Source organism: Thamnophis elegans, unplaced genomic scaffold (genome assembly GCF_009769535.1).
Source record: "Thamnophis elegans isolate rThaEle1 unplaced genomic scaffold, rThaEle1.pri scaffold_59_arrow_ctg1, whole genome shotgun sequence".
Lineage (NCBI taxonomy): Eukaryota > Metazoa > Chordata > Lepidosauria > Squamata > Colubridae > Thamnophis > Thamnophis elegans.
The window spans coordinates 43,149-112,643 of record NW_022473899.1 but is presented as its reverse complement, the minus strand read 5'-3'; the positions used below and the strand labels follow the sequence as shown (position 1 = coordinate 112,643).

General features: G+C 47.7%; 4 protein-coding genes across 5 annotated transcripts in view; 2 read left to right on the top strand and 2 right to left on the bottom strand.

Moving 5' to 3' along the window:
- Positions 1 to 1,667, top strand: part of LOC116523588 (H-2 class II histocompatibility antigen, E-S beta chain-like) — a 7,407-nt gene extending 5,740 nt beyond the window's left edge. The window contains exon 6 of the mRNA XM_032238702.1: positions 683 to 1,667. Coding sequence (XP_032094593.1) covers positions 683 to 696 — 14 coding nt within the window. The 3' untranslated portion in view covers positions 697 to 1,667. The remainder of the gene's footprint in view (positions 1 to 682) is intronic.
- A 19,414-nt stretch (positions 1,668 to 21,081) lies between these two features.
- LOC116523602 (H-2 class II histocompatibility antigen, E-S beta chain-like) lies at positions 21,082 to 27,698 on the bottom strand. The gene is made up of 6 exons (XM_032238717.1): positions 27,687 to 27,698; positions 26,696 to 26,876; positions 23,383 to 23,664; positions 23,117 to 23,230; positions 22,854 to 22,877; positions 21,082 to 21,803 (listed from the first exon to the last, which is right to left on the bottom strand). Exons 1-6 carry the CDS (start codon positions 27,696 to 27,698, stop codon positions 21,790 to 21,792), a joined length of 627 nt encoding a protein of 208 aa, XP_032094608.1. The 3' UTR covers positions 21,082 to 21,789.
- Positions 27,699 to 28,499: 801 nt separating this feature from the next.
- LOC116523596 (ral guanine nucleotide dissociation stimulator-like 2) lies at positions 28,500 to 43,010 on the top strand. The gene is made up of 17 exons (XM_032238709.1): positions 28,500 to 28,647; positions 28,749 to 28,844; positions 28,940 to 29,169; positions 29,375 to 29,434; positions 29,875 to 30,157; positions 32,098 to 32,313; positions 32,409 to 32,516; positions 33,545 to 33,739; positions 38,611 to 38,694; positions 38,774 to 38,848; positions 39,810 to 39,845; positions 39,951 to 40,072; positions 40,169 to 40,261; positions 40,345 to 40,474; positions 40,677 to 40,910; positions 41,583 to 41,697; positions 41,947 to 43,010. Exons 1-17 carry the CDS (start codon positions 28,549 to 28,551, stop codon positions 42,150 to 42,152), a joined length of 2,382 nt encoding a protein of 793 aa, XP_032094600.1. The 5' UTR covers positions 28,500 to 28,548; the 3' UTR covers positions 42,153 to 43,010.
- A 5,277-nt stretch (positions 43,011 to 48,287) lies between these two features.
- Positions 48,288 to 58,171, bottom strand: LOC116523587 (H-2 class II histocompatibility antigen, E-S beta chain-like). Of its 2 annotated transcripts, XM_032238700.1 has the most exons (6): positions 58,003 to 58,171; positions 56,478 to 56,750; positions 50,002 to 50,283; positions 49,736 to 49,849; positions 49,475 to 49,498; positions 48,288 to 48,421 (listed from the first exon to the last, which is right to left on the bottom strand). In XM_032238700.1, exons 1-6 carry the CDS (start codon positions 58,085 to 58,087, stop codon positions 48,408 to 48,410), a joined length of 792 nt encoding a protein of 263 aa, XP_032094591.1. In that variant the 5' UTR covers positions 58,088 to 58,171; the 3' UTR covers positions 48,288 to 48,407. The 2 variants fall into 2 exon arrangements, with proteins under 2 accessions (XP_032094591.1, XP_032094592.1); XM_032238701.1 differs by lacking the exon at positions 49,475 to 49,498.
- Positions 58,172 to 69,495: the final 11,324 nt, after the last annotated feature.

The window sequence follows — 69,495 nt, the reverse complement described above, 5'->3', positions numbered from 1 at the left end:
CCTCTTCAGCAAATGGCAGGAGATGTTCCCACCTAAATTGCTGATAATTAACGTAGGATCTCAGGTATTGTTCTATCACTGCATTAGCTCGTCCGGCAGCTCCATTGGTGCTTGGATGGAAGGTGGAGCTAAGCCCTTGAGATGATCCCATCAACTTAATGAACTCCCTCCTAAACTTCACCCTGAACTGGACTCTCCTCTCCCATCCGAGATGATCTTTCTTGGCACCCCATTCAGACTCATTTGGGTTCATTAGTTGGAACCTTGACAGGCTCCTCTTCCTGACCCGCCTTCTCCTTGTGAGAATTCACACAATTTCTGGCCAAGTGACACATCGCTCCGCCTTTTCCTGCCACCCCCTTTGTAGCCCCATCTTCTTTCTTCATATGGAAGGTCTGCAGGGGGGGGTGAGGGGGATGTTCTCTTAATTAACCCTCTAATTAAGTCAGGGAGAATTCCAAAATCCCCTGGAGATGAAATGGGGAGGAATCCCTCATCCATCCCAGCCTTTTCGTTCCTGCAATGGGCATATTCTCCCTCTATCTGTCCCTGCCTATCAACAACCACCCTGCACTTTGGGTCTGCCTTGGGGTTGTGGGGCTAAAAGGGAAGATAAATATGATTTTTAAACTAAAGGTTTCTCTTTATATTCTAATTTTCTTCCCCATCTCTTTTTCTACAGCACTCATGAATTAATCCTGCTCTCTGATGCAAAAGGAAATTATTTCTTTAGTAGCTGATGATTCTTTGTTCTGTTTGCAACCTGTGAAAAATGGAGGCTGAAGTTCACTTCAAGTGGAGAAACAGGAAATGTTGCAATCACTTCAATCGACAAAACATTGTTACAAGCAAGAGCAAAAAAGTTTCTAAGGCAGTCCAAAAAGTTTTTTTAAATGTTTCTTAGGGCAATCTTGTGAAAGTAGAAAAAATAACCTCACCACATGGAACGATTTCACTTCTTTTCCTTCGGGAGCCATCTCTGACTTTGTCAGCATGGGGCCTGCCTGTTTGCTGCTGGTTGGAAGCGCTTCCCTTGGATCGATCTGGGACTTTGCGGTGTCCCTGCGACCAGCAAGGCTTTGTCTTGCTAGTCACCATCTCTTCGGGCTGGTTTAGGTCCTGCCAGGCCGCCCAGGGGCAAAAGTGTCATCGGCAGACTCGGACTGTCGAGTTCGCATGATGTATCATTGTGATGTTGGCTTCTCCTCTGATCTTTTTTCCTCTATTTTATTTACTACCCTAATATTTTTTTTGGCTTAAACTAAAACTTTTTTTATTTTAACAAACTTCTCCTTCTGTTTGTTATAAAATCATACTAAAGATACGTAAGGAAAAGATATAAAAAAATAGTTGAGTCTTCCATTTGGAAGCCTGAGTCTGAAGGTTTTTTTTGAAACAATTTATCCTTTGTTCATTCCTATTTGACTTCACTGACTTTGTCCGAAGGAAGGGTTGGAACTTGTTTATAAAACCTGATAAAGACTCAAGGACACGAACAGTGTTTTGCAGGTGCTCTTGGAATATATTTTGGCAAGAGAAGGAAAAAGAAAGAAAAAGAGAAGAACCTTTCTACTTTGAAAATCTCTTCAAAAAAGTTTGACAGGCTAGAGTGGCAGTAATTATCAGATTCCTCTTTTTCTTTTTCTTTACATTTCTTTTTATTTGGAAAAATGGATCAAAATTCAGATGAAGAAAACTTAATAATCCAAAACATTCTAGCTGGACTTCAAAACATTTTAGAAGGATTTGAGAGATTTGATAAGAAATGGGACAGACTATGGGGTATCACAGCAAAAGATGATGGGGTTGGAGCCCCAGAAATTAAAGAAGAGAATGGAAATACAGAAAACAAAGAAAAGACGTTAGATGAACTCATTAATGGAGTAAATGTGAGTGAAAGCAGAAAGAAGGGAAGCTGGAAAAGTGACTTTGACAATTTGGAGCTTTACCCCAAATTCCAAGATGCAGGAGAAAAAAAAAGAGCGAAAAGGATGGAGCTAAGAAGACAAATCTATCCAGAAATAAGATTGATAACCAAAGTTAAGCTTACCTTAATAACAATTCAAGGGGAACGAAACTACATGAGATCCTTCAAGCTACGAAGTGCGGAGAGAAGTTTTAAACTCTGAAAAGGTGTTAAAAAGAGCATTGACACAACAGCTGGCGAGATAGAAAGGACCATTTTGCTACTGGAAAGACACTGGTTGATAATGCTAGTCAATGATAAAAATTAGCTAACCTTTGATGATTAATAAGTAGGGATTTTAGTATTTTGTTCTTTCTAGACTGTTTTAGATTATCATTGAATGTTTATTTGTTAACATATAATTTACTATGATATTAATAATGAAATGATAACCTTAATTAGGATAAATAACTGGGCCACAAATTGTAAATTGAGATTTGGCGAAAAGATTTATAAACCTTATACATTTTTCTTTAGATCTTGTTATGAAGGTATATATAATTTGGATCAGAAGAGAGGAGACGTGATATAAACAGCAAACAATTGTTTTTTTCCTTTTTCTTTTAACTATAATAATAAGAAGGAAATATTAATGGATACTTTTGGTGATTATTAACTAGAAACCTCAATATCTTTTAGACTGTTTTAGATTTTAAATGGTTATTTTGTTAACACTTATTAATACATTTCTGTTTAGAGATGGTTATAAAGGTATAATCTCATTTGGGCCTGTGGCGAGGAGAGGTGAGAAAAATAAATAATCTTTAGCTAATTACAATAATAACAAAGAAAGGTTAATGGATAATATTTAATGATACAAGCAGGTGCGATGTACTAGTAAAAGTAAAATGGACAGAAGCGTCAATCTGTGAGTTTGGGGGAGGAAAAAAAGGGAGAGGGAATGTTAGATATCCTTTTAACCAACTTTTTTCTAGAATAAGTTATAAAGATTCATTGAGACTGGGGGGGGAAATGCCAGTAGGAGGCTGTGTCCTTAAAACCCTATTAAGTGAAAATGGTGGTATAGTGATAGTAAAATATATAAATTCCAAAATGTACAATTTCATGCCTGAGCACCTGAATTTTTTTCACAGATGTTACCTAAGACAACAATAAAATCAGTATTATTTGAAACTCAAAGTTATGTTTATTTAAGGTACATGCTTAATTAAAAGTGTAATCTAATATCAGTATCACTTAACAACGCTCCTGCTTAGCAACCAAAATGTTGGCTCAGAAACTCTGGCATTGAAGCATGCAAGTCTTAAAGCTGTCAAGTTACAAGATGCTTGCACCCCTAACCCTTTAGGGAAGAAAAACCCAGGGGTCTTCAAACCTGACAGCTTTAAGACTTGTGGACTTCAACTCCCAGAATTCCTCTCCAGTCATGTTGCAGCGATGTCATCGGCGAGGATCTGCTCCATGTTTGGTTTTTTTCACAGGGGGCAGGGCTGCCGCTGAAGATGCCAATGGGCCCCCGCCACTGGCCACTGGCGGGGGCCCGTCGGCATTTTCAGCGGCAGCCCTGCCCCCTGTGAAAAAAACCAAACATGGAGCAGATCCACGCCGATGACACCATTCTGGTGGCGGTGGGGTCTTTGGGGGTTCACTTCAGCCGCAGAGCAGGGTGCAAGCGACTTGCTTTGCTGAACACGGGGTGACTGATGCTAGTCTGAGCGGCTGAAGCCAGCGCAAACTACCGTCAGTCGCTCCGTGCACATCAAAACAAATCTGGGGAGGTCCTTTGCAGGCGGCCAGTTCTAGCCGCCTGCAAAGGACTTCCCCGTGTTTGCTTTGCTGAACACGGGGCGACTGATGGTAATGAGTGGTGCAGCTGATGCCCAGGAGGTCCTAGGAGACCAGCTGTGCTGCATAAGCTCCTGTTGCCATCCCCGCGCCCGTGCTAACCCTAGATTTTCTGAGACCCCTGTGCGACAGATAGAAACTGCTGCACGGGGTTTTCTTGCCACATGCACGGCTGCGCACCTGCGCACCTTAGAGGGAACAGTGGTGCATAGCAAGACTTGAAGATGTAGCCCCCGTTCACTTGTTGGCCACTAGTATGCGTTGCAAGACTTTGAAGAGATAGGTGCAGTTCACTTGTCGGCCACTGGGGTGTGTTGCAAGACTTGAAGATGCAGGCGCAGCGTACTTGTTGGCCACTAGGGTGCGTAGCAAGATTTTGAATATGTAGATGCAGTTCACTTGTCGGCCACTAGAGTGCATTGCAAGACTTGAAGATGTAGCGGCAATTCACTTCTCAGCCACTAGTGTGCGTTGCAAGACTATGAAGATATAGGTGCAGTTCACTTGTTGGCCACTAGGATGCATTGCTTAACTTGGTGATGTAGATGCAGTACACTTGTCGGGCACTAGGGCGCGTTGCAAGACTTGGAGATGCGGGTGCAGTGCACTTGTTGACCACTAGGATGCATTGCTTAACTTGGCAATGTAGGCGCAGTACACTTGTTGGCTACTCGGATGCATTGCAAGACTTGAAGATGTAGCCGCCATTCACTTGTTGGCCACTAGGGAGTGTTGCAAGACTTAAAGATGTAGCCACAGTTCACTTGTCAGCCACTAGGGTGCATTGCAAGACTTAAAGATGCATGTGCAGCGTACTTGTTGGCCATTAGGGAGCGTTGCAAGACTTGAAGATGTAGCGGCAATTCACTTGTCGGCCACTAGGTGCATTGCAAGATTTGAAGATGTAGCCGTAGTTCACTGGTCGACCACTAGGGTGCATTGCTTAATTGGTGATGTAGGCGTAGTGTACTTGTTGGCCACTAGTGTACATTGGAGTACTTTTTGGCCACTAGGGTGCGTTGCTTAATTTGCCGATGTAGGTGCACTACACTTGTTGGCCACTAGGGTACGTTGCAAGACTTGAAGATGTAGCCGCAATTCACTTCTCAGCCACTAAGGCGCGTTGCAAGACTTTGAAGATGTAGGTGCAGTTCACTTGTTGGGCATTAGGGTGCGTTGCTTAACTTGGTGATGTAGATGCAGTACACTTGTTGGCCCCTAGTATGCGTTGCAAGACTTTGAAGAGATAGGTGCAGTTCACTTGTCGGCCACTAGGGTGTGTTGGAAGACTTGAAGATGCAGGCGCAGCGTACTTGTTGGCCACCAGGGTGCGTAGCAAGACTTTGAAGATGTAGGTGCAGTTCACTTGTCGGCCACTAGAGTGCATTGCAAGACTTGAAGATGTAGCCGCAGTTCACTTGTTGGCCACTAGGGTGCGTTGCTTAACTTGGCAATGTAGGTGCAGTACACTTGTTGGCCACTAGGCTACGTTGCAAGACTTGAAGATGTAGCGGCAATTCACTTCTCAGCCACTAGTGTGCGTTGCAAGACTATGAAGATGTAGGTGCAGTTCACTTGTTGGCCACTAGGATGCGTTGCTTAACTTGGTGATGTAGATGCAGTACACTTGTCTGCCACTAGGGTGCGTAGCAAGACTTTGAAGATGTATCCGCAGTTCACTTGTTGGCCAGTAGGGTGGGTTGCTTAACTTGGTGCTGTAGACGCAGTACACTTGTCAGCTACTAGGATTGGTTGCAAGACTTGAAGATGTAGCCGCAGGGAGGGCATAAACCCAGGGACTTTCAGCATCTCAGTCCTTCCTTCTCTTCTTCTCCACCAACATTGAAGCCTGTGATCACCGTTTCTGTTCGGGGCTCGAGCCATGTGGTCCTGTCCACCATTAAAACCGTCTTTCCAAGCAGCCTCCATGTCTCCAGTGTCTTTTCCCCCACTTGGATCCGAACCCAGAAGGACATTTCTTTCATCAGAAGCAAAGAAGGAGAAAGGGAAAAAGGAATAGGAGGGAGGGAGAAATGAAGAAAAGAGAAATAAAGAGGGAGGTAGGAGGGAAGGAAGGAAAGAGAGACGGAGGGAGGGAGGGAGGGTGGGAGGGAAGGAAGGAAGGAAGGAAGAGGAGGGAAAGATTGAAAGAAGGAAAAGGGGGACGTTGGGAGGCTTGTAGACCGGGTCGCATCATGTCGGCCCAGTACTGCCTTCAAGCCGGTAGACCGGGGTCTGTCTTCACAAGTGGTAGACTGGGCCCCACCATGTCAGGTACTTTTTTAGTTGGTAGACCGGGAGCCGTCTGTGGCATTGGTAGACCAGATGCTGTCCACACGAGCGGTAGACCGGGTCCCTTCTTTGCAATTGGTAGACTGGGTCCTGTCTGCGTAATTGGTAGACCGGGCTGTGCCCCCATAACTGGAAGACCAGGTTGATTCAAATTTGCCTACTTTCACAGGTGCCCTTCAGACCCCGTCTGGCACGATGTCTGGCCTTGGGTGAACTGGCCTTGATGCCATGTCTGATGGGCCCCCCTGTTTGACCGCTTTTGTCATAATGGGTGTCCCCCTATATTATAGTTTTGGAAGCTCTCCAGCCTATTGGCCTTAGCAGGGAGCCCCTTTTGTGAGAGTGAGAAGAATTGACGGAGAGAAGTTTCCTCGGAAGTTGTGGGAAGTTGATCCCTGGAAGGAGAGCCAGGACTGTCATGTGTCAAAAGTGGTGCATTGCAGGGATGTAAAAGAGAAAGGCCACAGGGCAGTCGTGAAACATGTAAGGAGCCAACGTGTGACGGATTCGCCCGGGGTCTGAAGGGCACCTGTGAAAGTAGGGAGGTTTGAAGCAACCTGGTCTTCCAGTTATTGCGGGCACAGCCCGGTCTACCAATTACGCATAGAGGACCCGGTCTACCAATTGCAAAGAAGGGGCCCGGTCTACCACTCGTGTGGACAGCATCCGGTCTAACAATGCCACAGACGGCTCCCGGTCTACCAACTAAAAAGGTACCTGGCATGGTGGGGCCCGGTCCACCACTTGTGAAGACAGACCCCGGTCTACCGGCTTGAAGGCAGTACCGGAACGACATGATGCGACCTGGTCTACAAGCCTCCCGACGCCCCCCTTTTCCTTCCTTCTATCTTTCCCTCCTCTTCCTTCCTTCCTTCCTTCCCTCCCTTTCCCTTCTCCCTCCCTCCCTCCCTCCGTCTCTCTTTCCTTCCTTCCCTCCTACCTCCCTCTTTGTTTCTCTTTTCTTCATTCCTCCCTCCCTCCTATTCCTTTTTCCCTTTCTCCTTCTTTCCTTCTGATGAAAGACATGTCCTTCTGGGTTTGGATCCAAGTGGGGGAAAAGACACTGGAGACATGGAGGATGCTTGGAAAGATGGTTTTAATGGTGGACAGGACCACATGGCTTGAGCCCTGGACAGAAAAGGTGATCAGATGCTTCAATGTTGGTGGAGAAGAAGAGAAGGAAGGACTGAGATGCTGTTTCCCTGGGTTTATGCCCTCCCTGCGGCTACATCTTCAAGTCTTGCTATGCACAATAGTGGTCAACAAGTGCACTGCACCTGCATCTTCAAGTCTTGCAACGCACCCTAGTGGCCAACAAGTGTACTGCACCTACATCGCCGTTAAGCAACGCACGCTAGTGGCCGACAAGTGTACTGCATCTATATCACCAAGTTAAGCAACGCATCCTAGTGGCCAACAAGTGAACTGCACCTACATCTTCATAGTCTTGCAACGCACACTAGTGGCTGAGAAGTGAATTGCCGCTACATCTTCAAGTCTTGCAACGTAGCCTAGTGGCCAACAAGTGTACTGCACCTACATTGCCAAGTTAAGCAACGCACCCTAGTGGCCAACAAGTGAACTGCGGCTACATCTTCAAGTCTTGCAATGCACTCTAGTGGCCGACAAGTGAACTGCACCTACATCTTCAAAGTCTTGCTACGCACCCTGGTGGCCAACAAGTACGCTGCGCCTGCATCTTCAAGTCTTCCAACACACCCTAGTGGCCGACAAGTGAACTGCACCTATCTCTTCAAAGTCTTGCAACGCATACTAGGGGCCAACAAGTGTACTGCATCTACATCACCAAGTTAAGCAACGCACCCTAATGCCCAACAAGTGAACTGCACCTACATCTTCAAAGTCTTGCAACGCGCCTTAGTGGCTGAGAAGTGAATTGCGGCTACATCTTCAAGTCTTGCAACACACCCTAGTGGCCAAAAAGTACTCCAATGTACACTAGTGGCCAACAAGTACACTACGCCTACATCACCAATTAAGCAATGCACCCTAGTGGTTGACCAGTGAACTACGGCTACATCTTCAAGTCTTGCAATGCACCTAGTGGCCGACAAGTGAATTGCCGCTACATCTTCAAGTCTTGCAACGCTCCCTAATGGCCAACAAGTACGCTGCACATGCATCTTTAAGTCTTGCAATGCACCCTAGTGGCTGACAAGTGAACTGTGGCTACATCTTTAAGTCTTGCAACGCTCCCTAATGGCCAACAAGTACGCTGCACATGCATCTTTAAGTCTTGCAATGCACCCTAGTGGCCGACCAGTGAACTACGGCTACATCTTCAAGTCTTGCAATGCACCCTAGTGGCCGACAAGTGTACTGCACCTACATCTTCAAGTCTTGCAACGCTCCCTAATGGCCAACAAGTACGATACACATGCATCTTTAAGTCTTGCAATGCACCCTAGTGGCTGACAAGTGAACTGTGGCTACATCTTTAAGTCTTGCAACGCTCCCTAGTGGCCAACAAGTGAAGGGCGGCTACATCTTCAAGTCTTGCTATGCACAATAGTGGTCAACAAGTGCACTGCACCTGCATCTCCAGGTCTTGCAATGCATCCGAGTAGCCAACAAGTGTACTGGGCCTACATTGCCAAGTTAAGCAATGCATCCTAGTGGTCAACAAGTGCACTGCACCCGCATCTCCAAGTCTTGCAACGCGCCCTAGTGCCCGACAAGTGTACTGCATCTACATCACCAAGTTAAGCAACGCATCCTAGTGGCCAACAAGTGAACTGCACCTATATCTTCATAGTCTTGCAACGCACACTAGTGGCTGAGAAGTGAATTGCCGCTACATCTTCAAGTCTTGCAACGTAGCCCAGTGGCCAACAAGTGTACTGTACCTACATTGCCAAGTTAAGCAACACACCCTAGTGGCCAACAAGTGAACTGCGGCTACATCTTCAAGTCTTGCAATGCACTCTAGTGGCCGACAAGTGAACTGCACCTACATATTCAAAATCTTGCTACGCACCCTAGTGGCCAACAAGTACGCTGCGCCTGCATCTTCAAGTCTTGCAACACACCCGAGTGGCCGACAAGTGAACTGCACCTATCTCTTCAAAGTCTTGCAACGCATACTAGTGGCCAACAAGTGAACGGGGGCTACATCTTCAAGTCTTGCTATGCACCACTGTTCCCTCTAAGGTGCACAGGTGCGCAGCCGTGCATGTGGCAAGAAAACCCCGTGCAGCAGTTTCTATCTGTCGCACAGGGGTCTCAGAAAATCTAGGGTTAGCACGGGCGCGGGGATGGCAACAGGAGCTTATGCGGCACAGCTCTTCTCCTAGGACCTCCTGGGCATCAGCTGCACTACTCATTACCATCAGTCGCCCCGTGTTCAGCAAAGCAAACACGGGGAAGTCCTTTGCAGGCGGCTAGAACTGGCCGCCTGCAAAGGACCTCCCCAGATTTGTTTTGATGTGCACGGAGCGACTGACGGTAGTTTGCGCTGGCTTCAGCCGCTCAGACTAGCATCAGTCACCCCGTGTTCAGCAAAGCAAGTCGCTTGCACCCTGCTCTGCGGCTGAAGTGAACCCCCAAAGACCCCACCGCCACCAGAATGGTGTCATCGGCGTGGATCTGCTCCATGTTTGGTTTTTTTCACAGGGGGCAGGGCTGCCGCTGAAAATGCCGATGGGCCCCCGCCAGTGGCCAGTGGCGGGGGCCCGTTGGCATCTTCAGCGGCAGCCCTGCCCCCTGTGAAAAAAACCAAACATGGAGCAGATCCTCGCCGATGACATCGCTGCAACATGACTGGAGAGGAATTCTGGGAGTTGAAGTCCACAAGTCTTAAAGCTGTCAGGTTTGAAGACCCCTGGGTTTTTCTTCCCTAAAGGGTTAGGGGTGCAAGGATCTTGTAACTTGACAGCTTTAAGACTTGCATGCTTCATGCCAGAGTTTCTGAGCCAACATTTTGGTTGCTAAGCAGGAGCGTTGTTAAGTGATACTGATATTAGATTACACTTTTAATTAAGCATGTACCTTAAATAAACATAACTTTGAGTTTCAAATAATACTGATTTTATTGTTGTCTTAGGTAACATCTGTGAAAAAAATTCAGGTGCTCAGGCATGAAATTGTACATTTTGGAATTTATATATTTTACTATCACTATACCACCATTTTCACTTAATAGGGTTTTAAGGACACAGCCTCCTACTGGCATTTCCCCCCCAGTCTCAATGAATCTTTATAACTTATTCTAGAAAAAAGTTGGTTAAAAGGATATCTAACATTCCCTCTCCCTTTTTTTCCTCCCCCAAACTCACAGATTGACGCTTCTGTCCATTTTACTTTTACTAGTACATCGCACCTGCTTGTATCATTAAATATTATCCATTAACCTTTCTTTGTTATTATTGTAATTAGCTAAAGATTATTTATTTTTCTCACCTCTCCTCGCCACAGGCCCAAATGAGATTATACCTTTATAACCATCTCTAAACAGAAATGTATTAATAAGTGTTAACAAAATAACCATTTAAAATCTAAAACAGTCTAAAAGATATTGAGGTTTCTAGTTAATAATCACCAAAAGTATCCATTAATATTTCCTTCTTATTATTATAGTTAAAAGAAAAAGGAAAAAAACAATTGTTTGCTGTTTATATCACGTCTCCTCTCTTCTGATCCAAATTATATATACCTTCATAACAAGATCTAAAGAAAAATGTATAAGGTTTATAAATCTTTTCGCCAAATCTCAATTTACAATTTGTGGCCCAGTTATTTATCCTAATTAAGGTTATCATTTCATTATTAATATCATAGTAAATTATATGTTAACAAATAAACATTCAATGATAATCTAAAACAGTCTAGAAAGAACAAAATACTAAAATCCCTACTTATTAATCATCAAAGGTTAGCTAATTTTTATCATTGACTAGCATTATCAACCAGTGTCTTTCCAGTAGCAAAATGGTCCTTTCTATCTCGCCAGCTGTTGTGTCAATGCTCTTTTTAACACCTTTTCAGAGTTTAAAACTTCTCTCCGCACTTCGTAGCTTGAAGGATCTCATGTAGTTTCGTTCCCCTTGAATTGTTATTAAGGTAAGCTTAACTTTGGTTATCAATCTTATTTCTGGATAGATTTGTCTTCTTAGCTCCATCCTTTTCGCTCTTTTTTTTTCTCCTGCATCTTGGAATTTGGGGTAAAGCTCCAAATTGTCAAAGTCACTTTTCCAGCTTCCCTTCTTTCTGCTTTCACTCACATTTACTCCATTAATGAGTTCATCTAACGTCTTTTCTTTGTTTTCTGTATTTCCATTCTCTTCTTTAATTTCTGGGGCTCCAACCCCATCATCTTTTGCTGTGATACCCCATAGTCTGTCCCATTTCTTATCAAATCTCTCAAATCCTTCTAAAATGTTTTGAAGTCCAGCTAGAATGTTTTGGATTATTAAGTTTTCTTCATCTGAATTTTGATCCATTTTTCCAAATAAAAAGAAATGTAAAGAAAAAGAAAAAGAGGAATCTGATAATTACTGCCACTCTAGCCTGTCAAACTTTTTTGAAGAGATTTTCAAAGTAGAAAGGTTCTTCTCTTTTTCTTTTGTGAGAGTGGGCTTGCATTGATACAAGCATTCTCACAATCCGATGGACCACTTCACGAATCTCTAATTCCTAGGCTGCTTTGGCAATGAGACACACACACACTGCAGACTGGGTGAAAATGGTGATTTCTGGCTAAACCAGAACACTTTTTATTAGGAAAGTTCAAAGAAAGCTAGTCAGCAGTTAATACAAACAAAGGATCTCACAGTATGTTACAAATCACTTCTTGATTACACATTCTGGCAGAAAGGCAGGGAGGAGGGACAAAAGGTACTCTTTGATAAGGGGAAATGAGGAGGTATGGAATTGTAAATCACATAAAGTGCTACATTTCAGCCTAGGCATATGGAGTCTTGTTACATGAGGCGGCAAAAGGATGCAAGGCTAATTCTGTGTGTTTATATCTCAGATAATAGAGGCCTCTCATCTCTGTGTGTATCTGTGTATTGCTATTCACATAGACACTCGAAATGAATTCGGCTTCCTTATCTAAAAGCTTTCCCAGGACTGTTTTTTCTATATGGCTCTTGGCAAATGTTCACTGGGGTCCTTTGATCCAGATAGAATTGATCCAGATAGATATTCTATCCTATCCTATTGATCCCAGCTAATTTCACCCAGCCAATTATGGGATAGTTTCCCACATCTCCTCCTTTTTTATTTTTTAAATGGAAGCAATTGCCATGGGTTGTTTCTTTCTCACAAATCCCCCTTCCATTGGATATCCAGGGATTATTAATTATGATATTGACACTTATTAATAATGCGTGATGCTTCTGGATAGCAGCGTCCGCAATACTTTGCATAGTGGATCTCAATAATGGTATTATGCATGGCAACATAGTTAATCCCAAAAATATCATTCCAATAAAAAATAAACCTTGCTTCCAATTGTTAAAAATACCTCCAAGCCAACCATCAGTGTCCAATATGCCTTTCCAGGAACATGTGCAGTTTGTATCATAGTTCGAGTTATTTTTTCTATCACAATTCCAGAATCATCAATTTGTATACAACAATTACTAAGATTAAATTTACCACACACTCCGCCTTCGGCAGCGAGCAAATAGTCTAAGGCTAAACGATTTTGCATAATATAAGTTCTTGACAATACACTTTCTTTTGCAAGCTTAGTTAATGCCAATGCAGTTTCATTTGTAATTATTTCTAATACAGCTTGTAATCTAATAATGCGATTTATCATATATATCGGCGTTCTATATCCCCACGAACCGTCTTGTGCCCACGTCGCAGGATCATAATATGCAATAATTCTCTCAGGGGGCCACTCATCATCCTTCCAGTTACCTATTTTTATCCCTTTAGCAAGATCTATTGTACGTTTACGTCTTTCAAGAGTATCATATACAGGGACTCCCAATTTTTGTTTTTTCTCTATAGGCATTAGGAAGAATGAAGGTTGAATCGCCCCCAAGATGCATGACCCATACCACCCCGCGGGTAACATATTATAGGCAAAATTACCACATATCCAATATAACCCATCAGGTGAATTCCACACAATAGTATCATTTTCAGGGTCTGAAAGTCCTCGTAACTTAGTTACTTCCAGCAATGAGTTTTCAGGTTTGGTCATATTAGTTTGTGAAACCCAAGTGTTATTTTCCCACTCATTAGAACATTTTAAAAATCCCATAGGTTTATTTCTTTTAGTCTGATTATTTTTATTTCTGGTATAACATATGTGACCTATTATATGAGAGGTAACTTGCCAGGTTTCATTGAAGTTGTTATTAAAGGTGAAGTTCCCTTTCCATTGTGCTATTTCAGTATAATTTGCTTCTTGTACATGCCATGGCCAGCGATCTCCCATAGTGGTTCCTCCACATACAAAACAATTTTTTAACATAAGTTCTGTAGCAACTTCTTGAGCCAAATTAATAAACATATTTTTTGCTTTTGGAGGTGTAGGTAGATCGTTAAGTTTAGCAATCTCCTGCTCATAACTCCAAAAAAACTTTACAGGTTGATTTGTCAATTTTGTTGCTTCAGTCTTTACAATAATATATCCATAAGGATCCTTTCCTGCTTTATCTATACCAATACCATAATGATAGTATCGGGTGCCTAAAGTACCTGCTACCTGTGCAGAAAGGCAGAGTGGTGTGCAGTGATGGGATTGACAATCAGTAGTGACTGGAGTAATAGAAAGATCGAAATTGTTAGGTCCATAGCCACTTGTATACCAATATACACTCGGTTGGGTATAGCCTCCATGTGCTGAAAGTGTCGAGCGAGTGAATAAATATCTGTGGTTTTGGATATATGATTGTTCCCACGACTGTCCTCCACAGGTTACCCCCGCGGATCCTGTTCCTTGCCCTATAGCAATTGCTAAACATGTATCAAAACAAACAGTAATGGGTGCCATTCCCTTTGAAACATTATGGGCTATGTACCCTGATAATCTTTGTGCTGTAAGAAATTGATGTTTTAAACTAGATCCTCCTTTATAGCCATAAACATAGATGCTACTTGTTATAGGTCCTACCGCTTTTGGTTCATAACATTGTATCCCATTTGGTGTATAGCATTGATTGTATTGTGTATTGTTATGTGTGCATGGTGGTATTAAGGTTCCATTGCATTCAGGTTTCATAGTATAATATATTAAGGTCATGGAAATTGTTTTGCCTTGTTTGGTTTTTTGTAAACAGGCTGTGCAAATGTCCTCTTTTCTCTCTCTTTTTGTTAGGTGGCGAGAGCTGCCTCCTCCTATCTCTTGTTGATAACTCAATAACGTTAAGAACCACTCACTAACTGGGGGAAATTTTATACTTGCTCTTGAAGTTACTTCTGTTTTTATCATTTTATTAGGTAACCCTTTTTGGTATTGTGTGCATTGGTACCAACCTATAGAATTCTCTGTAATTTTTATTCTAATATGTGAAGAGCAGCCATTCTCTTTCGGGTGTGAAATACCTCTCACATTTTGGATTGCCTTTTTGAATTTTGCAGGCAAAAATTGCCATGTAATTAAACACGCTGTTTCCGGATCTTTCAAATAACAAGTTAAGGTAACTTGTGTATTGGCTTCTCCATATGTATTGTGAGGGTAGATGCATATCCCTTGAGAATTGCAGTTTTCCCCATTGGAGTATGGAATGATCGCTCTTTTTGAGTGGTTGTGTGTGAAAGGAATTTCTTGAATATCCCCCTCTATTCCCTTCTTATTTTTGCGTTCATATTCACATGCCCCCCATACGATTAAAAGCATAATTCCCATCCCCAACATCATTAGCAAAAGGTGCAACAGAAAATGCTTACAAGACATCGGAGGAGCCCAAAAATCCCAAAATCCCATTTCCTGTCCAGGCGAAGGTCCTCTGAAAAATGGGCATCGGGGCTGACGTACTCTGGGAACATATGACCGGCCAACGACCTGTTCCGGACGGATTTTCATCTTGAGTACTAGATATCAAAAGAGGGGTCAATAGATCTTTGGTGATAATGGTTATAAAAAGGATTGTCAATAGCTTGTTGTACTGTTGGTGTGATACGAAGTTCAGTAGTGATACGGGAGGGATCGGTGTAGTTAAAATATTTTTGAAGATATTGTTCAATTATCACAATGTCACACGGGATCCTGCAGTCAATGCACAGCTCACAGGAATAACAGTGGGAGCAGCAGCAATTCTAGTCGTCTGTTGTTTGAAACAAAAGGGATAGGCTTGCTTCGGGATCCTTTTTATCATCTGTCTTCACTGGTCTCTCATGAAACGGTCGTACGCATCTTCCAGGAACCCACAACACTCTGTCCGGGAGTTGCACGGCAGCGTATCCACGTCCCCAGGTAACGAGCTCCACTGGGCCCTTCCACTGAGGGTCTGGCAATTGTCTGTAATAAACAAGAGGGCGGGGAGAAACTACGCTATGCTGAAAATGTCTTTCCCCAGCTGTGGAAGCTATGGGTGAGCCTGTAAGATTTAAAAAATTCTGTGTGTATAAGGCTTTGCTTAAACGGTTTTGGATTTCAGGCAGCCCTATCTTAAAGGGGCCTTGCTGTTTGTCAAGCATCATTTTTAGTGTTAAATTTGCTCTTTCTACAATTCCTTGTCCTTGGGAATTGTATGGGATTCCAAATTTATGGACAATTTTCCATTGATCACAAAAGGTAGCGAATGCAGCGCTACTGTATGCGGGTCCATTATCTGTTTTAATCTCCAGGGGGCTTCCTAAGACTGAAAAAGAGCGCATACAATGGTTGATCACTTGTTTGGTTGTTTCCCCCCGCTGTGGGCTTGCAAAAATAAAACCTGAAAAGGTATCCACTGTGACATGAATATATTTCCAGGGTGCGAAAGAATGGTATTGTGTAACGTCCATTTGCCATATCTCACATCGTTTAATTCCTCGGGGGTTAACTCCCATAGGAATTGCGTTACCTTGCCTGCTACAGGTTGAGCACTGCTGGATGATTGCTACAGCCTCGGTTTTTGAAATTCCAAACATCTTCACTAAGGCTTTTGCATTTTGATGAAAATACTCATGGCTTTCCCATGGAGTTGCAAATCCAATAAAACTTTCCCTAGCTGCTTTGTCTGCATAATCATTTCCCTCTGTTAGCATTCCAGGAAGTGACTGGTGACTCCTAATATGAGCCACAAAATATTGAAATTTTCTATCCATAATTAATTGCTGTAACTGTAAAAACATATCTAACAATTGCTTATCTAGGGCTGGTGAAAGATAGGCATCAAACAAGTTATTAATCACTTGGTAAACATACAATGAATCCACAATTAAATTAAATGTTTGGTCTTTTAATTTCTCAAATGCTAATATGGAGGCAGCCAACTCAGAACGCTGTGCTGAACTCTGAGGGTGCGTGTGGTAAGTTATCCACTGAGATTTGATACACACATGCACCCCTGTTCTTAGTTCCGTCAGCGAAAACTGTAACTGCATTTTTAATTGGCAGTTTACTTTGTAAGGAAGTCAATTGTAAATGTTGTAGATTCAGTAACAAAAACCTATAATCTGTGGGATAGTGGTATTTAATTGTCCCTAAATAGTCACTTAAGGCCAATTGAAGTGCGTCTGATATTTGAAAATATTTTTCCCACCAAGGTAGTGGGTAAGGAACGTAAAAAGTTTCTGGATCCGTTCCCAGTACAGCTCGAGCTCTCTCTCTTAACTTTATAATTATCTGGGATAACAATAGAGGTTTTGTTGAAACTGTTCTCCCCGGGCTGTTTGCTAAGTGTATCCATTCAATCACTAACACTTTGTTCTGTTGTGTTTGCAACAAACACCCTGTGGGCAAGTTTTTGGTATTGAAAATAGCAGCTGAGATAGGAACGTGTGAAACCATCCTGTCCACCCAAGTCTTTGTTAGAGCTGCTTCAATCACCTGAATACACAGTTTTTCTTTGTCCCCTATGGTTAGTATAGCAGCAGGCTCCTTTCCTCCTGCCAGCAATGCAAATAAGGGTTGTAATTGACTCGTAGTTAATCCCATGTAGGGACGTGCCCAGTTAATTGAACCCAAATATTGTTGTAACTGCACCAAACTACATTTATCCATTTCAGGTAGTTTTGGAATTACTGGTGAGGCATGAGATGTCATGATTCTATGTCCCAAATATAAATATGGTGGCATAGTTTGAATTTTTTCTGAAGCAATTTTAAATCCTTTATCATTAAAATCTTGTATGATCTCCTTTAAAATCTGTGAATGTGCACTCTGTGCATTCTTTTCTATTGCTAGCAAGATATCATCCATGTAGTGGTAAAATAGGATACCTTTATACTTGGCTCTAAAATGTTTTAAAATATTATTAATGTAATATTGACAAAGCGTTGGGCTATTTAGCATTCCCTGGGGTAAAACTTTCCACTGATACCTTACTGTTGGCTCACTATAATTTAGTACAGGAATTGTAAATGCAAATAATACTCTGTCCTTTTTATGTAAAGGTATTGAGAAGAAGGCATCTTTTAAATCAATAACTGTTAAAGCATAATTTTGAGGAATGATATTAGGATTTGGTAATCCGCATTGCAGGGGTCCCATGGGACAAATCACGTCATTTATCTTTCTTAAATCTTGAAGCATTCTCCACTTCCCTGATTTTTTCTTAATTAAAAATACAGGAGTATTATAAGGGCTATTTGACAATTCTATTTTTTTATCTAATAACAACTGTTGCACAATTTCTTTTAAGGCTTCTAATTTAACAATAGGGAGGGGCCACTGATTAATCCAAATTGGGTTATTGTTTTTTAATGTAAGTTTCATTAAAGGGTCCATTTCATTTATTCTTAATACAAAACATTCATTACCATCAGTTCAAAAAGCTATATGTAAGCCAATGAGCTCTATTTTCTTACTGTCTGTCTCCCTCTAGGTCTGAAAGCAGTTACACACACACATCTCTCTCTCCCCCCTTCTCCTGTTTCCTTCCAAGGAAAGATTCAGGGGGAAAAGGGGGGGGGTGGAACTCACGCACGCAATCACTTTAAGTTAGCTCAGGGCTGAACAATTCTACAAACGGCTATCCTGCTCTTTAAAACATGCTTTCTCTCAACAAATTTGGAAATGATAACACAAAAGCATACACACATCCCATTAAACAACTTTGCAACTTACTGTTTCTTTATATGAAAGAAATCAAAGTACGTGCATACCAACTTTTACCATTTAACATATATTAACACTGCAATCAAACTGCTTGTGTAAATTAACTTCACATGCAAAATCCTTTGTCATGCATTCTTCAAACAGCGAGGAATTTCAGAGAGCAGTTTAAATCCTAACTACTCTTCTCACCCTCACGGCTTCAAGCCAAAGCCCATTTACAAACTTCAAACATCAATTTAATGCAATTCTCCTCTTTCTCTTTACCTCTATTCACTTTCTTTTCTTTCTCTCTACCTCTCTCTCACTCTTTTTTCATTCTTTCTCTACCTTACTCCAAAGTCAGGGTTGCCCCAAACTGAGACAACAAATCTCTCCCCCACAAATTAACATGCAATTTTAAAACAACCGGTCGGATACGTGCCTTAATTATTGAACCCGGGATGGACACCTAAGAATTTTTTTAACAGACATTACATCAAAGTAATCAAGTCCAATTACCTAGGTCTTCCCATTCAGTCAGGCTTTACCTCATTACTTACTAAATTTCTTACTTTTCTTTTAAAAGACAACTATTACAGCTGCAACAATTTTCATCTGATGGTGGCCAGAAAGTCAGCAAATTTGTTACAAAATTGAACACTTTAAAATCCCTGTCTTTTGGATTGAAAACATCTTGTCTACAATTACCTTGAGGGTGCACAAAAACTTAGACACACATTCATGCACGCACAAAAACATTTTTTTTCCCATTCCAATTCAGATCTGACACGGGCTTTTGTAATTAGAGCTGCAAAGAGTGCAGGTTTCTGAGAAATGAAACATCTGTGAAAAAGTTTCAGGTGCTCAGGCAGAAAAATGTGCTTAAAGCAATCAGAAGAGAAATCAGATGAGTCAGTAAGAAAGGAGTAACAAGAACTCCTTGAGACATGAAATCAGATGAGGAAAGACTAGGAGAGACATTGTAAGAGGGACATCGTGGGGGGTAATGGAAGAAAGGTAGCCAGGATCACCGGAGGAAAATAGGAAAAGCCTGGCAGATTCACTTGCCAAAAGATTGAAATGAGAAGGAAAATAAAAGGCAGCCTTTTGTGTGGGGCTGGCCGAATGCCCCAAAATTAATCTCCCGACTGTGAAACAGACAGAAGCGTAACGTTGAGAAGCTTTAAAGGCATACATACAAGGGAAAAGAAAGCCTTGGATTCAGAGTGAGAGTGTGAATTTAGCAAAGAGGTTTCTGAATATAGTGGGGGGGGTGTCTGGTCCCCCCATCACGGCTTGTTCATGAGTTTTTAAACATTCCGTGATGATCTGCCAAGTGGAAAGTATTTTTGCTGCTGAGTACCATTCATTTGGCAATAAAACATCTACAATTTCTGTTGTTACTTCTTCAGATTTTTCTGGGGTGTTAGATTTTTCTTCTTGAGGAGTTTGCTTTAAAATCTCCTCTTTGCTTTCCCTTTTCTCTCCCCCTATAGCCTTTGTTGTTATTTCCTCATACTTGGGAGGGGCAGTGGGGTTTAGAGATGCTAATTCATCTGCCTGCTTTTTGGAAAGCGTGAATGTGTCTCCGTGATGAAGACAGAGAGCGGTTAAAACAGCCTTCCAGCTGATTAATATTATTGTGGGTGCTCTGGGCTCCTCGTGTAAATAGGAGCCTATTTTCTCCCACGTGTCTATATTAAGAGATCCAAATGTTGGGTAACACGGACAGTATTGCCAAATGTACCTCATTAATTCTCTAACCTCTTTTTTTGTGGGAAGTTCACTTTTATCCTTTAATATAATTTTATGAGCTCCAATTATCTGTCCAATCTCCTTAAGGTGAGCCTTCTGCTCTCTGGACAGGGGTCCTGTTTCCTTAAGGTGGGCCTCCCGCCCCTTAGACAAATCTTTTCCCATACTTACGAAAGGTGCGCTGGGTAAGAGATGGGAATATTGGGCACGCTGAAAGTCCGTTCGACCTGTCTGGGCCTCCCTGCGTCGCACCTCGACTGATTCCTGGCGTTGTGAAATGGATCACGTCGGAGGTCACCACTTGTGAGAGTGGGCTTGCATTGATACAAGCATTCTCACAATCCGATGGACCACTTCACGAATTTCTAATTCCTAGGCTGCTTTGGCAATGAGACACACACACACTGCAGACTGGGTGAAAATGGTGATTTCTGGCTAAACCAGAACACTTTTTATTAGGAAAGTTCAAAGAAAGCTAGTCAGCAGTTAATACAAACAAAGGATCTCACAGTATGTTACAAATCACTTCTTGATTACACATTCTGGCAGAAAGGCAGGGAGGAGGGACAAAGGGTACTCTTTGATAAGGGGAAATGAGGAGGTATGGAATTGTAAATCACATAGGGTGTTACATTTCAGCCTAGGCATATGGAGTCTTGTTACATGAGGCGGCAAAAGGATGCAAGGCTAATTCTGTGTGTTTATATCTCAGATAATAGAGGCCTCTCATCTCTGTGTGTATCTGTGTATTGCTATTCACATAGCCACTCGAAATGAATTCGGCTTCCTTATCTAAAAGCTTTCCCAGGACTGTTTTTTCTATATGGCTCTTGGCAAATGTTCACTGGGATCCTTTGATCCAGATAGAATTGATCCAGATAGATATTCTATCCTATCCTATTGATCCCAGCTAATTTCACCCAGCCAATTATGGGATAGTTTCCCACATTCTTTCTTTTTCCTTCTCTTGCCAAAATATATTCCAAGAGCACCGGCAAAACACTGTTCGTGTCCTTGAGTCTTTATCAGGTTTTATAAACAAGTTCCAAACCTTCCTTCGGACAAAGTCAGTGAAGTCAAATAGGAATGAACAAAGGATACATTGTTTCAAAAAAAACCTTCAGACTCAGGCTTCCAAATGGAAGACTCAACTATTTTTTTATATCTTTTCCTTACGTATCTTTAGTATGATTTTATAACAAACAGAAGGAGAAGTTTGTTAAAATAAAAAAAGTTTTAGTTTAAGCCAAAAAAATATTAGGGTAGTAAATAAAATAGAGGAAAAAAGATCAGAGGAGAAGCCAACATCACGACGATACATCATGCGAACTCGACAGTCCGAGTCTGCCGATGACACTTTTGCCCCTGGGCGGCCTGGCAGGACCTAAACCAGCCCGAAGAGATGGTGACTAGCAAGACAAAGCCTTGCTGGTCGCAGGGACACCGCAAAGTCCCAGATCGATCCAAGGGAAGCGCTTCCAACCAGCAGCAAACAGGCAGGCCCCAGGCTGACAAAGTCAGAGATGGCTCCCGAAGGAAAAGAAGTGAAATCGTTCCATGTGGTGAGGTTATTTTTTCTACTTTCACAAGATTGCCCTAAGAAACATTTAAAAAAACTTTTTGGACTGCCTTAGAAACTATTTTGCTCTTGCTTGTAACAATGTTTTGTCGATTGAAGTGATTGCAACATTTCCTGTTTCTCCACTTGAAGTGAACTTCAGCCTCCATTTTTCACAGGTTGCAAACAGAACAAAGAATCATCAGCTACTAAAGAAATAATTTCCTTTTGCATCAGAGAGCAGGATTAATTCATGAGTGCTGTAGAAAAAGAGACGGGGAAGAAAATTAGAATATAAAGAGAAACGTTTAGTGTAAAAATCATATTTATCTCCCCTTTTAGTCCCACAACCCCAAAGGCAGGCCCACACTGCAGGGGGGTGGTTGATGGGCAGGGACAGAAAGAGGGAGAATGTGCCCATTGCAGGAACGAAAAGGCTGGGATGGATGAGGGATTCCTCCCCATTTCATCTCCAGGGGATTTTGGAATTCTCCCTAACATAATTAGAGGGTTAATTAAGAGAACATCCCCTCCCCCTCCCTGCAGACCTTCCATATGAAGAGAGAAGATGGGGGTGGCAGGAAAAGGCGGAGCGATGGGTCACTTGGCAGGAATTGGGGAGATTCTCACAAGGAGAAGGGGGGTCAGGAAGAGGAGCCTGTCAAGGTTCCAACTAATGAACCCAAATGAGTCTGAATGGGGGCCAAGAAGGATCATCTCGGATGGGGGAGGGGAGTCCAGTTCAGGGCGAAGTTTAGGAGGGAGTTCATTGAGTTGATAGGGTCATCTCAAGGGCTTAGCTCCACCTTCCATCCAAGCACCAATGGAGCTGCGGGACGAGCTAATGCAGTGATAGAACAATACCTGAGATCCTACGTTAATTATCAGCAATTTAGGTGGGAACATCTCCTGCCATCTGCTGAAGAGGCCTTCAACACCACAGTGCATAGTAGCATTGGACACACCTCTTTTAAAATAGCCACAGGGGTGGGATTTGTCCTTCTGCCTGAATACCCTCAGGAACCCCCTTCCACAGTGAGCCTAACTGAATGGGTGGGTTGCTTACAAAATGCACGTGGGAATGTAAACCTTGGGGTCCTTCCTCCTTGAGGGAGGAATGGGAAGGAATGGCCCCTCCTTCCCTTCCCTTTTGCAATTCCCCAAAACATGGAAAGATTCTGGGCAAGATTTTAGCTTTCTTTTTTGATTGCAATACTTTTTCAGATCTCTGTAAGTAAAAGCTGTCCCAAATTTCATAACTTTGCTGTATCCACAGGACTTCATATGAGGGAGGAAGAATAGAAACTCACCTGCAGGAGGTTGGATGGGAATTGCTGGAAGGAGAAAAAGACCCAATCAGGACCCTTCATGGATTTGGAGGACTCAGGGGGTCCCCCTCCCCTTCGATAGCCCATAATAGTTTGAATGATCTTCCCTTAATAGCCCCTCAAACAAGAGAAGCTGACAAAAATATTTCTCAAGGAGACCCTCTTGGCCACCTGCTGAGCTTGATGAGAGGCCTCCCCTAGATGGTCCCCTCCCCACAACCTCTCATCCATCCCCCCAGACTCACCTTTCTTGGCCCTCAGGTAAGAGAAGAGCCCCACCGCAAAGAAGGCCACTCCTATCACAGCTCCCATTATCCCCGTCCAGAGTTTGCTCTTGGCAGAGCTGGAGGTACGGGGCTCTGGGGAAGGAGAAGGAGCCTCACCTGAGCAGGAGGATCAGGCACACCTTCCCCCAGGAGGAGGGTCCATTCTGACTCTCCCCAGACAGGGAGGGTCTCTCCCCCTTCTCAGGATAGGATGGGGTCCCCAGAGCAGGACGGGAGGGGCTTACCCCATTCGACAGTGATGGGGTCCTTCAGGCTGGCGTGCTCCACCTTGCAAGTGTAGACGTCCCCACGCTGGGGCTGGGTCTCCAGCATCACCATGAGCTGGTAGGTCCAGTCTCCATTCTGTAGCTCCTCCCCATAGGCCACACCCTCCTTCTCTGGCTGGCCGTTCTTCAGCCACTGGATTTCGATCTCCACGGGGTAAAAGCCCGTCGCGGTGCAGAGGAGGATGATGTTGGGGGAATCAGGTTCCATCTTGGTGGGGGAGATGGTGACGGTGGGCTTGGCTGGAGGGAAGGAGGGGAAGGAGGCACATGAGAGACACAGGAGGGCCCAGAACAGAAGACCAAGTTTGTTAGTTCAAGACTCCTTTTCTCTCTTAAAAATATTCCGTGTTTTGAGTTTCTGTGGAGATTCTCAGTCAATCCAGGTCTTGGTTGTCCCAAAGGAGCTTTTTTCTCCCCAAAAAGACATTTCGCTTCTCATCCGAGAAGTTTCTTCGGTTCTGAGGGCCCAAATCGAAGCTTCTTGGCTGAGAAGCAAAATGTCTTGAAGGAAAAACAAAGTCCAGTTGCCCTTTGAGAAAAGACCTCTGGGACGGTGTTTGGAGTCATCTTCCAAAGCAAATTGCAGGAAGAGATGAAAAGGGATCCTGAAAAATGGGGAAACCTAAATCCTTCCTGGTTGGGATCAGGTGACCTCATCAAAAGGGAAGAATCATCAAAATAGGGAAATCCCACAGCAGAATAACAGAATAACAGAGTCGGAAGGGGCCTTGGAGGTCTTCTAGTCCAACCCCCTGCTCAGGCAGGAAACCCTGTAATATTTCAGCCAAGAGGCTGTCCAATCTCTCCTTAAAACCACCCGAAATTCCACCTATCAGCTGTTCCAGGCTGCAGGGATCATCACTGCCTATCATTTCTTCCGCACACCCAATAGAAGTCCCACTTTTTTTTATTTTTAAACACCCCCACCCTCCTCCGAGACACCACTTTCTCCTTCTGTCCATCCAGGAATTTAATTCAATCCACATTTGGAGACCTCTCAGTTTAAAACAGCAGGAACACACAATACATTTTGTCTGCCTCTTACTGTGCTATTCAAGCTTTATTTTTTAATATCAACTTTAATGACGAATGCAGTGAAAAATGTGACCCAGAGTTAAATTTGTCTTTCTGATGAAGCCCCCATAGAATTGATGCTAATTTTGGAAGGTTTGGGGTTTAAGTATTGCAATTGGTGAGATGCTCCTTTGTTGGGGTTCATTGAACAACAAGCATAAGACTCAGATGGGATTTTTCCCAGAGAAATCGAGGCTCAATTAATTTTGGGGAGAGTTCAGGAAAGGCTGAGAGCCTCTCTTGGTGGCCAGAGAAAAGCTTTGGCCCCTCGGGGGAAGGAGACGCCCGGATCTCTCCGGAGAGGAAAGTCAGCTCAGAAGTCAAAGAAAAAGGAAGTGAAAATTCCCCCAAGGAGACTCAAGAAACATCCAGTGATTTCAGGTCTCCTGAACTGCAGCCGGAACAACAATTTGCTCTAAATGCACAGAATATTTATTAAAAGAAACGGAACAAAGGCACTTTCAGGAGTTATAAAAAATCATTAGATAAATTAGCAGAAGGGAGGAAATTTCCATGGTAAATATTGCTGGAATGAGAATTATTTCAAATGTGCCAGATGACAGGAATGTCGAATTGATAGTAAGAAATAATTAAATGTTGAATATTATCAATCAGGGGATTATTATCTCCAGGAAAACATCCTCTTTGGTGGTAAAAACTATTTCAAACAATCTCTCAAATATTAGGAGAGGATATTATTCATTCATTTCCTAATTCTGAGATCCTCTTACATGGATGTGATCCTACTCCTAGCTTTGCTGGGAAGAATTTAGGAGTGAGAATGAGACGGAATCTGTGGAGAGCAAAATCTCTTTCGGTTCCCCTGAAATATGGAATAATTGAGGGAAGGAGGAAAAGCCCAGGATCTCCCCGTCAAAGGCCTTTCTCTCTTAGGATGGGGCTGGTTTTTTCCCTCTGATGGGGGAGAAACCTCTGATTTCACTCTGTGGTCAGACATGATTTCTGGAGAAGCTCCTGGGCTCCCAATGGGAAGCTCAGACTCAGGATATTCTTCCCTTTTCCCACTTCCCATCAAAGGAGGAAAATCCCCCTGGAAAGGCCGGATGGCAACAAGGGCAGCCGGAATCCTTCATTTCCACCATGTTTGGCCTCTGAAACCCCATCAGTCGATAGAAATAAGGACAATTATTATTATTATTATTAGGCGGAGAATGTAAATCAGGAAAACAAATCTGGGCAGTTTGCAAAGAATGTGGAAGAGACGCTCAAACAATCCAGGGACCCCAAATTCAGTCTTAAGGTTTGTGGGGGGTTTTGGACTCTCCCCTCCCCCAAATCAGGAGCCTCCCCAGGAAGGAAGAGGGAAGCGATGGGGCTGCAGGGGAAGCTGAGTCTGTGGGCAAAAGGGGGGCTTCAAGGGGGGCTTTTCTCCCAGACCCCCAGAATCAGCTGAATGAAATTTCTCAGCCTCTGAATCAGCTTCCGCTCAAGGCAGAGGAAACGCCAGACCAGGATTCCGGTTTGATTCCGGTTGGATTCATGATTACAAATTCTATCTGGATGGATGGATTTATATTTCATTGTTTAGTTTATTATTTATTTCATTTAGCCAGTTTATTAATTAATTTATTTTATTATTTGTTTATTATACTATTTATGTATAAATTTTATTATTTATGTATTTATTTTATTATTTGTTTTTTTATTATTTGTTTATTTATTTTATTATTTTTTCATTTATTTTATTTGTTTATTTATTATTTGTTTATTTTATTAAGTTTTCATTTTCAAATTCTTATTTATTTATTTTTTCATTTATTTATTTAATTTTAATTTGTTGATTTAATTGCCCGTATTTGTTTATTTTACTTACTTACCTACTTATTTCCTGAGCTCTAAAACTTGGTGGATGAAGAGGTTTGATCTCTTGGGGGGAGGGGATCCAGGGGATCCCAGATTCCGTGCAGGGGAAGATTTGGGAGGAAAAGGGGGAGTTGTGGGAATGAAGCTCAGAGGGAGAATTGGAGGGAGGAGGAGAAGGACTAAAGAAGGAAACTTCACCCGGGAGAGTCTCCGTGAAAGGAAGGAAAGGAAAAGGGGGGTCCCCACATCCCCTCCCCCCCAACTCCCCCTCCCCCCAAACTCCCCCTCCCCCCAAACTCCCCCTCCTCCCCCTCCCAAACTCCCCTCCCCTAAACTCCCCCTCCCCCAAACTCCCCCCTCCCCTCGGACTCACCTCTCCGGCCAACCACAGAATTCCTCTGGAGAGCCTTGTAGTTGTTCCGGCAGAAGCGATTCACAGAGGCCTTCAGGTACTGCAGGTACTGCTTATCGCTGTTGAAACGATCCGCATCCACCTTCCCCAACTCTGTGAAGGCCACGAACTTCCCCAGGTCGCTGTCGAAGCGGACGTATTCCTGCCGGGGGGGGGGGGGGGGAAAGGCAGGCAGAAGCTCAGCTGGTCGAGCAGGGAAGGTTGGATCTAAAGGGGGAGGAATGATGGGGGGAGGGCTGGAGGGAAGGTAATATCCATATCTCCCACTCTCTCTCTTCCTTTGGGGGGAGGGGGGAACATGGGGAGGGGGCACAATGAGGACATCTAGACTGAGACTCCTGGGGTCTCCCAGCCCTACAACCCCCACCTTCCCTGGGTCGCCCCAACTTTCCCTCTTTCCCTCTAATCTTCGGCCCAACTCCCTCCCTTGGGGGGATCCTCAGGGATCACACCTGTTTCCTATCCCCCTCCCCCCCAAAGACCCCATGCACCCTCCCCCAAGAGCCTCTCAAAGGGAGGGTCTCCAGCCCCCTTCACAAAGGGCAGTTTTTGAGAGCCAATTGAGAGGACCGACTCAGAGCCCCCAAATCCCCTTCTCTCACTTCCCCCTCCCCCTCCAGGTCCCTATGGAGCCATGGGGGATTATGAGGGGTGGGGGGTCCTTGGTCTCCTCCCCAAATTCAGGGTCTCCCCCAGAAGGGACGGAAGCTCCCCTCTTGCCTGGCCTCGAAAGCTTCAAATTTGAGATTCAGAAGCAAAAGTGAAGTTTCTGAAGAAGCCAAAATCCTTTTGCTCAAATGCGTCTTTTTCCTTCTGGGGATTCAGGGCTGAAAATGCCTCACTTTCCCTCTTTCGCTTTCGCTTTTCCTTCCCCTCCTCTTTCCAGGCAGCCCACTCCCACCCAGGCACTGGGGGAGGACGACCGAGAGAGGGGCCTGGCTGCGACCCCCACCTCGGCTACCATCGGGGAAAGGGGGGTGTCCCTCTCCATTCTCCTGTGAGGGGGGAATTGGGGAGGAAGGGGGGGGAGACCACGCAGAGATCGAGGCTGTTGGAGGCTCTGGAGACCCAGCAGTTTCCTTCCCCCTCCGGGGGTCTTTCCCAACCTCCTCCCCACCCCAACCCCCTCCTCCCCCGCCCAGCCCCCTCCTTACCGGGGGTCTCCTTCCCCCCTTCGCTTCCGGGGATCCGGGCCAGCGCCCCCAACAGCAGCATCAGGGGGAGCCCAGCAAAAGCCATGGATGCCGCCCCACAAGCGCCCCCAAAGACAGAGGAGAAAGACGCCGATGCTTCCAGCCCCAGAGGCGGAATCGGATGGTCTGGATTGGGGGGGGAGGAGTTTTCCTCGGACTTCGGCCTTGGGAGTGTCCAGAAGGAGCAGGAGGACCAATGGGAATCCTCCCTTCTGCAGCGTCATCGGTCTCCGGGCAGAGCCTCCCTCGACTTCACCCGATAGAAGACTTAGTTCGGCGCAGAGAAGAAACTCGAGTTGGTTATTCAGCCCGAGACCCCTTTTCCCTCCCCAGAATATTCTAAGACCACCTCAAAGGGAGGGTCTCCCTCCCCCCTCACAAAAGGGAGAGTTTGGGGGAGTTAATTTCCGAGGCCCTTCTCTCAAAGCCTCCCCTCCCCCCCCCGCCCTCCAGGTCCTGATGGAGGAATCGAAGTTTATGGGGTGGGGGGTCCTTGGTCCCCTCCCCAAATTTAGGGGCTCCCCAAAAGGGCATTAAGCTCCCCTCTTGCTTGACTTTCAAAGCGAGGCCCGGCGGTGGGTGGCGGCCCCCGAAGGGTCCCGCGCGGAAGCCCCCAAACCCATGAAGGGCCTCCTCCGCCTAGGGGGCTGCCTGGAGCCGGGGGTGGCGGGCGAGGGGCCGCCGCTGACCCGCACGCGCTGGTACTGCCTGCCCGCCAAGGTAGCTGGCTGGCAGCGGGGGCGGGCGGGTGGGTGGGGGGCGAGGGATGGGCGGGGGTCTCCCGGGCGGCTGCAGACCCTCTTCTCCTCCCCTCCCCGCAGGCCCCGCTGACCTCGTGGGAGGAGGCGGAGGAGGGCGCCGTCTACACCGTCAGCGCGCGGGGGCCGGAGGGGTCCCGCGGAGGCGCCGGCCGCGGGGTAAGTGGAGGCGGCGGGGCCGTCGGTCGGGGGTCGCGCGGGGCTCGGGCCGCCGCTTCCTCCCGCTCTCCGCCTGCCTCCTTCTCCCCCTGCAGGTCGCGGGGACTGCCGGCGGAGCGGAGCCGTCCGAGGGCAGCGCAGGATCCCCCTTTCCCGCCGCCGCCGTTGTGCAGTCCCGGGCGCTGAAGGCCGGCTCGCTGCCCCGCCTGGTGCGGCACCTGCTGGAGGCTCCGTCCCTCGGGGACGCGGGCTACCGGCCGGCCTTCCTGGCCACCTACCGCGGCTTCGCCCAGCCGACCGTCGTTCTGGGGCTCCTCCTGGAGAGGTGGGCGGTGGTCTCGGGGGAGGCGTTGGGGGGGGAGAGTCGCAGATGGGATTCCGCAGGTGCTGCCCAGTGGCCCTGCACCTCCCTCTCAGCCTGGCCCACCTCACAGGGCTGTTGGGAAGATACCATAGAACCACTTCTTGGGGGGGGGGGAGTCATCCTTCTGGTTTTTGCAGCTGCTCTGTTTCTCCCCCCCCCCCCAAAGGCTCCAGGCAGTGACCGGATCCAATGCTCGCAGCCCCCAAAAGACGGAGGACCTGCAGCGGTGAGTCTCCCCCTTCTGGCCCCCATCCCTCCCCAACAACCCCCCTCCCTCTGCTGGTAAAATTGGGGCTTCTCCTTTCGCTGTGGAGGATGGGCTGACCCTGGGAATGCTCCGAGGCAGCCCTGCTCTGGGTTGGGCCTCTGTGCAGGGTCCGTCCTTCGGCTGGGCTGTGCAGGGGGCCAGCCTTGGGGTTGCCGGTCTCCACCCAGGGTGGGGCACCTGGCCGGGGAGGGGAGACCAAAGGAAGACCCACTGCAGCAGCCCTTTGTCTGAGGGCTCTGCAGAACCTCCAGCCTCAGGAGCAGTCTATCTCAAAATACCAGGGCCCTGTTGGTTGGCCAGCGAGGTTAGGTGCTGGGAGGGTTTGCCCCCTTGGTCTCAGTTGGGGCTTGGGTGGTGGTCCAGCCCCGATTGTGTCTCCGTCTCCCCCCTCCCCGCAGAGCCCTCGCCTCGCTGTTCTGCTCCTGGCTGGACAGCTACCCCCAGGACTTCATGGGGCTGGAGCCCCGCCTGCGGGAGCAGCTGGTCAGCTGGCTGCACTGGGCCTGGGGAAGCAGCCCGGGGCCCGAGAAGAGCCTGCCGGACACCCCGAGCAGGAGAGGCCCTCCGGCGACTGAGCAGGGGCAAGAGGAGGGCCCCGGCCAAGACGTGGACCCCGATCCCCACTACGTCCTGGGGCTGCAGGCGGAGGAGGTGGCTGCGCACCTCACAGCGCAGGACGGGGTGAGTGCGAGGGCCAGGCTGGGGCCTCCACGCTTCAGCTGTGGCATCGTCTCTCTCCGTGCCCCCACAGAGTTGTGGGGAGGAAAAGGATTTTGGGGAGCGCCCTGGCAGCGGGCAGTGGCTTATGGGGTTCAAGGTATCCAGGCCCCACACCTGGCTGAGCTGCCCCCTTTATTTCTCTCCGTGGAACACCCGAAAGTTGTTTTTTTCCCTGCAGTGCACCTAAATTTCCCTGCAGTGCGCCACCTGGAGGTTGTGTGCCTCCACTGCAGGGTCTACAGTGGCCTCCTTTCCGCGTGGCGTTTTTATACTTTCGCAGGCTTCCTTTGTGTTCCTTTTCTTACCTGTGGCTCCCCCAAAGGTGCCTTTTTTTCAAGAGGCAACTGGGCTTTCCGGGCTGACGGGGAATGGAAGGATTTATATTCCTTTCTGGTCATTTCCATTCTTTTAGGGAGTCCCAAAGAGGCCACGTGGGGGTTTATCTCTGTCCTCAGGGTCACCTGAGTGGTTCAAATGGGTCTGGAGCCTCCTTGGAACTGCCGAAAGGACTCCTGTGTTGGGGGCTGGAGAGAGATGATATCGTATCTCTCCCCCCACCCTCTGTTGAGGGACGTAATTCTGACGTAGACGGCCTCTTGGACCCCTCTTTCAAACCAGCGGTCCTCCCTGCCCAAAAGGAGGACTTTGCTGTCTTCAAAAGGGCGGCCTTTGTCTTTTAGATGCAGAGGTTTGTTCCCCTCTGTTGTGCGTTTGTGAAGCGGCTCTTTTGTTTCCCCAGTGATCTGCACGTGTCTCTCACTGTATATACTGCATACGCCACGTGGCTCAGTTTCTGTCTGGGTCTTTTATCTCCGGGGTGGAGAAGCTTCTGCCTTAGTGCATTCTTGGGTTTGAAGTGTGCGTGTGTGTTGTGTTGGCTGAAGATCCTTCTGAGCTTCTCTGATATGCCTGCAACGTACGGAATGACAACGTTGCTTTATGTATTCATTCATTCATTCATTCTTTCTTTATTATTCTTTATTCTTTATTCTTTATTATTATTTTATTATTTATTTATTTATTCATTATTTATTTATTTATTCATTATTTTATTATTTATTTGTTATTTTATTATTTATTTGTTATTTTATTTATTATTATTATTATTATTCATTATTTATTTATTATTTATATTTAATTTTAATTTTAATTTTAATTTTAATTTTAATAATTTTAATTTTAATTTTAATTTATTATTTATTTATTTATTTATTTATCTATTTATCTACTTATCTATTTATTATTATTATTATTATTTATTAATTTCATTTATTATTTATTCACTTATTCATTTATTTATTATTTATTATTTATTAATTTATTATTAATTTATTATTAATTTATTATTAATTTATTATTTTTATTTATGTATATTTATTTATGTATATTTATTTATTTGTTGTTATCTGTTATGGAGGAGCTCCTGAAAGGTCTTTGTTGCCTCTTGAAAAAGCCCCTTCGGGGCAACCATGTCCTGGATGACTGAGAATCTCCAGAGACCAGGGGTGTCAAACTCAATTTCATTGAGGGCCGCATCAGGGTTGTGTTTGACCTTGCTTATGTGTGTGTGTGTGTGTCCGTGGGCGTGGTCAGGGTGGGCGTGGCCAGCTTGACGTCACCCATCAAGGTCCATTTTTTGCCACAATGGCCTCCTGCAGCCCTTTGCCAGGGAAAATGGAGTCCAGACAGGCTGCTTGTGGCCCTCTCGAGCTCTGCTTTTGCTGGCAGAGGCACCACAGGCCACCATGGCTTCACTGTTTCCAGGACGGCCTTGTGGGCCAGATCTAAGTACCTTGAATTTGACATCCCTGCCCTGATGTGTGGTTGCGTGGTGCCTGTTTTGGGGTGGGGAGAGACAGGGACGATCTCCGGTGACTCCTCTCTGTCCGTTCCCCCTCCAGGACCTCTTCCTGCGCCTGGTGCCCCACGAGTGCCTTGGCTCTGCCTGGTCTCAGCGCGATAAGAAGGGCCACGAGGGGGACTGCCCCACCGTCCGGGCCACCGTGGCTCAGTTTAACCTCGTGGCCAACGCCGTGATCTTTACCTGCCTGTGGGACACGGGGCTGCGTGCCACCCAGCGGGCCCGGCTGCTGGAAAAGTGGATCTGTGTGGCTGAGGTGGGTCCCGATTTGGCCCTTCCCGGAACGGCCTCCTGGATCCGGACCCCCAACGCCCCCCTCTCTCTGCTCTCTCTTTTTCTGCCCCCTCTCAGGAGTGCCTCCTCCTGCGCAACTTCTCCTCGCTGTACGCTGTGGTCTCCGCCCTGCAGTCCACGTCTTTACACCGACTGAAGCGGACCTGGGAAGAGACGTCTAGGTGGGTGAGGAGGGGGCAGGAAGGAACCGCTAGCTGCCGCCCCTCAGTCCCCTGCCCCATGCCGAGTCCCCGATCTGTGGGGTGGGAGGAAAACGGGCCCTGCACCAGGGGTGGGTTTCTCGCCCCGTTCCAACCGGTTCGGTTGGAATGAGGCCGGCGGCGTCCTCGCGCATGCGCGCAGCGCGTGCGTGCATGCGCGTGGCGCACGCATGCGTACTAGCATCTGTGCGATGCTCCAGCTGCTCCTGGAGGATCGCGCAGGCGCTGTATGTGTCCTGCGCATGCGTGGAAGCGCAGAATTCGGCAAAACCGGGTAAGGAGCGGGCGCGCGCAGGCGCGCAGGGGGGGGCCTTCGCCGTTCCCGGAAGTTACTTAATTCTGGGTTCGGCAACCAACCGGATCGCAGGGACCGCCGCGAATCGGTTGAAACCCACCCCTGCCCTGCACCCTTGCAAGGCAATTGAAAGGGCCCCAGTCAAGATGTAGATGTGAGGGAAAGAGGAGACACCTGTGGAAAAGGGGGTGCTGCTTGTTGGGTATAACACCCCCCCCTTTTAAAGTGTGCTGCGATACGGCTACTCCTTGACTTACAACCATTCCACACTTATGACTGTTGCAGCATCCCCAGGGGCGTGTGATCAAAATTCAGGCGCCTGGCAACTGACTTGTCTTTGTGACAGTTGCCACATCTTGGGGTGTGGAGTGTCACATGATCACTGTTTGGGATCTTCCTAGCCAGCTTCCAACATGCAAAGCTAATGGGGGAAGCTGGATTCACTTAACGACAGTGATCCACTTAACAGTCGTAAAATGGACCGTAATTCATTTTGGCTTGTTTAGCTGCGGAAATCCTGGGCTCAGTTCTGGTCGTACAGCAGGGAATACCCGTAATTCAGAGCCAGGGCTGGGAGAAGGGAATTCTGGGAAGCAGGTGCCGTCCCAGGAAGGCCCAGATCCTCTGCCTCCGGGAACCGCAGTGGAGGATGGGCTCTGTGTTCCCTGGAGCCCCTCGTTTCAACAAGGACCCATTAGTCCTGTAATGGCAACCAGGAGCGTTTCTGTCAGACCAGACTGGTCTCTGGGCTCTGGGGTGGGGTTGCTCCCCCCCCCCCGAGAAAATCATGCCTCTTCTCTGCTGGCAGGGAATCAGCCCGTTGCTACGAGGAGCTCAGCGCCATTTGCTCGGAGCAAGATAACTACAGCCAAAGCCGGCAGCTCCTCTTCCAGGTAAGGCCCCATGGTCCTCTCCTCCCTGCTGCCCGGTCTGTGACTTGGGGGGTGCGACACCTGCATGGGAGGGGCTTTGAAATTTCCTCTGGGGATGCAGCCCCACCCCAAGAATTTCAGCAAGAGAAAAGGGGGAATAAACCTCTTTTAGTAAGAGAAAATATCTACAGCTCAGGATTGAACCATGATTGTTGGAACCATGGTTGTTTGCTTGGGGGGTGTGTGTTTTGTTTTCCTACTAGGTGACATCATCAGTGTGAGGGAGTGTGGGGTTTGCTCCCCATTTATGTAGAATATCTTGCCTTGCCAGTGTTGGTGGGAGTGTGATTTCCCCCTTGGTACTTCCTTGATATTGTTTGACGCTTGATGGTTTGTCTGGTATTAATCCACGTTTATCTGGCTGGTAGTTCAGGATTGGACTGTGGAGTCCTTTGGTTGTTTCCTTGCAGACGTTTTGTTACCAGACTCGGTCACACCTCCAGCGCTAGCGAGTGTGTGATTTGCTCTCTGTTTTCACACAGTAGCTGCTGTAAGTGTTGGTCTAAGTGTGATTTTTCTCCACCGTAAGTCCTTGATTAGGGCATTGTTTTCTGCTTGGTTGTTTGTCTGGGGTTAATCCCTGCTTATCTGGGTGTTGGCTGCTGACAAGGAGGAATTCCAGTCTTTTTGTTCCCGTCCCTGTTGGTCTTTTCGTTTCCAAGTAACTTGGTAAACAAACAACATCCCAACTTTTGTAAGAACCTAATTCAGATGTATACCAAACACACTGCAGCAATCCAGAACACCAGAAAAAGAAAGCAGGCCGCCATTTTCCAGCAAAACAGATACCGTGGCAACCCTAACCCTAGCCTAGATTAGCAGATGCATCCATGAACACCAAATGGTGACAACTTATGTTCTGACCCAGCTTCCCAAACACGAGAAACCCTCTGGAGTTAACTCAAAGATTCCTTTAATTAGGAGCGCCAGCAGCCCCGGCAAAGCGTTTTCCTCTCAACACAGGCGAACAGGTCCAACCGGCCGGAAGGTGAATCGTTGTCTGCCACATCTATTCATCTCCACCCCTTGCCTTTTATCCCCAGAGCTAGGGTGGAGCTTCATTAGCAGAGGTAGTTCTTCCGTCCCAAGGACCGGCCCGTAGATTTCCACTGCTCTCCTCTCCTCTGCCTTCTGCACATCTGCACGTCAGGAACTGGGCCCAGCTGTTCCTCCTCTTCCTCATCAGCCACCTCCAGACCTGGGGACTGTTGACTCTCCGTCTGAGGGCTGACGGACGGCCCAGGTTCCGCCTCTGTCTCTCTCTCTCTCACTGCCAGGTCCATTCCCTCTCCCCCCTCGGAGCTCTCAGATGCTGACCCTGATTCCCCTGCCTCCTCCTCCTCTGATTCGGCTGTGTAGAGGCCGGCTGTTGACAGGCCACAACAACTCAGCATATGGACAAGCTTGATCATAGTTTCCGCTAAGCATCTTAGACCAAACTAAGTCTAAAAATCCTAGGGGATTCCTGTAAGGTTGGCATTCAGACAAATCAGCCATCAATAGCCACAAAGAGATGGAACATGTTCGCTTGCCATTTGAACGAGACGGCAAGAAGGAAGGAGAGTACCAGAGCAGATCCCCTCCCAACAGCCAATGCCCAGATAAGCAGGGATTAACCCCAGACAAACAGCCAAGCAGGAAACAATACCGTTACCAAAAAACTGACAAGAATCGCTTAGGTAAGATGGGCGGTACAGAAACTTGATAAATAAAACAACTCCCATGGCGAAAAACCACACCTGGTAGCGGCAAACAACTGCATGTAACATGTAAATGAAGACTCGATCAACTAGGCCGAAAGTATTTAACACGGGTAAAAACATGGCAACTGAACATATTAAACGGAGAGAGATGATAAAACATAAGATCAACTTAATAAAAGGAATTAGCACAGAAAATTAAAGCAGCCAGACAAAATTATTTTGAACAAGCCAGCAAACTTGGACGATTGCTGGAATACAGATTGAAGAATGAAAAAAAAAGGATGATATATCAATTAAAAGATGACAAGGGAAGAATTCAATACAAAGTGGAAGAAAAGAAGCATATTATTCATAAATACTTCGCAAAACTATAAGCGCAAGATAGTGTGGAGGAAACCAAAATGAAACACTATTTAAACACAGAAAAGATAACACCAATCTCAAAAGAACAAAGGGAGGCGATAAACAGGCCAATCACGGTTAGCCGAAGTGGACTTAATCCTGATAAACCAGAAGAATAATAAAACCCCAGGACCAGACGGAATACCGGTGGAGTTATACAAATACAATAAAATAATATTGGAAGAGCTAGGAGTGGAAATGTTTAACAAAGTTTTAGGAAAAGCCAAGATGCCTGAATCATGGACAGAAGCAATAATATTGCTAATCCCAAAAGAAGAAACCGTGGTTTTCACCTCTTTAGATACTGTATGGCAGGGCCCGACCCCCCCACCCCAATTTTGGGGCACCAGGGACCGTTTCCATGGAGATCTCCCACGGACCGGAGGGTTTTGTGTGCTGCCTGCATCCCGTGATGGGGCTGCTCTGGCCCAGCGCCCTTCCATGGAGCAGGCGTTGGGGGCCCCTGCGGTATGTAACAGGCAGCGAAGCCCACCCACCTTCCTGCTGCCGGTGCGACCTCCTTGCGTCAGGAAACGGCCAAATGTTTCTTGATGGGAAGAGAGGGCCGGAGAGGAGAGAGGCCGAGGCAGGTAGAGAAAGCAGCCTTGGAGGCCGGTGTTCGCGTTTAGATAAACGGGGCTTTAACATCTGCATTTCTGGGGTGGCCGTTTTCTGGAGGGATGGAAAACACAATTGTGGTATTATTCCCCTGGCTTCCAAGTACTGATTGTTTGTGCACACACAAGATGGCTGCCTCCCACCATACTTGGATTTTTAAATCCCATCGTCTCGGGATGCATCCTAGCAGGGGGTGATGGGTCCCTGCAAGACCCTTGAAGGGGATTTGGAGGTTGCCTTGATAGTGGATCAAAGCTGGATGTTTGCTGTGCCCCCCAATCTCAGTGCTGCATTATGGGGGCTTCTGTAGGCCTTGGGGAGGCTATTAGTGTGTGTGTGTGTGTGTGTTTCCTCCCCCTCCCAGCTCTTCTCTGGACTGACTTTCAACCTGTTGCCCCTGATGAAGTGGACAAGGCCATGGGAGCGGTGAGTGCTGCCACATGTATACTGGACCCGTGCCCCTCCTGGCTGGTCGCGAACAGCAAGGAGGTGACACGGAGCTGGATCCAGGCGATGGTGAATGCCTCTCTCCGGGAGGGCTTCTTCCCACCGGCATTGAAGATAGCGGTAGTGAGACCCCTCCTGAAGAAGCCATCGCTGGATCCAGCCATTTTGAACAACTACCGTCCAGTCTCCAACCTCCCCTTTATTGGGAAGGTTGTTGAGAAAGTGGTGGCCTCTCAACTCCGACGGTCCTTGGATGAAGCCGATTATCTGGACTCCTTTCAGTCTGGATTCAGGCCTGGCTACAGCACGGAAACCGCTTTGGTCGCACTGACCGATGATCTCTGGAGAGCCAGGGATGGAGGTCATTCCTCCATCCTAGTGCTTCTTGACCTCTCAGCGGCCTTCGATATCATCGGCCATGGTATCCTTCTGCGATGGTTGTGAGAGGTGGGGGTGGGAGGCACCGTTTTGCGGTGGTTCTCCTCCTACCTCTCGGACAGGTCGCAGTCGGTGTTGGTCGGGGGGCAGAGGTCGACCCCTAGGCCCCTGAAATATGGGGTTCCTCAGGGTTCGGTCCTGTCCCCCCTCCTGTTTAACATCTACATGAAGCCACTGGGTGAGATCATTCGACGGCACGGGATAAAATACCATCAATACGCGGACGTTACTCAGTTGTATCTGTCCGCCCCGTGCCAACTCAGTGAAGCGGTTGACGTGATGTGCCAGTGCCTGGAGGCTGTCAGGGTCTGGATGGGGGTTAACAAGCTTGTACTCAATCCAGACAAGACCGAGTGGCTGTTGTGTTTCCCTCCCAAAAATTTGGTTAGTATTCCATCGCTCAGGCTGGGGGGTGAAATTCTACGCCCCTCAGACAGGGCTCGCAACTTGGGAGTCCTCCTGGACCCACAGCTGACTTTAGAACATCATTTGTCGGCTGTGACCAGGGGGGCATTTGCCCAGGTTCGCCTGGTGCACCAGTTGCGTCCCTACTTGAACCGGGAGGCACTCGCAACAGTCACTCACGCCCTCATGACCTCAAGACTGGACTACTGCAATGCGCTCTACATGGGGCAGCCCTTGAAGAGCATTCGGAGACTTCAACTTGTCCAGAATACAGCCGCGCGAGTGATTGTGGGTGTACCTCAATACACCCACGTTACACCTATCCTCCGTGAGCTGTACTGGCTTCCAATCGGTCTCCGGATACGCTTCAAGGTGCTAGTTATCATTTATAAAGCCCTTCATGGTATTGGACCTGGGTACTTGAGAGACCGCCTACTGCCAATTACCTCCCAAAGACCCATTAGATCGCACAGGGTCGGCCTCCTCCGGGTTCCGTCTACTAGCCAATGCCATCTGGCTACGACCCGGGGGAGGGCCTTCTCTGTTGCAGCTCCGGCCCTTTGGAACGAACTCCCCACAGAGATTCGGACCCTCACCTCTCTCCAGGCCTTCCTGGCTATGTCGGCAGGCCTGGGGTTGACGAGCTCCCTTCCCCTCTCGACAGGTGTGGTTGTTGGCTATCTTAAATGCTTGTCTTGTATTTGTGTGTTCCCTTTCCCGTTTGAGTTGTTTGCCGCCCTGAGTCCCTGTAGGGAATAGGTCGGCATATAAATAAAACAAATCTCAATCTCTCAATCTCTTCCCCTTTTGCTCCTCCAGGAAGCAGGGCCTGGAGCAGCAGCAGGAGGGGCCGAGCTCCCTCATCGCAAGCATCAGCGGAGGCTACTGGAACAACGGCCATTGGTGAGGGGGGGGAGTCTGATCTCGAGGACGGGGGGTGGGGACAGGGGCTCGTGGTCCTTACCCTCCGGTGTCCCTGCAGGGCGTGATCCCCTACCTGGGCACCTTCCTGAAGGACCTGGTGATGCTGGATGTGGCCACTCCCACCCGCCTGCAGGTGAGTCCGGGGAGGTGGGGGGAAGAGCTAGGGTTTTTTTGCTGCTGCCCCTCCCCCAGCAATGGGGCTTGGGTGGCAGAGGGAGGGGTCTGCAGGCCGTCCGTGTCTGTGTGTGTTTGTGTGTGTGTGTGTAGAGCAGCAAAGCTGGCACATCTGTTGGGTGCCCAAAGCGTTGGCTGATCAGGCTGAAGGTTGTGTGTGCAGATGGTTCTCAAGTTACAACCCTCCGTCGATTGTTCAGAGATACGATGACACTGGAAAAAGTGAATCAGGACTGGGTTTCACACTTACGACCAATTATTCGCTTAGCAACTGCAGTGATGGAGTTAACAACTGTGGTCAAAAAGGGGTCAAAAAAGGGGGACAAAATGCACTTAACAACGTCCTTGCTTAGCAACGGATACTTGGGGTACCATTGTGGTTGTAAGTTGAGGGCTACTCTGTGTGTATGTGTGTATGTGTGTGTAGCATTGCGTCAGCCTCTTCCAAGGGGGCCTGCAGCAGTTTCCCCCCCCCCCGCTTGTTGGGTGCTGTGGATTATGGGAACAGAAGGTTGGCAACAAGATTGGCTTCAAAATGTTTGCGCCTGCTTCGAAGGGAGGTGGGAATTCAACCAGGGATGCCTGTCACTTTGGCAAAAATCAATCGACAAGAGTTTGTAGGAGGGGGGGGGGAGGCGCCTCTCTGAACATGCCTGAAAAGGAACTCCGCAGTTGGGTAAGCCAGGGGTCTCCAACCCCAACCACTTTAACTCCCAGAATTCCACCAGTCTTAACGTGGCCACAGTTGGAGACCCCTGGTGTGGGCGACACAGTTGCAGCTGATCAACTGTGTGTGTGTGTCTGTGTGTGTGTGTGTGTGTGATGCAGGTGGTGGGACTCAACAGGGACTGGCGCAGCTCTCGTGGGGGGGGCATCATAGGCCTGGGGGCTGACTGGGCATCTCTCGGCTCTCTCTGCAGAACAGCGGCTACATCAACTTTGAGAAGCACCGGAAGGTAAGAGCTGTGTGTGTGTGTGTGTGTGTGTAATAGGAGACCCCCTTGGCCCCTCCCCCCTTGGAAGGACCCCCTGCTCCTTTCTCTTCTCCTCCTTCCCTGCAGGAGTTTGACATCCTCACCCGGCTACGCCTCCTGCAGGCCAAGTGCCGTAACTACACCTTGGTCCCTGACGGGGCCCTCCAGCGATGGCTGCGGTGCCTGCCTGCCCTCAGCGAGGCCCAGAGGTGGGGGCGGGGACTGTGGAGAGGGTGGGGGGGCTGGGCCCAGACCTTCCCCCGCCCTCTCTCCCTTCCCGATTCACCGCCCTCTCTCCCTTCCAGCTACCAGCTCTCCTGCGCCATTGAGGCCCCCAGCGAGGGAGGGGCTGCCCCCAAGGCCAGCAAGCCCACCTTGGTGATCACACGCTGCACAGAGTGAGGACCGGGAGGGGAGGGTCTCTGGGGTCTCTGCCCTCCCCCCCCCCTATTTCCCACTGACTCCTCTGTTTCCTTCCCAGCCTGATCACTTCGCTGGGAGTAAGTGCCCCACTGCCCTGGGACAGAAGTGGCTCCCCACAGGTCTCACCCAACCTCCTGGGCCCGTCAGCTGCCTCTCCTACCGCCCTGGGGGGCCCCCAACCAGTCCAGGTGAGTGAGGACTGCCCGTCCTTCCTCCAGACTCCTCCTGGATCCTCAGGGCCAGTTTTCTGCCAGGGACCCTTTTTCAAGTGGGGGAGGGTGTCACAGGACAGCTTCCCCAGAGAATCTCCACGGCTGGGACCTTGCAGGGCCCTTTCACGGAACCCAGCACCAGTTCCCGCTGCCTCACTTCCCTTCCCCTCCTCCTCAGGGCAAGTGGCCCTCCGTCTCGGCCTTGGACACGTCACCCCCGTCATCCCCCGCGGATGGCCTGGCCGCCCTTCCTGCCACGGGGGGCGGCTTCATCAAGGGCCACCGGCGCTCGGCCTCCTGCGGCTCCGTCTACCCCCAGGCCCCCGACAAGGGAGGCGCCTCCCCCTCGGACTGCTGCATCATCCGGGTCAGCATGGCCCTGCAGAACGGCACCCTCTACAAGAGCATCCTGGTGAGCGAGGCGGGGGGGATTTGGGGGTTTTCACACTTAACGACCGTTGTAGCATCCCTACGGTCACCTGATCAGAGTTGAGATGCCTGGCAACACAGTTTCTGTGTCCCGGGTTCATGGGATCCCCCTTTGCGACTTTCTGACGAGCAAAAGTAGAGGGGGAAGCCGGATTCACTTAACAACCATGTTACCAACTCAATGACTGCAGTGATTCACTTAAGGACTGTGGCAAGAAAGGTCGTAAAAATGGGGCAAAACTCACTTGTCTTGCTTAGCAACAGAAATTGTGGCCTCAGTTGTGGTTGTAAGTCAAGGATACCTGTAATTACTAGTTTTATTAAATTTATCTCCTCGGCTGGATGGGCAGTTTATAGACTGTAGAAAGATAAATAAAAAGCAACTAAAAGTCTTTAAAACTAAGCAATGTTTGGAGTTTGGCTCTCGGGATTTCAGTGGCCGAGTTCCAGTTTTCAGCCAGCACTGATGAGCTTTTTCTCTGACCAGCCAGACCGCCATTCCCCTTAGAGGTCCCTGGAAGGGCTGCAGAGGCCGAACAGGGCAGACCAAGCATGGGAAGGGTCTCGCTTGGCAAGCCCCGGATGGCATTTCTGGCTCTGGGGGAGGCCTCCATGGGGCCGCCGGCCGACCCCCTTTCTCCATGTTCCTCCCCAGGTAACAAGCCAGGATAAGGCCCCCACCGTGGTGGCAAAGGTGCTGGAGAAACACAACCAGGACCAGAATCTGGCCCAAGACTACGAGCTGGTGCAGTTGTTGCCGGATGGCCGAGGTAAGGAGGGGGAGGCTGTTGGTGGGGCTGCCCCACAAGGAGGGCTGGGTGGGTGGGGTGAGCTTTTGGGGGAAGCCAACCTGGGAGGGTGGGGCGACATCTCCCGTCTTCCAATTCAGATGGGGTGGGAGCCCTGATGAGGCCTGCTGGTCTAGATGGGGGGGATTGCTGGAGGGAGGTTGCTGGGGAGGAGGGAGGGGCCTTCCTCTTGGGACTGCCCCCTTGACCTCCCCCCCCTCTCTCCCACAGAGCTGGTCTTCCCCCCCATGTCAAACGTCTTCTATGCCAGGAACGGCTTCAGCCTGGACTTCCTGCTCTGGCCCAAGGGCCCCCCGAGCAAGACTCCCCCTCCAACCCCCCCACCCAGGAGCCCCCGAGCCAGGGAGATGGACATCTGCGCCACCTTCCCGAAGATCAAGGCCACCGGCCGAAGGATCGCCCGGGCCCTTTTCTGAGGGGGACGAGCTGTGAAAGGAGGGGTCACACACGGCTCTGTTGGGGACCCCCCAAGTCAAGACTGGGACCCCCACCCAGGACATGAAGTGGGGGGGGGAAGGCCTCAGCAGCACCCCAGGCTGTGCAAGAGTCTTGGAATCTCCGCTGCCCAGAGGACCCAAAGGCAGGAAGGACTATGGGGCAGCTGTGGGGCTGAGTGGTCAGTCCCGGAATAGGGCTCTCAAGTGGTCTCAGGTGACTGAAGGGCCTTCATTGTGGCTTCTTTAAGGAGAAGTGTGTGTGTGTGTGTGTGTGGACACCTGCATGCCTGTTCAGCAGAGACTTTGCTGAGATACAAATATGGGGGAGGGGGCTGTTTCCCCCCATCCCCCTTGATGGCTTCTCTGCCCTGCCAGCATCTCTGAAACAGCCCATTGTCTGGTCCTCCTTCCCCCCGAGTGATGGGAGTTGTGTTCTTTTGTTTGAGGGGGGGTTGATAAAGGTTGCAGGGGAAGCTGCCGACCAGGATGGGTCACTGCTGAAGAATGGGGGATCTCAGGCTGCCTGGAGATCCCTACAGCCTCTGGGATCTTCCTGGATCTGGTGATCTTGCCTAAGGGCAAGAGGGATTTCAGCTGGAGGGTCGCAGCTGTTGCTGTGATTGTGGGGGGGGGGTCTGGGCGACCGGCAAGCCTGGGGTAGACTAGGTGGCTCTACGGCCTCCCTGAAAAAAAAGTGTGGAAGCCGGGGAGCCCCAGCAGGAGAAGGTCCAGCCGCCGTTGAGCATCCGTCTTTCCAAAGATTGCAGAAAAAGCCAGAAATCCCATCAGCTAGAGGGGGAAAAAAATAATACCCTTTTGCATAGGATAACCAGATTAACTCACAAGTGCTCAAGATTTGGAAGAAAAATAAAATATGAAATAAAATCTTTGGTGTAAGTATTTGTGGAGAATCTATGGGGGATAACAGACCCCTTCCCTTTCAGTTCCCCCCCCCCCGAAGGCCCCCATTGCAGGGGCGTGATTGATGGGCAGGGATCGGAGGGAGGAAGGATCCGGCCCTTTCAAATTTTGAGCAAAACAGTCTGAAGAGTTTTTTTTCTTTCTCTCTCTTTCTTTCCCTCTTTCTTTATTCGTTCACTATCTCTCCCTTCTCTCCTTTTTTCATCTTCTCTCTTAAGACAGATTTCCACTCTCCCCCCTTTTTCTGTCTCTTACGCTTTTTTTGCATTGTACTTATAATCTTACACCTTCTAAAACTTGCTGACTGTGAGTAGAAAAGCAGCCCCCCTTGGCTCTATATCAACTTCCACCCCCTCACTTGCGGGAGGCCAGAGGACAATACAGCCAATGCTTCAGCAAGAAAAAGAGAAAGGAGCAAATTTTGAAACACTCATGGAAGCGATGCAGAAAATGCAAACAGGACTTGATAGTAAGGATGACAAGTTAGACACCCTTGTAAAGAGGTTTGAGAGTATGGGAAAAAAATGGAGATAATGGAACAACAAAACTAAAGCATAGTACAAAATGTTGATAAAATGGAAGGGAAAATTGAAAGTATGCATAACTGGATGACGAAATATGAAGACAGGATTCAAAAAATTGAAGATAAAATCCAAGAAGGAGAGAAGAAAACCAAGAAGCTAGAGAGCAGATTAAGCGATGTTGAAAGAGAGAGTAGTGGACTACTAAGATGGGAGATGGATAGGTCTGAATTTTTCTTAAGATTTCAAAACATAGAAGAAGAAAAGGGAGAGAACTTAGTTCAGATAATATCCAAGATTCTGATAGATGCATTAGATATTTCCCAAGATAAGATGATAGATATGATTGACGAATCCTTTAGAGGATATACAAGATATGCAATGAGGAATGCTCTTCCAAGGGAAGTGCATGTAAGATTTACTAAGAAAACAACCAAATTACAAATCTTACAGAAAATGAGAGATAGAAAATTAGAATACAAAGGCACGGAGATTGTAGTCCTCAAACAAATCCCGAGAGAGGTGAGAGAGAGGAGAAGAGAATACCAATTCCTGACGAGAGATCTGATTTAAAAAGGTGTTAATTACAGATGGCTCATACCGGAAGGTCTACTATGTACATGGCAAGGACAAAGACACAGGATAGATACAACTGAGAAGGCAGAAGCTTTTTATGCAGAATATTTTAGAGAAATGGCTGAGAAAACTGGGAAAGATGGTTCTGTGGTACAACTACTGGAATCACCCACAACTGTGACTGAAAAAATAGAAGGAGCTGTAGGTGGAATTGAGAAAGAAGAAGGTGGGTGGGGGATGTAAGCTGTAGAGAAAAACGAGAACCCAGATCTACTGGAACTATAAACCCTGTATATAAAGTATAAACATGGAGGAAAGAAAAATGATTGCAATTAACATTAATGGACTTAATTTGGTAACTAAAAGAAAAAAAAGCATTCTATAAATCAGAGAAGTTAAAACTTGCCACAAGTTGTACAAGAAGTGCAGATCCAAAAGAGAAATGAAGATCTACTAATTCAACCGAAGCTTGGGAAAATGTCTCCAACACTGGCGAACTGCAAGAAAAGAGGAGTCATCTTCTATATTAAAGGCAATATTCCAGCAAAATTAACCTACCCAGAGGAAGAGGGAAGAATCTTGAAGGAGTTAAATGATAACACAATCATGCTGTGAAATAAATTAACAATGATACAATGGAAAACTAATATATCTATGCATTGAATACTCTAGAACTTTTTGCTTTAAAAAGGATAAGGATAATAATGATTTTATGTATATTCAATAAGAGGACTGGTGATATAATGTATAACGCTAAGAACGTACTACAATGATATCTTGTTATTGATAATAATTCTAACTGTTATCAAATAGATAATCAAGAATGTATGGAAAGCATGATTTTTTGGAAAAAATAATACTAATGGTAACTGAATATATAATGTCCAATGAAAGGGAGGTATTAAGTTATACTAGATGGAAAATTTGAGATGGTAAATATCATTTGAGAATATGGATGCTAAAATACCTGTAACCAAACGACATGCTATATGTGATGATGGGTTTTTTTCTTTTTGTGTTTTTTTTTAATTGTTGTGTGTACCAAATATATAAGTATATATACAACAGAGAGATACAAAGTGTTTGTGTGTGGGGAAGTATAGTTAGGACAGGTTAGCAAAAGTAAGGGAATAAGAAATGATACTAAATTATGTCTGGGTTGGCGGAAATACCATCCCAAGGAAACATAAACTGAGATTTAAAATAGACGCACCAACAACAATAGAAAAAGAAAGGGAGAGAGGAGGAGAGAGTGAAAGGAAGACGGGGGAAAGAAGAAAGAGGTAAGAAGAGGAGGATGGAAAGGAGAGAAAGAGGAGGAGAGTGGGTAGAAAGAGGAAGAGGAAGAGCAGGAGTAGGAGAAAGGTACGGGAAGAAGGAAGGGGAAGGCTCCCCAAAAGGGCTCCAATCTCCCCTCTTGTTTGACTTTCAAAGCCTCAAATTTGAGATTCAGAGGAAAAAGTGAATTTTCTGAAGCTGCCAAAATTCTTTTTCTTATACGTTGTTTTGGTGGCATTTGTGGATTCAGGTCTGAAAATGCCTCAGTTTCCCTCTTTCGCTTTCCGTCTCCTTCCTCTTTTAACGGAAGAAGCTTTGGGGGCTCCAAAGGGATTTGGGCCTTGAAGCTCCCACTTCTCTTGCCCTCCAACCCCTTTCCCAAAGTCTCTCTTGGGGGGGTCTCAGCTCCGTTCTCCCCCCCTCTGCTCCCCAGCATCCGTGGGTCCCTCCCAGACCCCTCCTTAGAATAGAATAACAGTGTTGGAAGGGACCTTGGAGGTCTTCTAGTCCACCCCCCTTCCTAGGTAGGAAACCCTACACCACTTCAAACAAATGGTTATCCAACATCTTTTTTAAAAGTTCCAGTGTTGGAGAATTCACAACTTCTGGAGGCAAATTGTTCCACTGATCAATTCTTCTGAGTGTCAGGAAATTTCTCTTTAGCTCTAAGTTGCTTCTCTCCTTGATTGACATCTGCCTTTGGGTTTCACCTTTACTCCGTTTATTAGGAGTATGGCTATCCATTTATGTAGTAATCCAGAAATGCCGTAAGAACTTAGTTTCAACAGTAGTTTATCATGTACCACTGATTCAAAGGCTTTGCAGAAGTCTATGTAAATTGCATCTATTGCTTTACCCTGGTCAAGATGTGTGACTCAAATGTTTCTGCAGTGTAGGAGTTGCAGATTAGAGGACAATTTTTTCCTGAATCCAAACTGCTTGTTAGAAAGTTGTTTGTTTCTAAGTGGAGGGCGAAGGGCTGGTTTATAATTTATTCCGTGACTTTAGAGGTGAGGCAACACAGCGAGATTGGTCTGTAGTTTCCAGGGTCTTTTTCTTTCCTCCCCGCATGAAAGAGGAAAAAGGGATAATAATAATCTGTGGGCATCGTTATTTCTTTAAGCCCCCCAGTCACGTCTTTGATACGTTCCCCACACCTGTGAAACAGCTAAGCCCCCTGGTTTGATTGTCTACGAATTGCTGGTTCAGTTCCCCTGAGCAATGAAGCCTCTTCCACCAACAATGTCTTTTCTTTGTTAAGGAAATCTGATTTCTTTTTCCTGCCATTGAGATGTTTGATGTTTCTCCCTCCTCCAGGTTCTTCCACGCTATCTTGCAAGGGGAGGGATTTCCAACAGGAGCCCAAATCTTCTCCGTGTTTGAGACAATTCCTACAATCACACACTGACCGATTCTTCCTGTGGTGACCCCAAGACCCCAGATGAGGAAGGAGAGGGGAACGTTCTGCCCTTAGAGATTGAGGCTGCTGGAGTCTTGGAGAGCCAGTCTGGATGACCTCTGGAGGGGGCGAGGTACAGTTGGAGAGCTGACGAGGATCATCTATGGATGCTGGGAAGAAGCGAGAGGTCCTCCACTCAGGGCTGCCCCATTGAACACCCACCCACCCCTCTTTCCCACAGGGCTGATCTTCCCCTCCGTGGCAAATGTCTTTTACACCAGGAATGGCTTCAGGTGGATTTCTCAGAGGTCATCTAGATCAACCCCCTGCTCGAGTAGGGGAGACACATCACCATCTGTACCATCAAGCAGGAGACCCCATACCATTAGACTCTCAGCCCCAAAGAGGGAGGGAGGCTTTGGGTGCCAAAATGGGGGAGGAGCCTCCGGTTGTGAAGGAGAGAAATTGGCTGAAATGGCTGGGTGAGTGTAGGGGGAAATTGCCACCAATGGCTCCCCAAAAGTGCTTGGAGACGACTGTGTCTGCTGGCATTCTGCTCCTCAAGAGGGGGCTTGTGGGGAAGGGAGGCCTCCAAGCAGGAAGGAGTCCAGTACCTTCCCCTCCCTGGATATGCCCACCCAAACCAGTTCTGGCTTCTGACCCGAAGCAGCCAGGATGGTCGACCCAGAGGCAGCGGAGGGAGGAGCCTCCTGTGGGGGCAGGAAAGAGGAAGAAGAGGAAGGAAGGAAGAATTCCAGGTTTTTCTTACATCAGAAGTTTATTTCTTTATAGCAAAGCGAAGGGAAGGGAAGTGATTAATAGTAAGAATAATGTAGATGAAGCTGCTGTGGGTTCAAAGCTAGGAGAGATGAGGGGGCTGGAGGGACAGGTTCACCCAGCATTCCTGGGGGCAATCTAGATTGTCTGCAAGCCTCCCTCCCAAGAAAGGGAGGCCCTCAAAGGAAGCCTGGGGGGAGTCTCAGCAGCAGAAGGTCCAGGTTGAAATTCTTCTCCTCTCCCCAACCTGCCACTTCAGCCTCCATTTCTCAGAGGTTGCAAACAGAACAAAGAATCATCATATCAGCACTCCTTCATTGAGTAATTAAGAAAGAAAACCACAAGACTCCATTGATAGAAATGAAGTGTACTTTTACTAATTATAAATGATCAGAAGCGTAGCAAAGCGAAGACTGATTATTTAGGCGCGAAAGCAAATGATATATAAAATAACCCATTCCCCACCCCTTGGCATCCCAGTTACAGTCCAATCATAATTCTCCCAATTGTCAGGTGTGAGATAACTTCGAAAGGCATCACCAAGATGGAATGTCGGTGCCGTTGGCCTTGGCGGGAAACCTCCTCCGCATGCGCAGTCCGACAGGCAGCAGAACTCCAGAATCTTCCTCCAGCACAATTAGTAACCCCTCCCAAATACCATGCCCCCCCTCCCCGTTTCAATGGCAGCCGAAGCAGCAGCAAAGCAGAGGCTGACATATCAGCTACTAAAGAAATCATTTCCTTTTGCATCAGAGAACAGGATTAATTCATGAGTGCTGTAGAAAAAGAGATGGGGAAGAAAATTAGAATATAAAGAGAAACGTTTAGTGTAAAAATCATATTTATCTTCCCTTTTAGTCCCCCAACCCCAAAGGCAGACCCCACACTGCAGGGGGGTGGTTGATGGGCAGGGACAGATAGAAGGAGAATGTGCCCATTGCAGGAACGAAAAGGCTGGGATGGATGAGGGATTCCTCCCCATTTCATCTCCAGGGGATTTTGGAATTCTCCCTGACTTAATTAGAAGGTTAATTAAGAGAACACCCCCCTCCCCCCTCCCTGCAGACCTTCCATATGAAGAAAGAAGATGGGGCTACAAAGGGGGTGGCAGGAAAAGGTGGAGCGATGGGTCACTTGGCCAGAAATTGTGTGAATTCTCACAAGGAGAAGGGGGGTCAGGAAGAGGAGCCTGTTCCAGCTCCAACTAATGAACCCAGATGAGTCTGAATGGGGGCCAAGAAGGATCATCTCGGATGGGGGAGGGCAGTCCAGTTCAGGGCGAAGTTTAGGAGGGAGTTCATTAAGTTGATAGGGTTATCTCAAGGGCTCAGCTCCACCTTCCATCCAACCACCAATGGAGCTGCGGGACGAGCTAATGCAGTGATAGAACAATACCTGAGATCCTACGTTAATTACCAGCAATTTAGGTGGGAACATCTCTTGCCATTTGCTGAAGTGGCCTTCAACACCACAGTGCATAGTAGCATTGGACTCACCCCTTTTAAAATAGCCACAGGGGTGGAATTTGTCCCCCTGCCTGAATACCCTCAGGAACCCCCTTCCACAGTGAGCCTAACTGAATGGGTGGGTTGCTTACAAAATGCATGTGGGAATGTAAACCTTGGGGTCCTTCCTCCTTGAGGGAGGAATGGGAAGGAATGGCCCCTCCTTCCCTTCCCTTTTGCAATTCCCCAAAACATGGAAAGATTTTAGCTTTCCTTTTTGATTGCAATACTTTTTCAGATCTGTGTAAGTAAAAGCTGCCCCAAATTTCCTAACTTTGCTGTATCCACAGGACTTCAGTTGAGGGAGGAAGAGGAGAAACTCACCTGCAGGAGGTTGGATGGGAATTGCTGGAAGGAGAAAAAGACCCAATCAGGACCCTTCATGGATCTGGAGGACTCAGGGGGTCCCCTGCCCTTCGATAGCCCATAGTAGGTTGCATGATCTTCCCTTAATAGCCCCTCAAACAAGAGAAGCTGACAAAAATATTTCTCAAGGAGACCCTCTTGGCCACCTGCTGAGCTTGATGAGAGGCCTCCCCTAGATGGTCCCATCCCCACAACCTCTCCTCCCTCCCCCAGACTCACCTTTCTTGGCCCTCAGGTAAGAAAAGAGCCCCACCGAAAAGAAGGCCACTCCTATCACAGCTCCCATTATCCCCGTCCAGAGTTTGCTCTTGGCAGAGCTGGAGGTACGGGGCTCTGGGGAAGGAGAAGGAGCCTCACCTGAGCAGGAGGATCAGGCCCACCTTTCCCCAGGAGGAGGGTCCATTCTGACTCTCCCAAGATAGGGAGGGCCTCTCCCCCTTCTCAGGGTAGGATGGGGTCCCCAAAGCAGGACGGGAGGGGCTTACCCCATTGGACAGTGATGGGGGCCTCCAGGCTGGCGTGCTCCACCTTGCAAGTGTAGACGTCCCCCCGCTGGGGCTGGGTCTCCAGCATCACCATGAGCTGGTAGGTCCAGTCTCCGTTCTGGAGCTCCTCCCCATAGGCCACGCCCTCCTTCTCCGGTTGTCCGTTCTTCAGCCACTGGATCTCAATCTCCACGGGGTAAAAGCCCGTCGCAATGCAGAGGAGGATGATGTTGGGGGAATCGGGTTCCATCTTGGTGGGGGAGATGGTGACGGTGGGCTTGGCTGGAGGGAAGGAGGGGAAGGAGGCATATGAGAGACACAGGAGGGCCCAGAACAGAAGACCAAGTTGGTTAGTTCAAGACTCCTTTTCTCTCTTAAAAATATTCCGTGTTTTGAGTTTCTGTGCAGATTCTCAGTCAATCCAGGTCTTGGTTGTCCCAAAGGAGATTTTCCCCCCCCAAAGACATTTCGCTTCTCATCCGAGAAGTTTCTTCAGTTCCGAGGGCCCAAATCGAAGCTTCTTGGATGAGAAGCAAAATGTCTTGAAGGAAAAACAAAGTCCAGTTGCCTTTTGAGAAAAGACCTCTGGGACGGTGTTTGGAGTCATCTTCCAAAGCAAATTGCAGGAAGAGATGAAAAGGGATCCTGAAAAATGGGGAAACCTAAATCCTTCCTGGTTGGGATCAGGTGATCTCATCAAAAGGGAAGAATCGTCAAAGTAGGGAAATCCCACAGCAGAATAACAGAATAACAGAGTCGGAAGGGGCCTTGGAGGTCTTCTAGTCCAACCCCCTGCTCAGGCAGGAAACCCTGTAATATTTCAGCCAAGAGGCTGTCCAATCTCTCCTTAAAAAACTCCCGAAATTCCACCTATCAGCTGTTCCAGGTCGCAGGGATCATCACTACCTATCATTTCCTCCGCACACCCAACAGAAGTCCCATTTTTTTTATTTTTAAATACCCCCACCCTCCTCCGAGACACCACTTTCTCCTTCTGTCCATCCAGGAATTTAATTCAATCCACATTTGGAGACCTCTCAGTTTAAAACAGCAGGAACACAGAATATATTTTGTCTGCCTCACACTGTGATATTCAAGCTTTATTTTCAACTTTAATGCCGAATTCCGTGAAAAATGTGACCCAGAGTTACCTTTGTCTTTCTGATGAACCACCCATAGAATCGATGCTAATTTTGGAAGGTTTGGGGTTCAAGTATTGCAATTGGTGAGATGCTCCTTTGTTGGGGTTCATTGAACAACAAGCATAAGACTCAGATGGGATTTTTCCCAGAGAAATCGAGGCTCAGTTAATTTTGGGGAGAGTCCAGGAAAGGCTGAGAGCCTCTCTTGGTGGCCAGAGAAAAGCTTTGGCCCCTCGGGGGAAGGAGACGCCCGGATCTCTCCGGAGAGGAAAATCAGCTCAGAAGCCAAAGAAAAAGGAAGTGAAAATTCCCCCAAAGAGACTCAAGAAACATCCAGTGATTTCAGGTCTCCTGAACTGCAGCCGGAACAACAATTTGCTCTAAATGCACGGAATATTTATTTATTTATTGTGACAGATTTTCTTATTATTTATTCCCTTCTACAAGACCTTACAAGCTTTACATCAACATTGTTATCTCATCATACCTGTACATGTATATAATAGTTCGCTTCTATATTTACACACTTTATACACAGTTCTATATATATTTATATATATTGTTTTTTGGCTTAATTAATTTTGCTCCTATTTTGCAGCCATTTGTACCAATTGTTCCAAATTTCATAATATTCCGACTCTTCTTTATCTTTTAATTTCACTGTTAATTTGTCCATCTCTGCACAATCCAAAGTTTTTTTTATCACTAATTCGTCCGAGGGGGAATTATTTTGTTTCCAGCATTGGGCAAATCCTATTCTAGCTGTAGTTAGCAGATGTGTTAATATGTACTTAATTTTCTTTCTATATTTCCCTTTGATTATTCCCAGTAGGAAGATTTCGGGTTTGTATTTTATCTGTTCTCCTGTAATTTCTTGCACCCATTTCCAAATTTTGGTCCAATATTTTTGTGTTTCCGGGCAGGTCCCCCATATGTGATAATAGGCCCCTTGTACTTTTTTACACTTCCAGCAGGTCGGCTGCATGTTTGGGTACATTTTAGCCAATCTTGTTGGTGATAAATGCCAACGATAAAACATTTTGTATATATTTTCTTTAAGTGCTGCTGATCGTGTCAGTTTATAATTTGTGTTCCAAATTCTTTTCCAATCCACTAGATCTATGTTGTAACCAAAGTTTTTGGCCCACGCTATCATGCAACCTTTAACTTTTTCTTCTTCTAATGTTACTTCTAATAAATAATTGTAAATTTTCGTTATGAATTTATTTTCCCGGCCAATTAAAATTTTATCTATTTGTTGTAATTCTGTGTATATTCCATATTCTTTAACGTCTTTTTTGTATCTCGACTGTTGTTGGAGATATGGCCACCAATCTATATTTATATTCTGCTCCTTTAATTCTGGATTTGTTTTCAAATTCCCTTGGCTGCCTAAAATTTCACTGCATCTAACCATTTTCGATAGATCTCGTGTATTGGGATGTGTCATGGCTTCCATAGTGGAAAGTATTTTCATGTAATGTTTTCCTCTAATTTTATTCCAGACCTGTATCAGTGCATCTCTAATATAGTGTCTGTGAAAGTATTTTTGTTTCTTTTTACCCTCTTCCCATAGGAAAAAATGCCATCCCGTTTGCAAATCGTGGCCCTCTAATGTTAGTATTCTTTTATTTTTTAAATTTATCCAGTCCCTGATCCATGTTAGTGCTGCTGTTTTGTAATAAAGCTCCCAGTCCGGGAGTCCTATACCACCTCTGCTTCTGTCATCCTGTAGAGCTTTCAACTTTATCCTGTCTTTCTTCCCTTGCCATATAAATTTTAATATAATCTTATTCAATTCAGTAAAAAAAAAAAATCCTAATTTTATGGGGATTGTTTGAAATAGGTATAATAGTCTGGGTAATACATTCATTTTTATCGCTGCTATTTTCCCTAATAACGTTAGTTGTAGTTTCCCCCATAGTTCTAGATCTTTTTTTATTTGTTGCACTAATTTTGTATAATTTATAGTTGAGCACTTTGCAGTTAGCCATATTCCAAGATATTTAACTTTCTTTGTCACTTGTCCTATTATTCTTTCTAATTCTTTATTTTGTTCTTCCTTCAAAATTTTAGTCATCATTTTAGTCTTTTCTCTATTAATCTTTAACCCTGCTACATCTCCATATTTTCCTAGTTCTCGCATTAAGCTGTTTCCTGTTTCTAGTGGGTCTTCTATAATGAATACCAAATCGTCTGCAAAGGCCTGGATTTTATATTCCTCTTTTTAAATTTTAGTTCCTCTTATCTCAGAATTTTGTCTAATTCTCATTGAAAGACTTTCAAGCGTCAGGATGAAGAGCAGAGGTGATAGTGGGCATCCCTGCCTTACTCCTTTCATTATTTTAAAGGTCTCTGTACTTTCCCCATTTAATAATATATTTGCCTTTTGGGTGGAGTATATTGTCCCTATTAATCTTTCAAATTGGTTCCCTAATTTCATATTCTTAATTTGTTGTATCATGAATTCCCAATTTAAATTGTCAAATGCCTTCTGTGCATCCAGAAAGACGAATGCCACTTGTTTCTCTGGATGCGCCTCATTGTACCCTAAAATATTTGCTATTATTCTAGTGTTATTCCTGATTTGTCTTGTTGGGAGAAATCCATTTTGGTCTGGATGTATATAGCCATTTAATAGTTTTTTCAATCTCTCCGCTATTAATGTTGTGAATACTTTATAGACGGCAATCAACAACGAGATTGGCCTATAGTTTTGAATCTGTTTTTTATCTGCACCTTCTTTTAATATTAATGTAATATGTGCTTCCCTCCATGAGTCTGGTATTTTTGCTTTCATCAGTGCCTCATTATACATCTCCAGCATCAAAGGTTCTATCGATTCCTTCAATTCATCTGTTATTTTGTACCATTCTGCTGGGAATCCATCTGGGCCTGGCGTTTCATTATTTTTCTGTTTCTGAATCGCCTGTTTCAATTCTAGTTTCTTTTTTTTTTTTTGACAACATTTCTTTCATATCTTCTGCTATTGTCGGGGTTTCTTCTCCATTTAAATATCCTTTTATTTGTTTTCCATCTACTTATTCCCCTTTATACAGTTTCTCAAAGTACTTGTATGCAATCTTTTTCTTCCCTTCCATTGTATGTTGTAGTTCACCAGTTTCCTCTTGAAGTTGATATATTAATCTTTCTTTTTCTCTTTCTTTCCTCAATCTCTATGACAGCCACCTCCCCGGTTTATTTGCTTGCGCAAAGAAGTTTTGTTTCGTTAGTTTTAGGCCCTTCACCATTTCTTCCTGGTCTAATATATTTAATTTATGTTTTGCTAATTAATCCAATCCTTTCTAATTTTGTCACTTTGTGGCTTATTTTGAAATTTTATTTCTAAATTTTTGATTTCCTTCTCTAATATCTTCTGTTGTGCCCATTTTTCTTTATTTCTTTTATTATGCTATAATAATTCCACGGGAATAAGGTTTCATGGTGTCCCATAACTTTTGTATAGACGTCTGTTCTTTTGTGTTCTCCTTAAGGAATAACCCCAATTTGTTTCTACATTTTTGAATAAATTCTTTTTCTTTTAATATTTGCAGATTTAACATCCATCTTCGCCTAGTCTTTTTTCCCCCTTTCCAGATTATTTTACTGCGGTTGTGATCTGCCCAAGTATTTGATAATATTTCATTTGTATGTATTTCTGCCCCAATTTCTCCATTCATCCATGCCATGTCAATCCGTGACCAAGATTGGTGTGGGTTGGAATAAAAAGTAAATTGTTTTTCTTTTGGTTCCATTTTTTCCAAATATCTATCAAGTTTAATTCCTCCATCATCTCAAAACAGGTTGTTGGTAATACTTTTTTGTTTATTTTTAGTTTTTTTGTCACTTATGTAATCTTTTTTACTGTCTACTATGGCATTTTAATCTCTTATTATGCAGATATTCCTCACTCCAATTTCTCTAATTTTTTCATGTAATTTTTTATAAAAGTCGTTCTGATTTTCGTTTGGGGCGTATATTGCTACCAGTAATATAGATTTTTCATTTATCCATATCTCTATCATTAATATTCTTCCCTTTGGGTCTGCATAAATTAAATTTATGTCTTTGTTGAGAGCCTCTCTTGGTGGCCAGAGAAAAGCTTTGGCCCCTCAGGGGAAGGAGACGCCCGGATCTCTCAGGAGAGAAAAGTCAGCTCAGAAGTCAAAGAAAAAGGAAGAGAAAATTCCCCCAAAGAGACTCAAGAAACATCCAGTGATTTCAGGTCTCCTGAACTGCAGCCGGAACAACAATTTGCTCTAAATGCACGGAATATTTATTAAAAGAAACGGAACAAAGGCACTTTCAGGAGTTATAAAAAATCATTAGATAAATTAGTAGAAGTGAGGAAATTTCCAATGTAAATATTGCTGGAATGAGAATTATTTCAAACGTGCCAGATGACAAGAATGTTGAATTGATAGTAGGAAATAATTAAATGTTGAATATTATCAATCAGGGGATTATTATCTCCAGGAAAACATCCTCTTTGGTGGTGAAAGCTATTTCAAACAATCTCTCAAATTTGAGAGAATATTATGCATTCATTTCCTAATTCTGAGATCCTCTTACATGGATGTGATCCTCCTCCTAGCTTTGCTGGGAAGAATTGAGGAGTGAGAATGAGACGGAATCTGTGGAGAAGAAAATCTCTTTCGGTTCCCCTGAAATATGGAATAATTGAGGGAAAGAGGAAAAGCCCAGGATCTCCCCGTCAAAGGCCTTTCTCTCTTAGGATGGGGCTGGTTTTTCCCCTCTGATGGGGGAGAAACCTCTGATTTCATTCATTCATTACTAATTTATTTAGTTTATTATTTGTTTATTATCCTATTTATGTATAAATTTTATTATGTATTTATTTTATTATTTATGCATTTTTTATTATTAATGTATTTTTTATTATTTGTGTATATACTTTATTTATTTTATTAAGTTTTATTTTTTTAATTTTTATTTATTTAATTTTAATGTGTTGATTTAATTTCATGTATTTGTTTATTTTACTTACTTACCTACTTATTTCCTGAGCTCTAAAAGTTGGTGGGTGAAGAGGTTCGATCTCTTGGGAGGGGGATCCAGGGGGTCCCAGATTCCGGGCAGGGGAGGATTTGGGGGGAAAAGGGGGAGTTGTGGGAATGAGGCTCAGAGGGAGAATTGGAGGGAGGAGGAGGAGAACTAAAGAAGGAAACTTCACCCGGGAGAATCTCCGTCAAGGGAAGGGAAGGAAAAGGGGGTGTCCCCGCATCTCCTCTCCCCAAACTCCCCCTCCTCCCCCTCCCAACCCCCCCCACAACTCTCCCCTTTCCCCAAACTCCCCCCTCCCCTCGGACTCACCTCTCTGGCCAACCACAGAATTCCTCTGGAGACCCTCGTAGTTGTTCCGGCAGAAGAAATCCACTCCGGCTTTCCAGTACTGCAGGCCCTGCTTATCGCTGTTCCACTTGTCCACATCCACCTTCCCAAACTCCGTGAGGGCCACGTACTTCCCGAGGTCGCTGTCGAAGCGGGCGTATTCCTGCCGGTCGTAGATCTGCCTGTCCAGGAGCCTCACCCGCTGCGTCCCGTTGAGGAAGCGGCACTCCTGCTTCGACTGCACCAGGAAATGGGCTGCGAGGGGGAGGAGGAGGAAAACTGTCAGGAGGGACTCCAGGGCCCATCGTTCCCAGCCACTACCAAAGGGGGGGGATCCACTCGGGAAGGGAGGGGGCGGGGCACCTTCCGGAAAAGAGAGGCGTAGGACGCCCCCTGGAGGAGGGAAGGGGTCTCTCTCAGCCCCAGAGGGGAGCAGATTTACTGGGAGGGAGGGTGTCTGGGGGGGGAAGGAAAGGAGGAGGGGAGGGGTGGGAGGAGCCTCCTGGTGGACCCCCCCAATCCTCCCAGGGGGGGAAAGGCAGGCAGAAGCTCAGCTGGTGGAGCAGGGAACGTTGGATCTAAAGGGGGAGGAATGATGGGGGGAGGGCTGGAGGGAAGGTAATATCCATATCTCCCACCCTCTCTCTTCCTTTGGGGGGAGGGGAACATGGGGAGGGGGCACCATGAGGACATCTAGACTGAGACTCCTGGGGTCTCCCAGCCCTACAACCCCCACCTTCCCTGGGTCGCCCCAACTTTCCCTCTTTCCCTCTAATCTTCAGCCCAACTCCCTCCCTTGGGGGGATCCTCGGGGATCACACCTGTTTCGTACCCCCCTCCCCCAAAAGACCCCATGCACCCTCCCCCAAGAGCCTCTCAAAGGGAGGGTCTCCAGCCCCCTTCACAAAGGGAAGTTTTTGAGAGCCAATTGAGAGGACCGACTCAGAGCCTCCAAATCCCCTTCTCTCATTTCCCCCTCCCCCTCCAGGTCCCTATGGAGCCATGGGGGATTATGGGGGGTGGGGGGTCCTTGATCTCCTCTCCAAATTCAGGGGCTCCCCTCTTGCCTGGCCTCTAAAGCCTCAAATTTGAGGTTCAGAAGAAAAAGTGAAGTTTCTGAAGAAGCCAAAATCCTTTTGCTCAAATGGATCTTTTTCCTTCTGGGGATTCAGGGCTGAAAATGCCTCACTTTCCCTCTTTCGCTTTCGCTTTCCCTTCCCTTCCTCTTTCCAGGCAGCCCACTCCCACCCAGGCACTTGGGGGGGAGGACTACCGAGAGAGGGGCCTGGCTGCGACCCCCACCTCGGCTACCATCGGAGAACGGGAGGAGGGGTCCCTCTCTGTCTTCCGGGGGGGGGGGAATTGGGGAGGAAGGGGGGGGAGACCACGCAGAGATCGAGGCTGTTGGAGGCTCTGGAGACCCAGCAGTTTCCTTCCCCCTCCGGGGGTCTTTCCCAACCTCCTCCACACCCCAACCCCCTCCTCCCCCGCCCAGCCCCCTCCTTACCGGGGGTCTCCTTCCCCCCTTCGCTTCCGGGGATCCGGGCCAGCGCCCCCACCAGCAGCATCAGGGGGAGCCCAGCAAAAGCCATGGATGCCGCCCCACAAGCGCCGACAAAGATAGAGGAGAAAGACGCCGATGCCTCCAGCCCCACAGGCGGAATCGGAGGGTCTGGATTGGGGGGAGGAGGAGTTTCCCTCGGACTTCGGCCTTGGGAGTGTCCAGAAGGAGCAGGAGGACCAATGAGAATTCTCCCTTCTGCAGCGTCATCGGTCTCCGGGCAGAGCCTCCCTCGACTTCACCCGATAGAAGACTTAGTTCGGCGCAGAGAAGAAACTCGAGTTGGTTATTCAGCCCAAGACCCCTTTTCCCTCCCCAGAATATTCTAAGACCACCTCAAAGGGAGGGTCTCCCTCCCCCTTCACAAAAGGGGGAGTTTGGGGGAGTTAATTTCCGAGGCCCTTCTCTCAAAGCCTCCCCTCCCCCCCCCCGCCCTCCAGGTCCTGATTGAGGAATGGGGGATTATGGAGTGGGGGGTCCTTGGTCCCCTCCCCAAATTAAGGGGCTCCCCAAAAGGGCTTCAAGCTCCCCTCTTGCTTGACTTTCAAAGCCTCAAGTTTGAGATTCAGAGGAAAAAGTGAATTTTACGAAGCTGCCAAAATTCTTTTTCTTATACGGAGTTTTGGTGGCATTTGTGGATTCAGGTCTGAAAATGCCTCAGTTTCCCTCTTTCGCTTTCCGTCTCCTTCCTCTTTTAACGGAAGAAGCTTTGGGGGCTTCAAAGGGATTTGGGCCTTGAAGCTCCCACTTCTCTTGCCCTCCAACCCCTTTCCCAAAGTTTCTCCTGGGGGGCTCCCAGCTCCTTTCTCCCCCCCCCCCCACTCTGCTCCCCAGCATCCCTGGGTCCCTCCCAGCCCCCTCCTTACCAGGAGTCTCCTTCCCCCCTCCTCTTCCAGGGATCCCCAACAGCACCGCCCCCATCAACAGCTGAAGGACCCCAGCAAAACCCATGGATGCTGCCCACAAGACGGAACCTTGGGGTGCCCCACTGCTCACTTCCCTCCAGGTAGATGCAGACCCATTAAGGGCTCCTCATTGGGTAGGGTTTGTCAGCCAGTTAGGAATCCCTCTTGGGGTGATGCTTCTGTCCCCCTTTTTCCTAGCTAACCAAGAAGCAGGTTGTGGTCTACTTTGTCAAATGCCTTCCTGAAGTCTAAGGATACAATGTCCACCGTATTTCTCTGGTCTCCTAATTTAGTCTATTTGTCAAAGAATGAAATTCTTTGTTTTTGAAAAACTCTTGTTGGCTACTGGTTACACAGGTTCTATTCTTCGCCTCCCTGGGAGGTGCCCCCCCCATTTCCTAAGCCAGTTCTGACCTCAGTCCAGGGATGAACCTCCTGCAGGTGCCCGAAAGAGGAAGAAGGAAGAAGGAGGGAAGGAAAGAAGTAAGAGTGGAAGGAGAAAAATGCAGAGAAAGATTGTGAGTGAAAAAATGGAAGGGAAAAAGGAAGAGAAAGGGGGGAGGAAGGAAGGAAGGAGAAATAGACAAGAGGAAGGGAGGAAGGGAGGGAGGAGCATAAGACAGAGAAAGAGTTTAGAGTCTGAAGGAAGGGAAGGGAAGAGGGTTCCACCACAAAACCGCGAAGCCCTTATCCGCGCCGACATAAGTGCGGAGGCAAAACCGCGGCCTCCGAAGCGCTAAGAAAAACACGACCCTACCGCCGCGACAACAGCGCGGTGACAGAAGGGCATTCTACATGCTTCGTTCTTTGCCTCTGTACCTCCAAAGGTAGCCCTCCTCCTCTAGCTCACAGCGACAGCGGGCACGGGGCAAAGCCCAGCAGCAGCAGCCTGCGGGAAGGGTCCAGCTCAGCCGCGGGGGGCAGCAGGAAGCCCGTGGGTGGGCCGAGCGGGGCCGCCGCCGATTCCCGCCCTGCCTCTTCCTCCAGGGGAGGCTCCGGCGGCGGAGGAGGATGTGGCAGCGGCGGCGGATGAGGCTCTCCTGGGGCCGGCGAAGCAGGCTTGCCCAGCGGCGGCGGCCATCCGTCCAAGGAGATGTTGTTGAGGAAGAAGAGGGTGGCCTGCTTCCGCCGGGCAAGCCCACTTCGCCGGCCCCGGGAGAGCCTCAGCCGCCGCCGCTGTCGTGTCCTCCGCCGCCGCCGGCGCAGCTGAGCTGGACCCTTCCCGCGGGCTGCTGCTGCTGGGCAGCCCGCTTTGCCCCGTGCCCACTGCTGCTGTCAGCTGGAGGAGGAGGGCTACCTTTGGAGGTTCAGTTAGGCAAAGAACGAAGCATGTAGAACGCCCTTCTGTCGCCGTGTTGTTGTCGCGGCGGTGATGACGCGTGGTGATGACATCGCAGCTTTAATGGCGCGGTTTAATCACCGCTATTTTGACGAGCGCGGTTTTGTCGTGCCACGAGGGAAGAGGAGGAACGAAAGTTTGATTCCAGGCTTTTCCTAAATGTTTAACTGTTTACTGTTTAACTGTTTATTAAATTTATAGGCCGCCCAATCCCGGAGGACTCCAGGCGGCTTACAGAAATGGTAATTAAAAAAGGTTAAAAACAGATAAAACACGACAAATTTAAAAAGAGACACAACATGCACCCAATCTAAGCTGGACCTCAATCAAAAGGTCAACAGCCCCAGGCCTGCCGGAATAGCCAGGTTTTGATAGCTTTTCGGAAGGCCATGAGAGTGGGTAGGGTCCGGATCTCTGGCGGTAGCTCAGTCCATAGGGCCGGAGCGGCAACAGAGAAGGCCCTACTCCGAGGCGTCGCCAGTTGGCATTGTCCAGCTGATGGCACCTGGAGAAGGCCCATCCTGTGTGATCTTATTGGTCTTAGCGAGGTGTGCGGCAGAAGACGGTCTCGTAGATATCTGGGTCCTAGGCCATGTAGGGCTTTCAAGGTGATAACCAGCACCTTGCATCATGCTCGGAGACCAATAGGAAGCCAGTGCAGCTCGCGGAGGATAGGTGTAGTGTGGGTGTACCTAGGTACACCCAGTATCGCTCGCGCGGCTGCATTCTGGACTAACTGTAGTCTCCGAACACTTTTCAGGGGTAGCCCCATGTAGAGCGCATTACAGTAATCCAGTCCTGAGGTGACGAGGGCGTGAGTGACTGTTTGCAGTGCCTCCTGGTCCAAATAGGGCCGCAATGGGTGTACCAGGCGAACCTGGGCAAAGGCCCCCCTGGTCACGGCCGACAGATGATGTTCCAACATCAGCTGCGGATCCAGGAGGACCCCCAAGTTCCGGACCCTCTCTGAGGGGAGCAAACCTTTTCCTCCCAGGCTTAGGGACGGACTAGCTGGGCTGTCCTTAGGAGGCAACATCCACAGCCACTCGGTCTTGTCAGGATTGAGTGCAAGCTTGTTCACTCCCATCCAGACCCTAACAGCTTCCAGGCACTGGCACATCATTTCCACTGCTACGCTGATTTGGCACGCGGCAGACAAATACAACTGTGTATCATCCGCATACTGGTGGTATTTGATCCCGTTCCGGCGAATGATCTCACCCAGGGGCTTCATGTAGATATTGAATAGGAGGGGGGACAGGACCGACCCCTGCGGCACCCCATAATTAAGGGGCCTAGGAGTTGACCTCTGCCCTCCAACCAACACCGACTGTGTTTTGCGCATGTGCGAGATTAAGATGGCTGCGAGGCTCCGTCCGCTCTAAACTACCCGACAAAAAATGCAAATAAAACCGCGAGTAACAACTTTAAATTATATTATGAGAGGCTTGTTCGGGAGGCTTGAGACTCTGAGAACCCGAAAAGATCAGCTAGCGGTAGGGGTTACCTCTTTGGGGATTGCCCCGGACAGCAAAACCTCCAACATTTTCAGCGGCTTCCATGCTGGTCTGGCCGCTCGGCAGCGAGGAGGGGAATTTCGGCCTGGAAATGGCGGCGGCGTTCTTCGGCGGTTCCGGCGGTTCCGGCGCTTATTTCATCTTCCAGCTTCGCCGGCCCGCGACGGGAGCGATCTACGGCCGTGGGACCACCCCCAGGACCGTCTCCAAGCCACTCGGATGTTACGACCGCGGGCCGCGTGGATTCTAGCAGCTCCAGCGGTCTCCGTGCTGTTTCGTCCATATCAGCTGTTCGGCGGCGAGGAGAGGAACCTCAGCTCGGTGGCAACGGCATCGTCCTTTAGCGGCCTCATTGTCTGCCTCACTTTCCTATTCCGTCTGCCTGCAGTGGGGACGAGGAACGGGGGAGGCCACCCTTGGACTCTACAGACCTGGATGACCCCATCGGCTCTAGGGATTCCGGTGGTCCTCGGGCTGCCTCGGCCATTTCATGCTGAGGAAGCAAGTTTCATCTGGAGAACAGCGACGGTGTCCCCTGGCAATTACAACGACTGTTCCATCTTTTTACCTTACTTGTTTGTACTGGTGTGCCTTTGGGAATCCCCCGGAGTGGCTTTACCCCCAGAAGGAAAACTTTGGACCTGGGCTGCGGGTGGACAGACGATGGCAGCATTGTGTGCTCGCACTGGACCCCCGCAGGACCTTTTGACTAACAAATTTGCAAAAGAAGAGAGGGGCTATAAGATACTCCCCCAGATATTCCATCTGAACTATAACTGGTCCCTAGCCACTTTAACTCTGAACATTAAGAGCCAATTTTGCCATCTGAACTCGCACTTTAAATTTTAATCAACTGCGCAACTATTTTAGCTTCTTTCTTTTCTTTCATCTTTCTCTTCTCTCTTTGTATGGAATATGCATGAGATACGTATGAGATGAATGAATGTCCCACTTTTTATTATTATATTGTTGTAAATTTTTTGTGTTTTTTAACTCTTACGTGGGGATTGTTTGGGGGAGTGCATGGGTATGTATGATTCGGAGGACCTGCCGGGAGATGCGGGGGCCATGGGGGTGGTTGAGGGGACCAGAGACACGGGAGAGGGTCGGGGTATTACAGTCGTAACAGGGAGGGGCAGATACAGCAGGGACTTTAGGGCAGGCCATTACCGGGGAAGGAGGGTTCGCTACATTACAGAGATCCCTCCTTCCGGCCCTATGAGTCCCACTCCGAGACCAGATGGCGCAAGTAATCAGGACCCTGGACTCAGGCTGCTGTCGCTAAATGCCAGGTCTGTGGTACATAAAGCTCCTCTCGTCCGGGACTTAATTTTAGACGAGAGGGCAGACCTGGCATGTATTACTGAAACCTGGCTGGGCCCAGAGGGAGGAGTCCCCCTTGTAAAGCTGTGCCCAGACGGATTTCAGGTGCTGCACCAGCCGAGAGCCCAGGGAAGGGGTGGGGGTGTGGCCGTTGTTATCCGGGAGTCGTTAGTTCCTCGTAGGGTCCCTGCTCCGGAGCTTGTCGGCTGTGAGTCTCTGCTGATAAAGTTGGACCTCAAGGGTCAAGTGGGTCTGCTGTTAACGTACCTGCCTCCCAACAGCGTTGCAGCAGCCCTCCCCTCGCTCCTCGAGTCGGTAGCCGAGCTGGCAATTGAGTTCCCTAGGCTGATGGTCCTGGGGGACTTTAATTTGCCGTCGCTCAGTGAAAACTCTGATGGGGCGCAGGAGTTCATGGCTTCCATGACAGCCATGGGCTTGACCCAAGTAATTCGGGGCCCAACCCATTCGGCGGGTCACATGCTCGACCTCGTATTCCTCTCGGAGCAGTGGATTTATGATCTTGGTCTGAGGGGTAACGACATCATACCCCTGTCGTGGTCAGACCACTGCCTACTGAGGCTTGACTTCCGGAGACCAAACCCCCACTGTAGGGAGGAGGAACCGACCAAGTGGTTCCGCCCCAGGCGACTTATGGAACCGTTAAGGTTCCAGACGGAGCTGGGGGTCATTCCTGATACTTTCGCCCACAGTCCGGTAGAGACTCTGGTTGCTGCTTGGCACTCGGCAGCATCGGAGGCCCTCGACCGGATTGCGCCACTACGGCCCCTCCGAGGCGGCGGATCCCGGAGACCTCCTTGATTCACCGAGGAACTCCGGGAGATGAAGCGCCGGAGGAGATGCCTAGAGCACCGATGGAGGTCCGATAAGTCCGAATCGAACCGAGCAATGGTAACCACCTGCACCAAGGAATATACCAGGGCACTTAGGGCTGCGAAAAGATCTCACATAGCCACCTTGGTTGCATCCGCTGAGTCCCGCCCAGCCGCCCTGTTTAAGATAACCCGCTCCCTATTAAATAAAAGGGAAGCGGGGGAACCCTTGCAGGGCAGAGCTGAGGATTATGCTCAATTCTTAGCGGACAAAATTGCTCGGTTTCGGTCGGACTTGGACTCCACCCCCGCAGTTCCAGCCGAGGCACAAGAGGATCAAGTAGAACAGCACTGGGTTGAGTTTCAAGATGTTACCCCCGGGGATGTGGACAAGGCCATGAGGGCTGTAAGTGCCTCCACCTGCGTACTGGACCCGTGTCCCTCATGGCTGGTTACTAACAGCAGTGAGGTGACACGAGGCTGGATGCAGGCGGTTGTGACCGCCTCTCTTCGGGAGGGGAACTTCCCTGCCGCACTGAAAGCGGCGGTGGTGAGACCCCTCCTAAAGAAGCCATCTCTGGATCCAGCTGTTCTTAATAACTATCGCCCAGTCTCCAACCTTCCCTTTCTTGGGAAGGTTGTTGAGAAGGTGGTGGCCTTCCAGCTCCAACGGTCCTTGGAGGAAGCAAACTATCTTGACCCCTTCCAGTCAGGCTTCAGACCCGGTTACAGCACAGAAACCGCTTTGGTCGCATTGACCGATGATCTCTGGAGAGCCAGAGATGGAGGACATTCCTCCATCCTGGTCCTCCTCAACCTCTCAGCAGCTTTCGATACCATCGACCATGGTATCCTTCTGCGACGACTGCGGGAGGTGGGAGTGGGAGGCACCGTGTTGCAGTGGTTCTCCTCCTACCTCTCGGACAGGTCGCAGTCGGTGTTAGTGGGGGGGCAGAGATCGTCCCCTAGGCCCCTAACATATGGGGTGCCTCAGGGCTCGGTCTTATCCCCCCTACTATTCAACATCTACATGAAACCGCTGGGAGAGATCATCCGTAGGCACGGGATTAGATACCATCAATATGCGGATGATACCCAGTTGTATCTGTCCGCCCCGTGCCAACTCAATGAAGCGGCAGACGTGATGAACCAAGGCCTTGAAGCCGTTATGGACTGGATGAGGGTTAACAAGCTTGTGCTCAACCCAGAAAAGACCGAGTGGCTGTTGTGCTTCCCTCCCAAAGATTCAACCAATATTCCATCACTCAGGCTGGGGGGTCAAATCTTATACCCCTCAGAGAGGGTTCGCAACTTGGGAGTCCTCCTGGATCCACAGCTATCGTTTGACCACCACTTGACGGCTGTGACCAGGGGGGCATTCGCCCAGGTTCGCCTGGTGCGCCAGTTGCGACCCTACCTGAATCGGGAGGCGCTCACAACAGTCACTCGGGCCCTTGTGACCTCTAGGCTGGAATACTGCAATGTGCTCTACATGGGGCTGCCCTTGAAGAGCATCCGGCGACTTCAGTTAGTGCAGAACGCGGCCGCGCGAGTGATTGTGGGTGCACCTCGGTTCACCCACATAACACCTATCCTCCGCGAGCTGCGCTGGCTACCTGTCGATCTCCGGATGCGCTTCAAGGTGCTATTAGTCACCCATAAAGCCCTGCATGGTAGTGGATCCGGATACTTGAGAGACCGCCTTCTGCCAATTACCTCCCTGCGACCAATTAGATCTCACAGATTGGGCCTCCTCCGTATTCCATCGGCCAGCCAGTGCCAGCTGGCAACTACAAGGAGGAGGGCCTTCTCAGTAGTAGCCCCGACCCTTTGGAACGAACTCCCCGTGGAGATTCGTACCCTCACCACCGTCCAGACCTTCCGCACAGCCCTCAAGAACTGGCTAGCCCGTCAGGCCTGGGGACAAGTATAGCCGCCCCTCCCGAATGATGAATGTATGTTGCTTATTACTTTTATTATATGTGTCTACGTCATTGTTTGTATTCCCCCTCCCTGATTTTATGTGAGCCGCCCTGAGTCCCCTCAGGGAAAAGGGCGGCCTACAAATGCTAATAAACATCAACATCAAACATCAAACACCTGTCGGAGAGGTAGGAGGAGAACCACTGTAAAACGGTGCCTTCTACCCCCACCTCTTACAGCCGTCGCAGAAGGATACCATGGTCGATGGTATTGAAGGCCGCTGAGAGGTCAAGGAGCACTAGGATAGAGGAATGTCCTCTATAGTTGAAGGAGGCGGTGGAGTCTGAATGGGTCCCACAATTGTGTGTTCGGACACACCCAGTCACACAAAAGATCCAGGCAGACTCTGGTGGGAAGCCCATCACTCTCCTGATAAAAGCAGAACTTCTAGGCTCTTTTCATGTTTCCCCCTCCCCCGACACACATACAAACACACACACAGACCACACACGCACACACACACACCACACACACACAGCAGAACGTCTTCCTCCAACCCCCAACAGCTAAAGAGACGGAGGTTTTCGGGTTTCGCTTCCCCAGCCTGAAGCGTTGGGCTCATCCGAAGCGGAACTGAGGAACTGGCCAGGATCCATCAGGCAACAAGCCTCCATTCTTCATCAGGGCAGCTCAGGGACTGTCCTCCTCTGCCCCATGGCTGAGCCTCCAGGTGGGGCAGCCCCTTTCTTCCTCTGGGCCACCGGAAGTGGCTGATGGGGCCCCTCCTGACCTCCTGATTAGATGGAGTCCCTTCTCCCTCAGTCAAAGCACATTGAAGAAAACCGTCCTTGACTTATAACGGTTCATCCAGAGAAAGTTACAATGGCACTAAAAAAAAGTGACTCTTTGCCTAATATTCCTTCTTTTTAAAGTATTTTTCATTGCTTTGAATGTGTTTTTAAATACTTTTAGCTGTTTTTAGCTTTGCTGTATGTGACCCAAAATTACTTGTGGTGAGATGGATAGCTATTTAAATTTGATGGATGGATAGATAGATTGATAAATAGATAGATAGATAGAAATGGATGGATGGATGGATAGATCCCGTATTTCCCTGAAAATAAGACAGGGTCTTATATTCTTTTGACAGCCAAAATAAGCACTTGGCCTTATTTTTGGGGAGGTCTTATTATTTTGAGGTTCAGGAAGAGGTGACCTTGCAAGAATATTGCAAGGTGTTGCAATATTTTTGGGGAGCGCTTATTTTGGGAGAAACAGGATAGATAGATGGATAGATAGATAGATAGATAGATTCATAGATGATAGAGAGATGATTGACAGATGGATCAATGAATAATCCTAACCCTAACGTTAACCTTTACATTTTGAATATAAGCAGAAACAGTAGAAGCGTTTTTGTTCACATCAGAATGTTGTCCGTTTGTTGCAGCCTCTTTAAATCTGTTCCAATTTCTGCCCTTGAAGGAATCCCCTCGTAGATCTTCCGTAGCTTCTGCTTGACAATCTCACCCGTTTCTAGTTGGCGTGTTTGGTTGATTCCCCTGAGGTTTAATCTTCCAATTAGCTTCTAAAACTTTGGTTTCACTTTCAAGCCCTCCGGATGTGGTGAGCCAGTCAGTTCCCAAAGCCGACCTTCTTGGTCCTTATGAGGGTCACCTCGTCCACTTTCAGAAGCCCCTCCCCCCATGTAGGTGTTGTGGACCATGGTCCATGAATGTCAATTTCCCTGGAGAGAACCATCCCTTAAGCCAGGCCTGACTTCCAAGGTGTTTCCTTCCCTCCTTCTCTCCTTGGATGGTTCCCTTTATTGGGAGAACGGAGGAGAAAACCACCTGTGGCCCCATCTCTTTGGCTCCCATGCCCACCTGCTCCGAGTCTCTTGGGATCGTTTCCAGGGAAACAATATCATTTATCCCCTTATGAAAGAGGAAGAAGGGCTAATAATAATCATCTGTGGACTTCATTATTTCTTTAAGCCAGTGGTAGTCAACCTGGTCCCTACCTTCCACTAGGGGGCGTTCCAGCTTTCATGGTGGGCGGTAGGGGTTTTGTCCAATACTGAAGCACTTTCCTTCTTTTTAAATTTAATTCACTTCTTAAAAAAAATCCATAGCATTATTTAAACAGTTTCATTAGGTTTTCATAAAATCACCATTTCTGTGGAACCGGTGGGCAGTTAGAAATTTTTACTACTAACAGAGATACAAAAGTGGGCGGTAGGTATAAAAAGGTTCTAACCCATTTTTCCTCTCTCCAGCTGTTTTCCTGTTTCTCCCATTTCCTTTTCACATCTTTCAGAATATTTCCCTTCTGTTCTAATCCCTTATTCACCATCAATTGTACTCATACCGTCTTCTTCCACTCCTCTGCTCATTCTAGTCATTCCATCCTTTCCTCCTTGTCCTGTTCTTTATTTCTTCTTCCTTGTATTATATTTTCCAATTTTTCAGCTATCCATTCTATTAGTGGTGGGTTTCAAAAAATTTTGGAACCTACTCTGTGGGTGTGGCTTCCTTTGTGGGAGTGGCTTGCCGGCCATGTGACCGGGTGGGAGTGGCCAAGTTGGAAAATGTGATGAAACTCACTTAACAACACTTTTGCTTATCAACCAAAATTTTGGGCTCATTTGTGGTCATAAGTTCTCTTTCTTTCTTTCCTTCCTTCTTTCTTTCATCTCTCTCTCCCACTTTCTTTTCTTTTTTTCTTTCTTCCTTTCTCTTTCTGAGGACCCGGATTGTTGTTGGGGGCGATATGCTGACTCTGTAAACCGCTTAGAGAGGGCTGAAAGCCCTATGAAGCGGTATATAAGTTTAACTGCTATTGCTATTGCTATTTCTCTCTTTCTCTTTCTGTCTGTCTCTGTCTCTCTGTGTCTGTCTGTCTGTCTGTCTCCCTCTGTGTGGATCTGTCTCTCTCCCCCTCCTTCTCTCTCTGTCTCTCTCTGTCATTCTCTCTCTGTGTCTGTCTCTCTGTCTCTCTATATCTCGCTGTCTCTCTCTCCTCCCTCCCCATCTGTCACTGTGTGTCTGTCTCTCTGTCTCTCCCTCACTCTGTGTGCGTCTCTCTCTGTCTCTCTCCCCTCCCTTCCTCCCTCTCTGTCACTCTGTGTGTATATGTGTGTGTGTCTGTCTCTCACTTAATCACTCACTCTGTGTATGTGTCTGTCTCTGTGTGTGTGTCTCTGTCTGTCTGTCTCTCCCTCCCTCCCTCCCTCCCAACCCGCAGATGGGCTCTGGACTAGTGGAGCCTCTTCCTTCTTTTTAACCAGGCGATCTTTCCTAAGACATAAAAAGGAACCTCAATTGCAGGCTCACAAAAGAAGCTGGAAAGAGACACGGAAGCCAGGAAGCTGAAACCTGGGACTGGAGAAAAACCTTTTCTACCGCCTTACCAGCCCATCCGGGAAGAGGAATAACATGAGAGGGATCTCTCCCTCCACGGATGGGCTCCAGACCAGCGGAGCCTCGTTCTTTTTTTTAACCAGGCGGTTATCTTCTTTTTAGACAGGCGATCTTTTTAACTAGGAGGTCTTTAACCAGGCGATCTTCGGCTGCTGCACAAGCACACACTGCCCTTTTCTC

Coding starts and splice junctions, on each gene's coding strand:
- LOC116523602 (XM_032238717.1), bottom strand. Junction 23,231..23,382: donor CCCCATCACTGTCGAATGGG/GTAAGCCCCTCC, acceptor CTCCTTCCCCAG/AGCCCCGTACCTCCAGCTCT. Junction 22,878..23,116: donor TTACCTGAGGGCCAAGAAAG/GTGAGTCTGGGG, acceptor TTCTCCTTCCAG/CAATTCCCATCCAACCTCCT.
- LOC116523596 (XM_032238709.1), top strand. CDS start 28,549: ATGAAGGGCCTCCTCCGCCTAGGGGGCTGCCTGGAGCCGGGGGTGGCG. Junction 33,740..38,610: donor GCCGGCAGCTCCTCTTCCAG/GTAAGGCCCCAT, acceptor TTGCTCCTCCAG/GAAGCAGGGCCTGGAGCAGC. Junction 40,911..41,582: donor CCCTCTACAAGAGCATCCTG/GTGAGCGAGGCG, acceptor GTTCCTCCCCAG/GTAACAAGCCAGGATAAGGC.
- LOC116523587 (XM_032238700.1), bottom strand. CDS start 58,087: ATGGCTTTTGCTGGGCTCCCCCTGATGCTGCTGGTGGGGGCGCTGGCC. Junction 50,284..56,477: donor TTCTGTGGTTGGCCAGAGAG/GTGAGTCCGAGG, acceptor CCTTCCCTCCAG/CCAAGCCCACCGTCACCATC. Junction 49,850..50,001: donor CCCCATCACTGTCCAATGGG/GTAAGCCCCTCC, acceptor CTCCTTCCCCAG/AGCCCCGTACCTCCAGCTCT.